The following is a 72,089-nucleotide window of genomic DNA, read 5'->3' as shown; positions in this document are numbered from 1 at the left end:
CCTTTTATGTTCTTCCTAATATTTATGATTGTTAGTATCATGTTAAGGCTAAAGCTTTGATTTTTATTGCTTAGTGACATGCTAGGATTTGTTATTAATCTTGTTAGTATCATGCCTAGGATCTTGCTATTATTATTATGCTTTAATATTAACATGAACATGACTATGATTATAATTGTTATAATTTATGATGACTATGAATTATTATTATTATTTAGATGATGATTATTTTATTTATGATTATTATTTTTATGATTATTTTTATGATGATTATAATTTTATTGTCATGATTATAATTATTATTATGTTGCTTGATATTATTTATTGTTATTGCTTGATCACACTTTTTATGCATGTTTAAAAGGAATTGGTATTTGTAATCACGCTTAATAAGATAATTAATAATCTTGTTTAGGGTTAATTTGATTATAATTCAAGTGATCGCCAATAATAGTTTATTTGTGCATTAATATTCAACCAACATAGATTAAACAGGTTTAGGGTTAATCCTATTGATTGCATGTTAGTCAGAAAGCGCACATGATTACGATCAGAATAAAGTAGAGGCCTATTATTAGGGCAGGTTCAATCTCTTTTAGGTTGGATTTGTACCTTCATCCCCGAACCCTTATTTGGTTCTAGACCTTATGGAGTTGACGATCTCTTGGATTGTTAAGGGGTGTAACCTTTACCCTGTGAACGGTTTACAAGTTCCTAAAACTTGTTGGCGATTCTTTTTCTCTATCTTCTTCCCTTTTGGACACCACCGTACTTTAGTGTATGATCACAATGGGGTTCAAACTAGGGGTTAACGCTTGAAATTATTCCCTACACAATGCAATCTAGATTAATCTTATAGGTTGATCACTCCTAGACTCCTAGTCTAATTAATCACATGCACAACTATGTCAACCAATTTAATTGCAATAATTCCATCAATCAATGATCATCAACTAGCAAAAATCATCAATCAACTAATCATGGTGAAATTGAAAGCCAAAACAAATTCAATCACAAACATATTCATCTCAAGCTAAATCAAAAGGAAATACAATCAATCAACAAATTCTCAAAACTAAATCAAAATCCAAACCGAACATTCAGGCATAAAAGAAAATTGCAAATGAAGTAAATTCAAAGGAAAGAAATCTCACAAACTTTGATTGATATGAAGAAGAATTACAAACTTGATTGAAGAAGCAATATTGAATTACAAATCAAATCCAAGGATTACAATATCTACTTTCTCGCTAACTTCTCTCTAAATTCTCTCTCTAAAAACTAGCAAATGAAATATTATCTAAAAGTTTGCCTTCAAAAGGATTTACAAGAGTATTTATAGACAAAGAAAAAAACAAATCGGTTGCGCCCTCTCCAAGAAGACCCCGCGGGCGCGCAGAAATGGGTATGGAACCCATAACTAACTCCACGGGCAATCTGGGCAAAACCTGCTCCCGCGGATACTGTAGCCCGCGCCAGCGGCAAAGCCACCCGCACCCGCGGCTTAGGGCGCAGCAGATGCCCTGTTCCAAGTGAAGCAGGGGGGCCGCGGTCTCTCTATCTGGAGCGGTCTCTCCAGATTCTCCGCGCCCGCATCTAGACCACAACCAGGGCGCTGAGAGTTCCTGCCCAAAATCACCAAAATGATGCACTTAACCTGCGCCCGCGACCAAGAGAAGAAGCAGAGCGCCCTCTCCAAGAGGCTTGAATCTCCTTTGCTTAGATCTTTTTGCTCCTCTTGAATCCTTTGCGAAGCTAAGTCCTTAAGCACCTACAAGAGAAACCAAAGAGAGAAAATAGAAGAGAAAAGAACAATATAAAAGGAAAACACAAAGAAAAGCACATCAAGGAAAGTAAAACACGAAGAAAGAATAAATAGAGAAACTAAAGGATAAATAACCAAAATGATAAAAGTAAAGCATGAAAAATATAGTGAAAATATCCCAAAACACTACCCTATGAGTGTCATAAATGAAATTCATCAAATTCCCCCAAGCTAGACTTTTGCTCGTCCCGAGCAAAACAAAAGCTAAAAAGGAATAAGGAGGGCTTATTTAGAAAAGAAAAAGAGAGAGGAAGAATATACACTAAGACTCACTAACGTAGGAATCACGGTTGTTTTTAGCTACAACAAGCCCTTTAAACCCCAAAGTCGCCTATGAGGACGAGTGAGGTCTCATAAGGGTTTCCTAAGAGTTTAACCCACAACTCTTTGAAATAAAATTAGGCAAAATCATTTAAAAAGAAAAGAAAGTAAAATAAAAATTCAAACAAATAGCTCTTGATAAGGATTTTCACAAACGGTCAAATGCAAATGCATGAACACTTTTCTATATGAAATAGGTATGAATGCTTCAAGATATTCACGGTTGATTCCGCTTAGTAAGCGTCTCTATGGTTCCTCAAAGGAACCGGAAAAAACGTAGAATTTTAGGGTTTCTTGACATCTTGACCTTGCACCCCTTTTGTTTCAGGATTTTTTATGTCCCTCGGGAGAGTTACAGCTCAAGACCAGATTCCGCTTGAACGTTTCTACCTGCAAAACAAACGGAGCACCAAATCGTCGGTGGTCTGCCTCCAAAGATTAAGTTAGTATGGATTCAGAGAAAAACGTGCGGGAAATTAAGTTATCTGCTCGAATTCCAAGCTCAGGTATTGTCTATTTCTTGTGAAAGACAGCTCTGTAATTAATGTCAATGTGACGTCCCGTCATAAATGAGGGAAGTGTCCCTATTTATAGGGTCTTTAGTAAGTGTGCCCTCCCTAGGGTTTGATGACCTAGTGATTAGGGCACGCCGTTTTGCGACGCCTCAAAGTTTGGGCCTTTGAAGGCCGCCATTTCAGAAATGATATCTGAGTGACACGTGTCGCACATCCTGAGAGGCCATTTGGGCGTCTCCCAAGGCGACAAGTGTTGCTCTCTCATTGGTCCACTTAAGATCATTAAATACCCTAAATCAGGGGTTGTAGCCGTCTGACACGTGTCACCATTTGGAAGGTCCAAGCTGGCGCCCCTTCCAGTGACACGTGTTAGACTCTGCTTGGGCCACTTGGCCGATTATAAAATACCCAAAATATTTGCCCCTCACAGGGGTCACGTGCATGGCACATGACGCCTATGACAGGTGTCAGGCTATGAATGGCCGAGAAGTTACTTTTACTGTTCACTTTATTTTAGGGTTTTACCCTGGAACATTTTACCCCCTCTTTAAATAGAGGGGTTGACCTCCCTTAAATTCACATTTGCGTGAATCTTTGGGAGAATCTTTGAATTTGACTTGCAAAGACTTTTGACTTCTTCAGCATCCAACAGTCGGCCAGCTTACTTTGCCTGCTCAAACAGACGCCCCAGACCGACGCCTCTTGTTACCTTATTCTAAGGTAACCGCCTGATCCTTTCTTTACTTATTTCTTTGCATTTTTTCTTTATCAAAAATGGTTTCCCAAATGCACCCGGCACGGCCTAGATTAGCGATCATCCGGTCACTGGGGACGGCTGAATCTAGAACTAGGAGTGTCGAATAACCGTTCGAGAACTTTCCTTTGAGTAAACCTCCAAATCCGACAAAGTCTGTGCCCCTGCAGGACATGATGGCTAGAACAAAGCAGATGACAGGGAGATATAGGACGGATGGTTCTTGGTACCATTCGGAAAGTGAGTCGGTTTTTTTCAAACGGCTCCATTAGGGCGCCTGTCTCTGAAATAAGTAGAGAACCCCCTAGCAACATCAGCACTCCCAGTGACTCATTTCTTGAGGAGTGATGAAGTGTATTTGAACCCCGGGCCGAGTGGATCAGTGCCAGATGATGAGTTGGGGAGGACAATGTTGGCACCAGCCGACAGGCCCCCAACTCTGAAGAGAACTCTGATGATGACTCCGCGTCATCATCCTCCAACTGCGTCCCCCTTGACTCGGAGGAGGCACAATCGAACCTCAAGGCTGCCAGAGAGTTCCTCTCCGTCGAGAAGGGAGAGGGCTGGGAGGAGTCGTCTGCTTCCATGCGGCATGAGCGTGCTCCTTATTACTTGCATGTTGCCGAAGGCAGGCGGCTAACCATGAAGGATGATCTGCCCAAGTTTATTTCTACCCATGTCATGGGACATGGGTTTATATTGTCCGTGCCAGATGTTATAGACACGGTCACCTGGCCTGAGATGGCCTGCTATGGTGACTAGTGCTTCGGTTGCTACGAGGCGGCCATCCAGACAGGACTACGCTTTCCTCTCCATCCAGCCGTGGAGAGGATCTTGGACGGATACCATCTGGGTATCTGGCAACTAGCCCCCAATTCTTGGGTTAACATTCTGGATTACGTTGCCTCCTATGAGATGCTAGAGATGGAGCCCAGCTTCAAGGCGTTTGCTCAATGCATTACTTGAGCAGGACTCCAAATTCAAGCGGGATCGGCTTGTTTACTCTGACCAGTTATTCCTGTGATATGATGACTCTGGGGAAGGAGAATAAATGGAAGGACTGGAGAACCAAAATTTATATAGTCTCTTCCCCAGATTTCCAAAAGAACAAGCGGCACAACTACTGGACTCAGAATCTTCTCCTCCTGGATGGGAAGAAAGCCCTACCGCCTGTTCCCAGGCGGGCGTAAGAGGAGATTTTTTATTGGGGCCTTTTTACTGTGGCCGTCTGAATGAACCACGAGACGGGGGTCAAGGAAGTCAACCCCCAAAGTTATATTCCTCGATTTGAGTGGCTCCTCCTGGTTGGGAAGAAAGCCCTTCCGCCTGTTCCCAGGCGGGCGTAGGAGGAGATTTTTGATCGGGGCCTTTTTACTGTGGCCTTCCGAATGAACCACGAGACGGGGGTCAAGGAAGTCACCCCCCAAAGTTATATTCCTCGATTTGAGTGGCTCTCAGACGGGACGTACTTGGCCGCCTGCGACCTTAGTACTGAGATGCCGAGAGGTAGCTGGCCGCTTCAATTTATCAGCTTTGTTGCCCACATTTTTTCTTATTCAATTCATTGCTAACTCTTTTTGTTGTTTGTTGCAGACGTAGCAATGGCCAAGCTTCGCTCTCATAAGAAGTCGACTGTCTCTGCAGCCTTCTACCGCTCGAACATCTAACAAGCGGATGAGCAGCCGCCAAGCGACACTCCTTAGGTACCAAACTGTTCAGCCTTGAAAATTTTCTTAAATGAATTACTTAGTGTATTTTGTCTCTAGGTCTTACACTTAGAATTCATTTCAGGGTGGCTCATCAAAGCCTGCCTCCTCTTCTCAACCGGATCCCAAACTGCGCAAGCAGTCGACTGTGATATGTCCAATTTATATAGTGTTTTACCCCCGTCCCAGGGTCATAATTAGTGGTGTTTTTGGCTCTTTAGAGCCAATTTTATTACTAATTTGTGTTTTCTAGCATTTTTGTAGTTTTTTTTTACTTTTGTAGGAAATTGCACACTTGGAGCGTTTTTCGGATTTTTCAGGAAGCTACGAGCATTAAGAGAACTTGATCGTTTTTGAAGCCCATGACCGATGAGAACCGGTGATTAAGGGCTCGGTATGTGATACCGGGGCTTATGGATTGAGCATTCAAAGACCCGAAGAGGAATCCAGATTGGGCCGAAGAATCGAGCCCAATCGAAGTCCAAGCCTCGAAGAAGAAGCCAGGCCCGATCGGGCAAGCTTGCGCCCGAACGGGCAGGCGCACACAAAGAAGCAGCAGGGAAAAGGCGCGCCCGATTGGGTGAGCGTAAGCTCGATCGGGCGCGGCGCACCAGGAAGGGCATAGAAAAAAAGGTGGGCCCGATTGGGCGCGTGTTTTATAGAGACCTGATTAGTTTTCGTTTAGAATTTGTTTTAGGGATGTTTTAAGTACGATTTTTGTACATAATTTTGATTACCTTCTCTTTTAGATTTTCTCTCTCCACTTAGAATATTTTCTCTCTCTTCAATTCTCTCAACTATGTTCTTAACTTCATTCATTAATCCAGATTTCTTTTGGTAACTATTTCTTCTCTTTTAATTTCAGTTATTTTATTTAATTCTTTCATTATGTCTTGCTTTATTGATTTGATTAGTTTAGACTAATTATGCTTGAGTAGTTTTATTTCTAGGGTTTATGGGGATCTAATAAATAATATGAAGGGGTAAATTTGTGATTGTTAATAATCAATGCTTGATTAATTTCCTATTGATTGATTTAATGATATGCAATTAGGTTTGGCCAGATTTAATTGTATGAGTCTAGCAATATTAATTCGAGATTCGACATATGAGAATTGATGTTTAGGCTTAGTTTCAATAGGCGGACTAATTTATAAATGGTTAAGTCGAGATTCGACAGATGAGATTTAATACCGGTAAATTAACTCTGTGATTATAATACATAGCGAAAGCTGTTTATAATCGTTTAATTGATGCTTGATGATTGCTTATTATGATTTGCCCTGGAATATTGTTTATTAGTGAGCTTATGCCCTAGGTTTCCCTTCATTGATTTATACCCTTTTTATTCCTTTCCTACTCTTACTTTTAGTATTTAATTACCTTTTTACGACAAATTGTTACTTGATAATTTAGATTGCATTTAATTAATTAGAAGTAAATTGACTTGTTTCCTTGTGGTTCGACCCTTCTTCCTTATCTACATAGTTAGTGGATTTAGGTTTATTTTTTATTAGGTGAATACGACTTGAGCCTGTTAAATTTTGGCGTCGTTGCCGGGGAAACGGTTTTATTTTTATTTTTTTATTATTTTTTGTAGTCTAGATTATCCCCTCTTGTCTCAGAGAACGTTAGTTCTTTGAGGAAAATCTCATATTTGTCTTTTAGTTCCTTGTTTATGCTCAGGTGTTCCAGATCAGGCTACATTCCATTCGATCCTGAGATCGAGCGCTCATTCCATAGGTAAAGGAAAATTTATAGACAAATTATGGCGGGTTCTGAGGAAGACAACAATCGAAGAGACCATCCCTATGATTCTAGCGATGCAAAAATTCCTTTAGATTCAGAATCAGAGAAAACGACCCAAAAGAAACTCAGTGACTACTCGCAGCCGAAGCTCACACATTTCCCGCACCTTACTCCCACTCCGGCTCTAGATGGAGTTCAATTTGAGATCAAGCCCCAATTTATCACTATGATAGAGAGGAAGCAATTTAGTGGAGCTAAGGGTGAAGATCTTAATCTTCACATTGCAGATTTCTGCCAGTATTGTAACACCATTAGACAAGCCAGGGTCACGCAGGACCAAATTAGGGAGATTCTTTTTCCCTTTTCATTATGTGGCAAAGGTAAATTATGGTTTAATGGTTTAAATAGAACTGCACTTGGTATTATTGAATGGGAAACTCTTGCTTTGAATTTCTGTAATAAATATTATCCTGCAGAGAGAACAGCGGTACTAAGGAGTGCTATTCAGAACTTCGCTCAAAAGGCCGATGAAACGCTATATGAGGCTTGGGAGAGGTTCAAGGATCTACAGAGATAATGCCCCCACCACAATCTAGCACAATGGAAATTGATCCAAGATTTCTACAATGGACTTGGAAATTCTTCTAGATCAGTTCTAAATTCTGCAGCTAGTGGGAGATTCATGAATTTAAATGTGGACGATGCAGGACAGGTTATTGAAGATATGGCAATACACAATTCCCAATACGGGAATCCGAGAGGGTTTGCAAATAAAGGAAAACATAATGTCAATTCCGTATCCTTTTTGCAAGCTCAATTAACGTCTATTTGTCAAAAATTAGATAATCTTACTACTACTCCTAACTCTGTAGCTAATGTTTCTGTTGTTTCTAACAATGAAGCTTTTTGTGAAAATTGTGGAATTGTAGGGCATTGGGAGCAAGATTGTAGGAGTTCCATGGAACAAGTTAATGTCTTTCAAACCTATAGGCAGAATAACCCATATTCCAACTCTTATAATCCCGGTTACCGGAACCATCCATATCTTTCGTACCAGAGTACCAATGTACAAAACCCTCCACCTCCACAACAACCACAACAACAACCCCCACCACAGCAAAAATATTATCATCCAAATTCTGGCGAGAAAAGCCAAGCACCACCCTCATCATCTTCTGACCCTGCCATGACAGAAATTAGAGTAATGCTTACTAATATGCAAAAGCATATGGAGAGTAGGGATGCGCAAATTGATTCTATTTTAGCCCACAATAAAATCATGGATAATCAAATTGCACAACTTTCATCTACCCTACAATCCCGTCAGCAGGGAGCTCTACCATCACAACCTATTCATCCTACAGATCATGTCAATGCAATCACACTAAGGAGTGGTTCACATTATGATGGACCTCCTATACCGAAGGAATATGGACCAGTTCTTGATCTAGATTCCTCTATACCAAACTCTAATCCTGCTAACCCTACAGGGCTACAAACAGATACTAACCCTTCTAATGTTTCTATGCAGGGTAAATCTCAGGATAAGGGAGGAGATGTGCAGAGCCCGGTTATCAAACTACCGTTCCCTAACAGACAATTGAAGAGTAAGTTTGATAAACAATTTGGTAAGTTCTTAAAGGTTGTGAAAAACCTACAGGTAACAGTTCCTTTCACTGTTTTAATCACTCAGGTTCCTGCATATGCTAAATTTATAAAAGACATTCTGACTAGGAAAAGGGCCTTTAATGAAGTAGAAACTGTAGCTTTCACACAGAGGAGTGTAGCACCTTATTGCAAAATAAATCCCCTTTTAAATTAAAGGATCCTGGTAGTTTTTCTATCCCTTGTCATATAGGGAATGTTTTTATTGATAAATCTTTGTGTGATTTGGGTGCCAGTGTAGTGCTATGTCATCGTCTGTCTTGGCTAAACTTAATATGGGAGAATTAAAAGTTACTATTATCACTTTGCAAATGGAAGATCGTTCTGTAAAATACCCCCTAGGTAATTTAGAGGATGTCCCTGTCAGAGTTGGTAAATTTTTTATTCTTGTTGATTTTGTTGTCTTAGATATGGCAGAGGATACACAAATACCCATTATATTAGGTAGGCCTTTCCTCCATACTGCAGGAGCCATTAATGATGTGAAAAATGGTAAACTGACCCTTTCTATTGGTGATGATAATGTTACCTTTAATTTAGGGAAAGTTTTGAAAGGGCCTATGCTAGAGGAAAATTGTTGTTATATTGATGTAATTGATATGATGGACGATATTTGTGATGATAGCTTGCCACAGGTTCTTGCAAGGGATCCCCTGGAGGAAATTCTTTGTGGGAATTTATCTACAGATAATGCAAGAGTTTAGGGTAATGAAGTACAGGATATCGAAAGAGCTCTTTCCTTAAAATAGTTAGACCCCAAGGAAACAATGAAGGTAGTAAATTTTGTTCAGGAATCGAAACCTGCAGAGGTCAAGAAACCTGAACTAAAACCTCTCCCTTCTCATTTAAAATATATTTTTCTGGATGAACAGGAATCCCCGTGATCATTAGTACTGCACTCAATGACCTACAAACTTCCCAACTTCTAGGGGTTCTTCAAACCCATAAGAAAGCAATTGGGTACAGTATTGATGATCTCAAGGGTATTAGCCCTGATTTTTGTATGCATAGGATACATCTAGAGGATAACTATAAGCCCTGCATTCAACCCCAAAGAAGATTGAATCCTAACATGCAGGAAGTAGTCAAGAAAGAGGTTATGAAATTACTTGATGCAGGTATTATCTATCCTATTTCTGACTCCAAGTGGGTAAGTCCTGTGCAGGTAGTGCCTAAAAAAGGTGGGATGACCGTGATCACTAATGAAAAAAATGAATTAATTCCCACTAGAGTTGTAACATGGTGGCGTATGTGTATTGATTATCGTAGACTGAATATCACCACTAAAAAGGACCACTTCCCCCTCCCCTTTATAGATCAGATGCTTGAGAGGTTAGCTAACCATAAGTTCTTTTGCTATTTGGATGGGTATTCGGGATTTTTTTGAATTTCGATTCACCCTGAAGATCAGGAAAACACAACCTTTACATGCCCTTATGGCACTTTTGCATATCGTAGAATGCCCTTTGGTTTATGTAATGCTCCCGCTACCTTTCAACGTTGTATGATGAACATCTTTTCTGATTTCATAGAGTCTATTATGGAAGTCTTTATGGATGATTTTAGCGTGTATGGTTCTTCATTTGATTCATGTCTAATTAATCTCGCTAAAATTTTAAAACGATGTGAAGAATGCAACTTAGTTCTAAACTGGGAGAAATGTCACTTTATGGTGACAGAGGGAGTAGTTCTAGGTCACATTGTATCTGATAAGGGCATACAAGTAGACAAAGCTAAGATTTTAGTGATTGAGCAATTACCTCCCCTAGTTAATGTTAAGGGAGTTAGAAGTTTCTTGGGTCATGCGAGGTTTTATCGTCGCTTTATCAAAGGATTTTCTAAAATTGCTAAACCACCAACTCAGCTTTTGCTCAAGAGTGCTCCTTTTATTTTTACTGACGAGTGTCTTGAGGCTTTTAACAGGATTAAGCAGGCTTTGATATCGGCACCCATCATATGTGCTCCCGATTGAATCTTCCTTTCAAGATCATGTGTGATGCAAGCGACTTTGCATTAGGAGTCGTGCTCGGACAAAGAAAGGACAACGTTTTGCATGCTATTTATTATGCAAGAAAAACTTTGGATGAAGCCCAAGTCAACTATGCCACTACGGAGAAGGAGTTTCTTGCTGTTATACATGCTTTAGAAAAATTTAGATCATATCTTGTTGGTTCTACAGTAATTGTTTTTACTGATCATGCAGCGTTGAAGTACTTAATAGCTAAGGCGGAATCAAAGCCAAGGCTACTCCGATGGTTCCTTTTGCTCCAAGATTTTAATATCGAAATAAAAGATAAAAAGGGAGCAGAGAACGTTGTGGCAGACCACTTATCACGTATCAAGTATGATGAGGGTAAGGATTCTCTTCCTATAGATGATTCTTTCCTTGATGACAATCTATATGAAGTTGTAGAGCAACACCCATGGTATGCCGACTTTGCTAATTATTTAGTGGGTGGTACTCTACCTCCTGACTTGTCCTACCAACAAAAAAAGAAATTCCTTTCGGATGTTAAACATTATTTTTGGGATGATCCTTTTTTGTTTTGTGAGTGTAAAGATGGATTATTTCGCAGGTGTGTTACCAAATGGGAAGTTCACGGTGTGCTTACTAGTTGACACACTTCACCATATGGAGGACATCATGGCCCCACTAAAACGTTGGCCAAGATTAATGAGTCGGGTTTTTATTGGCCTACAATGTTTAAGGATGCTAACACTTTTGTACAGGCTTGTGACTCTTGCCAGAGGACTGGCAACATCTCGCGGCGGCATGAGATGCCTCAAACCGGAATTTTAGAAGTTGAAATTTTTGATGTTTGGGGTGTTGATTACATGGGACTGTTCCCTTCTTCAAAAGGGAACCGTTATATACTTGTCGTCGTCGACTATGTATCCAAGTAGGTTGAGCCCATCGCTACTCCTACTAATGATGCCAAGGTGGTCCATAGACTTTTCAAGAAGACCATCTTTCCAAGATTTGGCGTGCCTAGAGCGATAATCAGTCACGGAGGATCTCACTTTCATGAGCGGAAGTTAGACACCCTCCTCAAAAAGTATGGTGTCTACCATAGGGCGGGTTTAGCCTACCATTCCAAAACTAGTGGCCAAGTTGAAGTTTCTAACCTTGAGATCAAGGTCATTCTAGAGAAGGTGGTAGCAAAGTCAAGGAAAGATTGGAGCGATAAGTTGGATGACACCCTTTGGGCGTACAGAACTGCTTTCAAGACCCCTATAGGTACTACTCCATATAGACTCGTGCACGGTAAAGCATATCATCTCCCGGTCGAATTAGAATACAAGGCATATTGGGCTATTAAGGAGCTCAATTTGGATGCCAAATTAGCGGGAGAAAAGAGGTTACTTCAACTTAACCAACTCGATGAGTTTAGGTTGACAGCCTATGATAGAGCTCGTGTCTACAAGGAGAAGACAAAGAGATGGCACGACAAAATGATCCTTCCGAGAGAATTCAAAGAGGGTGATAAAGTGTTGTTGTTCAACTATAGACTTAAACTATTCCCGGGAAAGTTGAGGTCAAGGTGGTCGGGTCCTTTTACTGTAAAAAAGGCCAATAAATTATGTTCTTTGGAGGTTTTCGCTGAACATGGTAATGAGTTCAAGGTTAATGGCCAAAGACTCAAGCTATATCATGAGGGGGCTACGATTGGTGCACTTGAATAACTTCACCTAAGCGGTTCCGATTCATTTTGAGCTTCAATGTGGTAAGAGGGTCGTGCGGGACCTAGATAAACCAGCGCTTTGCGGGAGGCAACCCGTATTTCTTGCTTTCTAGACTAGTTTTTCGTTATTTTTACTTTTTATTTTTTAGAGAGGTGAGGAGAGTGAAATTTTACCTTTCATGAGTGTTTTGTAAAGGTTTTACAACATAAAGTACGGAGTTTTCAAGAGAAAAAGGCGAAGAAAAGAGAAGCTCCATATTGGGTACAAGCCCATTCGGGCGAGGCTCGCCCGAACGGGCGCGCACCTAAAGGTCAGAATCGAGCATAATTTCGCCCGATCGGGTAAGGAGTCCCGATTAGGCAAGGAGTCCCGATCGGGTGCGAAATATGGATTTTATCGGAGCATATAATCGCCCGATCGGGCGCGCAAGTAAGGAAGAAAAACAAGGGTAATTTCGCCAGATCGGGCGGAAATTTTGAGAAATCGAGTGCCATGAAAAGAAATATCGAGGAAGCTTTCCCGATCGGGCGAGCAATCTGGCGATTCCAAGGTTCGAGTTCGCGCCCGATCGGGCGAGGCTTGCCCGATCGGGCGCGCATTTCACATATTAGGCTTTACTTTATTCGCCCGATCGGGCGCGCCTTAAATCCGGAGGTTTTAAACCTCCTTCTCCCCCTTTCTTTTCTTTTTCTTTCTTACTTCTTCTTCTTTATTCACACTTTCTCTCTCTAAAACCTCCATTTTCAAACCTCCAAACTCACTTTCTTTCCAAGATCTTCTCAAATTCATCCATCAAAACCCAAAATTTTTTACATATTCTTAATCCTCACACCTTCCTCTACATTTTCCACCCACTTTCTCTCAAAATTTCTTAAAACCCTTAGAGAGAGAAAGCTTCAATAACCAAAATTTTCACTACAAATGGCTTCCAAACGATCTAGACAACAAAGGGGTGAAAGTTCGAGGCAACAACAACCAATGGTCGGCCCGGAGCTTCAAATACCGGGATGGGAGGAGGTTGTTATCACCTCAACGGAACAACGGGCAAGGATGCTCAACCTCATCCAGAGGCAGGTAATCTCTACTCGTTTCGTTCATCATCCTACATTGTCTAGACTAGGTCTTGATAAACCCGTAGAGAAATTATTTAAGGGTATAGGAATGAGTGGTTTCTTCCAAATGCATCATGATACTTATGATTATTTGACATTAGAATTTATTTCTAGTTTCAATGTTATTAAAATGAATGCTTTAATCACTCATGTACAATTCCGATTGCTAAACAATGATGTGCGATTAACTCTAAAAGAATTTGGTAAATGTTTGAGCTAAAATTGGACAAACCTATCGAACCCTCCCAAGACCACATTGTTGTGGTCTACAAGAGACTCACCGGGGAGGGTTTTCTTAACCTCCAACACGCCAAAGGGACATGGATTCAATATCCCGTCCCAAAGTTTTGGCAAAGGTTTGCCGGCCACACAATTTTTGGGAGGCATGAACCGGCAAACGTTAGGAGGGATGAACTTGAATTGTTGGCGTCCTATATGATTCCTAATGCTGAGAAATTAAACACACCACATAGGATAGCCCAACACTTGGAAAGGGCGGCCAATGCGGCCGAATCGAGTAGGTCTAGGGCGCCTATCTACATTGGGGGGTTGGTGACCCATATTGCTGTTAAACACCTAGGATGGAACCCAACCGGGCATAGGAAAGTTGTGGGTTCAAACCTCATGAACCTAGCTTACTTAGGGGCCTAAACTGGGTGCAACCCATGGGCGGTGAGACTTGGTGGATAGTCAACCGGGAATCGGGTAGGAGAGACCAATCATTTACACTACCCAACCCTGCCTTGACCCAATTTGAGAAGGGGAAGCCTTCTTACACTTTCGAGATAAATAATCAAGGTGAGGTTCAAGAACCTCACCTTTCACCACAACCCCACCATTCCCCCCCAACACCATTCACCACACTACCAACCACCACCCCAACCCTTCACCTATGGCATGCCCACCTCCTCAGTCGATTATAACATCGACCCCCATGCCCCTTATGACTTTTCGGCTTTTCGGAGCCAACTTGACCGTATAGAGAGGGGACAAGGGAGAGTAGAGGGCATGGTGCAAAAGCTAGACTCTAGGTTAGGCACTTTGGATAGGCGGGTAGGTGACGTAGAGAGGAACCTTGGGAGGGGTTTATACCCGATGTACGATGACTATGCACGTCGAGGGGCTATTCCCCCCAAGGCATTAGTTCCCGACTGGTTCCAATACCCCCAAGGAGGGTATTCCACCCCCGGAGCTTTTGGTACATATGTGGGCTACTCTTCAGTCCATGGATATGGGGGTGATGCTTCTTTTGGGGGTATAAGGGGAAATGTAGACCCTAACTACTTTACAGGTGGTTTGGGCTATGGTGGTGCTAGAATGAGCCAGGGTGGTGCCGGCTCGAGTTATGGAGGAGGCTACGAGAGGATGGATGATGATGAGCAGTAGCTTCTCCTAGCTACCCTCCCAAGTCAATGAGGGCATTGCTTGATTTGGCTTGGGGGGAGATTTCTTGTATATATGGTAACTCTTTCTCTCTTGTCTCTATTTATTGCTTTTCTAGTATAGTTTTTATTGCTTTTAAGTGTAGTTTTTATTGCTTTCCTTTATAAAAAATACAAAAAAATTGAAAAAAAAATCAAAAATACGTTCCAATGAATTGTAAATCATGCTTCCCTGTGTCCCATACCTGGAAAATATTATTTTGATTCTTGGTATATGATAATGAGCTTTGTGAATTTGTTGATCATGATTTGAAGTTTAATTGTTTGTATCCCTAAACTTGCGTCAATCTTGCCAACTATTTGTGAATATAGTGCTTGACTAGTTGATTTGGTTAGGAATGTGTGATAGTTCCTAGTATGTCAAGGAATTTGAGTATTGGTTTGCAACTATTAGTAATGTTTATATGACTCAATATTATGTACATTGAGGAGGACGAAGGCATTTGTTCTCTTAGGTAGCCTTCTGACGATATTAGATACATTTGTTCCCTTCTTGTTACCCATATTGTTGCTTGTGCCCTTTTATTGTTTATTTAGCCACGTTACAAGCCTATATGAGCCCCATTGGTTACTAGTCCCAAGCTTGGCTTGGGGGATCTATTAGTCGGTGAGGTGAGGGAGTTGTGGTGTGCATATCATTTTCACAATGTGGGAATAAAAAAAGAGTGATTGTTCTTTCATATTTTGATTGGGAAATATTGATGTTTTGTGTTTCAAAGTTGAAAATTTCCAATATGAGGTAAAAAGAAAAAAAAGAGCAAAGAAAGAAAAAAAGTTGTTTCATATGTTCAAATGTTCTATTTGAAGGTTGCTCAAGAAGAAAAAAAAGAAAAAAAAATTCAAAAGAGCAAAGAAAGAAAAAGAATAAATACTTCAAAGTTTGTTTTAATTCACTCTATTTCATATTATCATATTTTGGGAGTGAATATGTAAGTGTTGGGATTGTGTTGTGTATATGATTGTTTGGTGAATTTTTGTGGAGTTGAGATGTGATTGGAGATGTTTTGGTCATCACTTGTTGTGACCTTGGGTTTTATTAGGATATGGCTCCCTTAAGCATGGATTTACTCTCACATTTCCCTAAATTTATCCTACCCTTTACCCTAGCCTTACATTACAAGCTTTAAAGACCTTCCGACCTTTGTGCATAAGAGTTGTATGAATGTGAAAGTGTTGTTTATCAATGCAAGTTATAATTTGACATATTTCGAGTCGACTAGTAGGTTGAGCATACATTGTTTTAAACACACGAGAGTATGAGTTGGGAGGGCATTGTTCACAAATAAAGAGGTTGGTTGGAGAGTGATCGAGTACATCTTTTACTCGCCACATAAATGAGAGTTGAGTGTGTGAGCACTAGTCTTGAATTCTATATGCTCATGTGGTTTTCTCTACTTGACAGGAAGGGTGATTATATGAATGAGATTGATTGACATTGAAGCATGTTCATTAGATTAGCCTTGAATCGTTTGTGCTTGATTTTGTTTATTTGGGATAAAGCATGTTTTGTATGTTCATTGATGAGCTCTTTGCTTATGGACAAGCAAAGGTTTGGCTTGGGGGAGTTTGATATGTCCAATTTATATAGTGTTTTACCCCCGTCCCATGGTCATAATTAGTGGTGTTTTTGGCTCTTTAGAGCCACTTTTATTACTAATTTGTGTTTTCTAGTGTTTTTGTAGTTTTGCTTGAGTTTTGTAGGAAATTGCACACTTGGAGTGTTTTTCGGGTTTTTCACGAAGCAACTATGAGCATTAAGAGAACTTGATCGTTTTTTAAGCCCAGAACCGGTGAGAACCGGTGATTAAGGGCTCGGTATGTGATACCGGGGCTTATGGATTGAGCATTCAAAGACTCGAAGAGGAAATCCGGATTGGGCCGAAGAATCGAGCCCAATCGAAGTCCAAGCCCCGAAGAAGAAGTCGGGCCCGATCGGGCAAGCTTGCGCCCGATTGGGCGAGCGCGCACAAAGAAGCAGCAAGGAAAAGGCGCGGCCGATCGGGTGAGCGTAGGCTCGATCGGGCACGGCGCACCAGGAAGGGCGTAGAAAAAAAGGCAGGCCCGATCGGGCGCGTGTTTTTTAGAGACCTGATTAATTTTCTTTTAGAATTTGTTTTAGGGATGTTTTAAGTACGATTTTTGTACGTAATTTTGATTACCTTCTCTTTAAGATTTTCTCTCTCTACTGAGAATATTTTCTCTCTATACTGAGAATATTTTCTCTCTCTTAAATTCTCTCAACTTTGTTCTTAACTTCATTCATTAATCCAAATTTCTTTTGGTAACGATTTCTTCTCTTTTAATTTCAGTTATTTTATTTAATTCTTTCATTATGTCTTGCTTTATTGATTTGATTAGTTTAGATTTAATTATGCTTGAGTAGTTTTATTTCTAGGGTTTATGGGGATCTAATAAATAATATGAAGGGGTAAATTTGTGATTGTTGATTATCAATGCTTGATTAATTTCCTATTGATTGATTTAATGCTATGCAATTAGGTTTGGCCAGATTTAATTGTATGAGTTTAGCAATATTAATTCGAGATTCGACATATGAGAATTGATGTTTAGGCTTATTTTCAATAGGCGGACTAATTTATAAATGGTTAAGTCGAGATTCGACAGATGAGATTTAATACCGGTAAACTAACTCTGTGATTATAATACGTAGCGAAAGCCCTTTATAATCTGTTTAATTGATGCTTGATGATTGCTTATTATGATTTGCCCTGGAATATTGTTTATTAGTGAACCTATGCCCTAGATTTCCCTTCATTGATTTATACCCTTTTTATTCCTTTCATACTCTTACTTTTAGTATTTAATTACCTTTTTACGACAAATTGTTACTTGATAATTTAGATTGCATTTAATTAATTAGGAGTAAATTGACTTGTTTCCTTGTGGTTCGACCCTTCTTCCCTATCTACATAGTTAGTGGATTTAGGTTTATTTTTAATTAGGTGAGTACGACTTGAGCTTGTCAGGCTGGCGACATTTCCCAGAGTCGCAGGAAACACATCGCCACTAAGCCGAAGAAGGGAACGGGCGCCTCCTCCCCCATTCACACTCCCACAAAGCCAGATGCTCAACATCGAGCGTCGAAGAGTGGCAAGCAGCCACTCACCACTGCTGGCGGCACAGCAGGCGACAGCGAAGCCGCAGGGGGGGAGAGGTAATTCCTCCTACTATACGGTCTTACTTTTTTTATTTAAAAAATGAAACTATATTTAAAAATACTTATTGTATTTGTATTGACAGATGCTCCGGTGAAGCCAACTGTCCTTCAGATGGCCAGGCGGATGCTCAGGACGCTTGATTCTGAGGATAAGGCTGCCGTCAAAGGATTCGGCACCCTTGACCTTGATGGCATACTGGCGCTTCTTTGTGAGATAAGACTTTATCTTATGACTTGGTTTCTTTCCTTTTGCCGAATGGTTTTTGATGAATTATCTTGCTTTGGACGACTGCAGGCTATGCTGAGCATGAGTGGTCTTAAAGGGCCACTCAAAGAAAAGACCAAGGAGGTAAAGGCAGCGAATGCTCGAGCCGCCTCTACCCTGGACAAAGCTTAGTTTGAGATTGCTCAAAATGAGATTCTGACACTTGATATGTTGTATTCCCAGGCGTTAGCAAATCTGCAAGTCTAGTAGAACTTGGACGCAGCAAAGCAGCGGGTGAAGAAGCTCCAGGACCAGGTCAAGGGCCTTGAAAAGATAAGCTGGAGACCCTCAAGGAGGCAGAAACCAAGGCGACTAACCTTGGGGAGACGGTCAAGAGACTCCGAGGGCGGCTGCAAGACCAGGAGAACTAATTAACTCTGGACCAAGTATTTGACCTTGATGGAGGAGGAGAAACAGGCCCTGGTCAAACAAATGATGGATGACAACGATTCCATCATGCGTGTGGCCTGGGCAGTTGTGCAGCTGTCAGCCGATTATCAGACTTGGAAGGCCCAGTTTGATAAGGCAAATGGCGAGTTCAATGCCCGACTCCTTAGGGAAGCTCAAGAGGCGGCCGAGAAGGAGGCGACTGCCAAGGATGCCCTCGAGGAGTCCAGCTTGTCAAGCGGCTCATCTTCTGGGGACGAGGAGGATGATCAGGAGGAAAATGAGGAGTCCAAGGAGCATGCACCGGAGAACAGGACGGATGCTGATGCTGAGAAGCTCCCCTGATTTTTAAGCTTTAAATTTTTTCTTTATGGCGGCCGAATGGCCAATTATTTTGCTTTTCCGGCATGCGTGCCGAGTAATCATGTGTTTTTACCGACCAAGGGGTCGGGTAATTTAAAAATTTCTTGCTCTGCCAGCTGACAATCACAGACGTCTATTTTGACGGCTGTTTTATTTATAAGCAACATCCGGTCGTTTGACCGGCTTTATTCATGTTGGTGTTTATGCTTTAAAAATTTTCAAAGATTTCAATTTTTATGCATAGAATTTTTGGCTAAGTATTTTAACCCGTATAGTATGTGAATGTTCTTGCCCCTGGCCGGATGTCGATTGGTTTCAGTTGCATGGATTGGTTGACTTAGAAATTTTTATACTTCAAAGAGTATGAATGGTTTCTGAGTCAATCAATCACTATGGTGATTGCCCCAAACCAAGCGAAATACGGCCATATAGAGCTGTAGGCGTCGCTCGAAGTGCGCCTACGTAAAAGCATGTGGTGAATATGCTTGGCACTCATAGGAAGTGGGAATTGACATAATACAATTAGGGACAAATAAAGTAGGGAGCCGCCAACAAGTTTTTAAGGAACTTGTAAATCGTTCACGGATCATAAAAGGCAACCACGATTAAGGGACAACGATAGGCAACAACGATTGACCCGTGAAGGTTACACCCCATTAATAATCCATGAGATTACTAACTCCATATGGTTCGGAACCACGAAAGGAGGATCGAGGATGATGGTACGAAGTGAGTCATGGAGTCACATTCGCCCGTGTTGGCCTCTACTCGATTTTATAGTGAAAAGTGATTCCTGCGATCTCAAAGGCATACAAATAAAATATTCAATTCGCTCCAAACTATTATTAAACTAAATTGGTTTAATATTAATGCAACACATAATTCTAAAATATTTGTGATCACTTGAATTAAACAACAAGATTAAAAAGGAACCTAAACCGGTTGTCCAAATTATCTTATTAGGCGTGATTTTCAATTACATATTCCCTTTAAACATGCAATATGGTGATCATAAAAAAATAATAGAATAAACATTAATATTGAAAGCAATTCAACAATAATAGCGTTAGTCAAATTAAATACAAAATAACCTAATCATGATACTAGCAATAAGAAAATAAAATAACAGTAATTAAATTAATTAATTACTCACATTCCGCGCGTTCCTTTAAATTGCTACATCATGAATAAACATTTAGTAACTTCAATAAACATATAAAGTAAATGGAAATTAAATTAAATTAAAAGTAGAGTTGATTTGGTCCAAACCCTCAGTTATTTGTACCTTTCACGCCTTGGTTTAAGGACGGAACCTCGGGTTAAGTATAGACTCCTTGGAGTGCTTAGAGGAATTATTATGGAAGAATAAGGAGGCTAGAAATTAGGTTAAAGAGGGAGAAGAGAATGATTTTTGGTGTAAGATGAGAGAGGGATTATTGCTGCCCCGTACATCAGAAATGAGGGGGTATTTATAGAGAAAATGTACCGAGGGAGCACACGGAACCCTAAAATGATAAAAACCCTAAAAAAGTATCCCGTGACACGGAAAACTGTACCGTGACATGGGAAGTCCCACCGTCAGACGGAAAACTTTCCCGCGACACGAGAAGTCCCACCGTCAAACGGCAAACTTTCCCGCAACACGGTACATTTTCAGTGTGACGCGAGAAATTTTCAGAAAACGGGAAAGAAAACGCGTTAAGGGTTTACGCGGTAAAGACACGGAATGTCCCGTGACACGGCACAGGTACCGTGACATGGCAGTATCCACCATGACACAGTACAGTACACCGTGTCACGGTATAGGAGACGCGGAAATTACACGGAAACAGCTCCGTGTCACGGGGAATCCCACCGTCAGACGGTGTAAATTCCCGTGACACGGTGGAAAATGCCGTGGCGCGGGAGTTGTTTAGGTACGAAGAACGCAAATAGAACACGGAATAGCCCTGCGTCACAGCAAGGGCACTGTGTCACGGGGATTCCCACCGTCATACGGTGCAATTTCCCGTGACACGGTGGAATTGCATTGTGCGCGGTGATTTCAGGTTTTTACCAGTTTTTAAAACCATCATAACTTTTGATCCGTAACTCGAAATAAGGCATATAATATATCATTGGAAATCTTATCAAGTCTACTTTCTAACCCATTTAAAATCAAATCAAAATTATTTGTATATTTTAATATATGGTCGTTTTAATGGAAGGGTGTCGGTTTTAGGCCGAGTTTAGTGTTTTGCTCATATCTTTTTCGTTATAGCTCGGAATTGGTATTATGATATATGGTTGGAAAGCTTATTTAAAGGCCTATACAAAAAAATAATAATTGGATCAAAATTGTATAGCCATAAAATCAGTTTCTCTCAGTTTTACAATGTGGACACGAAAAGTGGAAATTAGGTTATGGTTTAGGGAAATGAGCTAGAAATTGGATTGGTTCATGAAATATATTGGATAGAACATGGATTTAAGCACTCCAAATATTAAATAATCAAATCAACCAATAATGGCGGTGAAAGGTGTTCATCAACAGGTTTGGTTTTGGGGAGACATTTTTAGGTGTCTACAAGAGCAGCTAGTTTCTTAAGTGCATCCGGCCAAAGGGCTCGAGTAGTATAGAAAAATTGCTAAGTCTTTTAACTTAACATTTTTATTAAAAACGAATTGGTCCGCCTACCTTGCCCCATAACAAGGACAGGCGGTAAGGTAGCCTCTAATCCTGAAACAGTAGCCGTCATCCATCTATACTAGAACAGCTGGATAATTCGATGCTTTTTAGATTTCAAGTTAGATTAAATCAAACGACTGCGAGCGCTTCCTTAGCGCATTCGATAGGGCCGCTTGTTTTATTCGAAGAGCAATGTGCCACCCAAATGGAGGATGCTTCTCCTTGACGAATTCGCCCGAATGGACGTCGTCGGTTGTCTGACTCGTGTTGGAGCAGACAGTCGTACTCATGTTGGAGCAGACGGTAGTTTAAATAATGTTCATCCAGCCATTGGCCTCGTTTAAAGAGTTAAATAGCCACTAAGTCATTGACTTAGATTTAAATAAAGAATAATTAGCTGCTAAGTTATTAACTTGGCTTAAGGATGGGTTTTAGGACGACTGTTTTGGTGCAGTCGGGTCCTTTCTTGAGTGTCTGCTGTTGGGGCTGACGGTCCCTAAATTATATTAATTTTAAGAATGCGCTTAGCCGTCTGCATATTTTGCAAGCGGTAGCTCGTAGAATCTCGACGTTGGCCGTCTGCACATTGTGCAGGCGACACTCCATCGTCGTCATTAGTAAAACAAATGTGTCCGCCTGCACGTTGTACAGGCGGTACCATAGAGGGTAAGTAGGATCCGCCAACACATAGTGCAAGCGGCATCCTTCATTGCTATGAGCATGGTCCTTCTGCACTTTGTGAAGTCGGTGCTCGAAATAAAGAAAATAAAGACAAGTATGAAATGAAGGCAAAATTTCATTAACAAGTCAAAAACTTTACCAAATTTCAGAAGTAATACTTCTTCAGGTTATCTACATTCCAAGTTCTGGGTAGCCTCCTGTCGTCTGGTGTTTCCAAGCGGTAGGTGCCGCCTCTTACTTCTTCATAGATTCGGTAGGGGCCTTCTCAATTTTGGGTTAACTTCCCTTGTTCATTCGCCCTACCAACTGCCTCCATTTTCCGTAACACAATGTCCCCAACTTTTAAAGGGCGCTTGTGTACTCTTTTGTTGTAAGCTCGAGTCATTATCAGGCGGTAGATCTCATGGCGCAAGGCATCATTGCCCCTGCGCTCTGGAAGTGAGTCAAATGCTAAGCGCATGGCCTCCGAGTTTGCATCTTCATCATATAGCATAATCCGAAGAGTCAGCTCATATTCTTCAATGGGCAAGATAGCTTCTGCCCCATACACCATGAGGAATGGGGTTTCTCCAGTTGCCCCTTTTGCTGTTGTTCTGATGGCCCATAGGACATGTGGTAATTCATCCACCCATAGGCCGCCAGCTCTCTCAATTTTCATTTTTATGCCGTCTGAGATTAACTTATTGAAGGCTTTAACTTGGTTGTTTTCTTGGGGTTGGCCGACTGAGGCAAAATAATTAGAGATCCCTTGATCTCCCAGCCAAGTCTTCAGGTGAGGGGTCTCAAACTGAGGACCATTGTCAAAAACCATAAACATAGGCACCCCAAAACGGGTAGAATTTAATTACTTATATTAATTAATTAAGAAAAGTCCTTTACTCATTAATTAGTTTATTTAGACTCATCCATAAGTCAAACAAACGATTAGTGTAAACACATATAGGTTATGCACAATCAAGGAATGCACAAGTAGTCAAGTAAGCACAATATAATGCAATGAGTTTGCAACCTAACCATGGCTCTAGTTCTCTAAATTCAAGATATGGGTTAGTTAAAAAGGGTCCATGGTTATGAGTCCGGATGCATCGCGCGAAAGCCTTACCTTTGGAAGGGTTGGCGCGTATGGATGAGACCCCGCTAGTTAAACTCGCTTCCACGGTTTGGTGAATTCAACAAACTCGGATGTACCCTTCGTTGCCAGAAGCGTTCGATTGGGTAGATGGAGCATGAATCCCTAGAGGGTTATGACCATATGTAGAACACATATGGGTTCAGAAAAAAGGGTAAAAACTCAATTAGGAAGTAAAATTGAGCAAGTTGTACTAGAACTGGTCGAAACAAGAAGGTAGATTTCTGGCTCGGTATTGGAAGAACTCGGCGCGAGACTAAAGTGCTCGTCTCCAGACTATGACTCTGTCGCGAGATGAAACTTACTGTCGCCAGGCGACAGAGCGATCGCATTGGCGATGACAATGTTTTCTCAGCGCCAGTTCCTACATGTCTCAGCAGCTTTCTGTTCTTGAATTTTCCAATTTTTTCGCAGCGTTATTTCAATTCTAGTTGTGAAATATATTTTCCTAATTTCCTACGTGTAAAAATCCTATGTTTTTGACGCATTACGGATGGTCTTTCCAATGCGGACCTTTTTTATGCTTATGTCAATAATTTTAATCAAAATTATGCACATTAAATACTTAGAACTTTCAAGTCTCATCCACTCATTCTAAATTATTGCCAAAATAAATTTCATGAATTAAAATAGAAATCCTCACAAGCGGAGTCACCAAAAAAACTGTAGGGAATATTTCAAACATCCCAAACTTGAGCCCCACTTTGATCATACACTTAAGTATATTGGCGACCAAATGGAAGGAAGCTAGAATAAAAGAGTCGCCAACAAGTTTTAGGAACTTGTAAACCGTTCACAAGGAGAAGGTTACACCCCTTTCACGATCTATGAGATCGCTAACTCCATAGTGGTCTAGAACCGTGACTAGATATTCGGGGATGAAAGTACAAATCCAACCTAAAAGATATTGAACCTGCCCTAAAAATAGGCCTCTACTTTATTCTTCTCATATTCATGTGCGCTTGCTGACTAACATGCAATCATTAGGATAACCCTAAACCTGTTTATCTATGTTGGTTGAATATTAATGAACAAGCAAACCTATTATTGGTGATCACTTGAATTATAATCATATTAGCCTAAAAATGATTATTAATTATCTAATTAAGCGTGAGTACAAGTACAAATTCCCTTTATACATGAATAAAAGGCGTGATCAATCAATAACAATATATCAAGAAACATAACAACAACAATCATCATCATCATAATATTCTGAATCTTAATAAAGCATAATAATATTAGCAAGACCCTAGGCATGATACTAACAAGATTAATAACAAATCCTAACATGTCACTAAACAATAAAGATCAAAGATTTATCCCTAGCATGATACTAACATGATATAAGAGAAGAATAGGAAGCATCATAGAAACATACATTATATTAGAAATTTTAGTTATTACCTAAACATGATACTAGGAATCATAAAGACACCCTAACATGATACTAGGAATCAAAATAATCAAAGCATGCTTTCTATGACAAAATAATAATAATTAAATTACTTACTTGGATGCTTCGTATCTCTTTCTAATAACAAAATACACGCGTTGGTAACTTCAAGGAAAATATTAAATCAAACAATTAAATTAATAATTGAGATAGAGATTTAAGACCAAACCCTCAGAAATTATCAACCTTTCACGTCTAGGGCGAAGGCAACTTCAAACTTTGCTAGGTGTGTATAGAACTAATGTATACGGAATTTTGTTTAAGGAAAGGTTTAGAAAAAGAATAGAGAGAGTAAGAGTAAGCTTCTAGCTTTAGAGAAAGAGAATTAGAGATTGTTGATGATTGTGAATGAATAAAAACGGGGGTCTAGGACCTATTTATAGAAAAATAGTCCGGAAATCGAAAGAAAAGAAATTGAGTTCCATTAGGAATAAAAGACCTCCTGTTGTGAACGACAGCAACCAGCGCCAGACGACAGGCTTGTCGCCTTGCGCTGAGTTAGGAATAAAACGCGCTTTTTTACGCGGAATCCTCTTCTTAATATGATTAAGCAATAAATTTTGCGTTTATCAATTTAAACCGGGTTTATCATAAAACACTTATTTTATTCCAAATAAAACTCTTTAAAAATATAATTATCAATCCTAATATTTTTTAGAATTTAAAAGAACTTGTAGATTATTCTACAAGACTAAAATCAATCATAATAACTTCAGGAATAATAATTGATAGGCCCTCTTCTAGATCATTGGGCCGCATATAAAATTCATTTCGGACCCAATTTAGTATTTTGGCCACAACTATCTTATTATTCATCGAAAATGGGCTTATAATATATCGTTGAAAATCTCTTTTCGAGTCCAACCCAACTAAACTATTATTGGACCCTTATCAAGGACCAAACTAAATTGGACTGGCTATTTTCATAAATAGATTAAGATAATAAATGTTTTCAAAAACAGAAAGAGCGATATTTTAATAAAAACAACCGCATCACTAGAAATTTCGCACTTTCACTTTGTTCGATAATTAAATGACGTGAAAGGATATTCATCACTAGGTTTGGTTTTGGGGAGACACATTTGGGTTTCTACACAGTGCCATTAGAATTAAGTTAAAATCTATTATGGATCAAAAGATATGGCCTTTTGAGTGCAAGAGTGTGGGTTTTAGTGTTTGATTTAGTATTATGATGATAAATTCTTCGTTTTAACTCATAATTGAGCTTATAATATACCGTTAGAAAGCTCTTTGAAATGGCTATCTATTTATGAAGTCCTTGAACGGATATTTGATGGTAAATTTTGTGGTTGGCTTGGTTTCATCAATGTAAGATCCATTGGATCCAATCATTGCATATGACGCATATTAATTAAGTTTGAACATGTATGAGCACGTTTTAGAACAAATAAGGAATCATACAAGGCTCTAAGATGACTTGGTCTCAAATACGGGTTTTAACTTACTTTATAATGTATTTCGCAATCCATAAACACTACAACTTTGATCTAGCATGAACTACAGGTTTTTGCAATAGTATCGCACTTCTTGTCGGGACAGGAGGCTAAAAGTTGGTTTCTACAAGGGACTGAAATCTTACCCTCCTGAACTAATCCCCGAATCCGAATTAGCCCAACCGGGTAAAGACAAAAAAAAATACTTCCTCCATGTTTTTATAAGTGTTACACTTACTAAAGTCGGTCGTGTTGTAATAAATGTTGCACTTTCTGTTTTGCCAAAAACATTCATTTTAATATTATATCTTTCTCTTCATGGTTCCCACACCCAAACCCACTAATAATTTTTTAATTCCTTCTTTCCTCTCACATTCATTACTTTACAATAAATTACTAACCCCACTATCTTTCTTTTACAATTTTTTAATACTCCAAGTACCCCACTAACCTCTTATTTCATTTAGGAAAAATTGCTACAATTAATCCCAACTTTGCCTCATCCGCCAATATTAATTTCAACTTCAGTTTATTCCCTATCACTCCCAAATTTGTACCATGTTAATTTTTATCACCCCAACCGGTCATCCAACCTAATATTACAGGTAACAAGACACGAGTCAGCGTATGAATAACTTAAATAAATTTTAAAAAAAAAAACCAAAAATTAAAACCCTAACCCCTACTCGGCAGGTGGCAGCCCCTGCCTCCTTCGGCCACCTTACTTTCCCCCCTCCCCCACCCTTGTCCATCTCCGGCACTAAACCGCTCCTGTAGCTGCCTCTAGTGGTGGCGGTTGCTGTGGACGCTGCTGCTTCGTCCAGGCGACAGTCGCTGCTAACTGCGACCACCAACCTTCTCCCTTCCTCAGTTCCCTTACCATTTTTGCTGCCTTCCCTACCGTTTTCCCATCCGTTTTCATCCCCTTTCCCACCGGATTTCTCCACCCTTTCCTTTCCCCGTCGAATTTCGACCAGCCACCTTCCCCAATTTCAACCACCTTTCTTCGTTGAATTCTGATCCGCCCCCTTTCCCTGTTGAATTCTGCCCCCTTTTCTTTCCCCGGCTATGGTGTGCGAGAGAAGAGAGATGGATAGGGGCATGGGGCTGCTGCTTTGGTGGATGATGCTCCGGGGGAAGGGGGATGGCTGGCTGTGGGTGGTTATTGGGTGGTTTTTTTATGTTTTTTTTTTCATTTTTAATTTTTTTAAGTTTTTAACCAATCAGGTTGCGACACGTGTATAAGTAATCCCCATCAGGTTTAGTTCTTCAATCGATTTCAGGTTAGTTGGGTGGAGAAAAATTAATAGGGTGCAAAGTTGGGAGTGATAGGGAAAAATTTGAAGTTGGGATTAATATCGGCGGATGGAGCAAAGTTGGGATTAATGGTGGTAATTTTTCCTTTTATTTAAGTCAATTAAATTGCCTAAAACTATGTGCCGGTCAAAGTGTAACACTTAGGGTCTGTTCTCTTCATCTTAATTTTAGTTTAGTTCAGTTCATTTCAGCTCCAATAAATTCAGTTTAGTTTAGTTCTTATCTTAATTTCCTTCTCTCATAAAATATTCAGTTTAGTTTAGTTAAACTCCCATAAGTTCAGTTCAGTCAATCACAATAGACCCTTATTAAAACTCGAAAGGAGTATATCAAGTTAAATTATGTTGGGTTGCTCTTAAAAAAAAAAGACACGGGTTCATTTGACTTTTTCTCTATTTCTCTTAGAGCATCAACACTTGTGGTATAATTTTATACCACGGTGTAAAAACTCATCAAAAACATGCAATTTTTTACTACATTGGTGGTATAAAACTATACCATTTGATGGTATATACAGATATACCATCCCATGGTAAACAATTGCTTTGGTTCCCGTGAAACATGAACCAACCAGGCCACGCCATGTGGCCTGGTTATCATATATATATATTCAATTGCATTTTAAGAAAAAATTATAAAGTAAAAAATTATAAAAAAATTATCATTGTTCATAATTTTCAAGAGCTACACATAGACACCCATATTGATATAGTTTTTATATATTATTTCGAATTCACTTTTTAATACATAAATTACTTATTTTATTTAATTAACTTTTTTTTTGAAATATATTTAATTAACTTTACGAACTAGGATAGAGAAAGTGTGGTGGTAAAGGTGGGATGATTTTTAAAGAAAGTATATTATATCGTGGTATAGATGATGTGAAGGACCGACAAAGTAAAGAGAGAGAGGATTGCTATAAATTTTTATAACTGAAAATTTCAACGGAATGAAACATCATGTTTTTATCAACCATCGTTCTTCCTTTCTTCTTCAAAACCCATACCAGCTCCATTTTCTTAGGCTTCCCCGAAAAATGGGTCCAAATCACAATTCACCAAACGATATTAACACAATAATAACACAACTCATCCAAATTATCAAAGAGATTTCTTCATTTCCTGAATGCAAAAACACTTCCAAGAGATTATACTCAAATTTGGTGCGTAGAGTTAAGCTATTGAGCCCACTTTTTGAGGAGTTAGTTGATAGAGAAGATGATGAAATTGAGTTGCTTCCTGTTGACCAAGTCAAATCCTTTGAATCACTTTTAATCGTGCTGAAATCTGCCAAAGATTTGCTCAAATGGGTTCAGGAATCCAGTAAACTTTATCAGGTATCTTTAAATTTCTGTGTCATTTTGTTTGGTTTTTGTTAATTTTTTATTTAATGATGTGGGGTTATGGTTTTCTATTGAGGGTTTCGTTTTGATTTGGATTTCAATGCAATTCAATTAGAAATAGTGCATTTTTAAGGTGGTTTAAGAAGTACAGATTTGCTTGATTATTGATGATATCTTCATTTAATCAATTATGTTTGCATATTTTGATCCATGTTAGTAAAGTAATTCTGAATTCTATGGAAAATTTGTTGCGCTTGATTTTGTATGTGAATAAAGGAGAAATGTGGATTATGAAAGTAACACAAAGCAAATCTCGATCTAAGAATGAAGCACAATTATATTGTACTAAGCTAGGATGAACTGAATATGTTGGGAATGAGCTCACCGAAAGGAATCGACCCGCTTATAGAGGTTGAAATCTAAGGAGTAGTTCAGTACCAGCTGATTCAGGAAAGGAGAATGTGGGTACAATATTTGGGGTATAAAACCGGAGAATTTCGCCTGAAAGAGTGCTTGGTTGGATTAGGTGTTTAGGTGAAGTATTGTATTTCGGCTTGATTGGTCAAGCTGCCTATCAATTGATCCAGGCTAAGCAGCTGGAACGATAGTGTTCTTTTACTCCTTGTTTGTAAAAAGCTTGCACTTTGAGTAACACTTGCTTCTTCATACCCGAACAAATCATACTAAATACCTCAAGCCTCCTTCCTCACCTTTCCTGTTCTGGATACAATTTCCTTACTTGGTTAACTGCTGCCTTCTTGTACTATATGCTTCCCCCCTACCTTGAGGTAGGAGGAACTGAGATTAATGCTAAATAGTAATCTCAGCAGTGTTCAATAGTCACTTGTGAGCTAAAATCTCGCATCAGCTTCTCGATTTATGTGCAGTTGGCACTGGGATCTTGAACAAAGTTATTATAAGGGGTATGCTTGATATACAAGATTGATTAAGAGTAATCCTCCTGCAAAGGGAAAAGTATACCTTTTTCCTACTAGTAACCTTGTTAACTACTCTTGCTCAAACGCAGAATAATTTTGCATTGGCGCTAAGGCATAGTCCTTTGAAACAGCTAAAATGATATTGGGGATGAAGAATGGAGGAAGAGAGAAGTTTGAGGTAACATTAATATACTTGATTCTATCAATATGTAAAAACTATCAGAAAAATAGAGCCAGGATCCCAATATGGTACCTTGGTTTGATGTCAAGTTGTCAACTCATTTCTGTACAATCTTTTATATCCATGCATACTAATACACTATTGCCTAATTCGTTGATCTTTTCCTTGTCGATTGATAGCACTTAGCACTTTCCGAAGCCAAATTCCTTTGTTCTATACCCTTATGGCCATAACTTTGTTGTGTCATATCTTGTTCATTGGGGCCCAATCGTAGTTGGAGTTAGTGTGTAAGATAAGTAGCTTTGTTGCTATGGTTTTGGAGAGTTTATTGATCTTGGTTGTTAGTTGAGACGAACGCTACAAGAGGGGGGGGGGGGTTGAATTGTATGTGAGTTCCTAGTGAATACTTTTGCGGAATGTAAAACAGAATGTACAGGAATTTGCAATGCACACAATATTTTACGAGAAAACCTTCCAAGGCCTAACTGAAGGTAAAGCTCGACCCCTCTAAGGGATTTCCAAATCAAACCAATTCACTATAATAGGGCAAACTCACAAGTTACAAACCTATTGTAATTAGACATTTATTCACAAGTTCCAAACTGAACTTGCTACACAGTAGGACCCTATCTTACCCAGCCTAAGTCTGTGGCTTAGATTCACTCGTACTCCTTGAGCACTACTCACATAGCTTCAATCTAGAAGCCAACAATACTGTATGTAAAGATGAATACACACATGCACCCAAGCACCCTAAAACCCAACCAATTACAAAATATTGACTCTAATATATGAAAGGCAAGCTACGCAAGAAAACCCGAAACTAATATGACAAAGTTATGAACTTGGCAAACTTAAGCACGCTTCGATTTCTTCACACAGAAACTCACAGAAACTCACAGAAAATAATGAATTCGGATTTCTACAATTTATACAAGACTTGCTTGTATAAAAAGTAGAGTTTTCAAAAGATAAACATGTTAATTTTATTAAATAACACGGTTTTAAGTAAAACTATTTAGAAGAAAATCTTTTTAGAAAACTTATTAAAGATAAATTATAAAAAAGAATAATATCTTTTTGATAATCAGTTTTCAAGAAATAAATCTTTTTAGAAAATCTTTTCTTAAAAACTTATCTTTTAAAACTTTCCAATTTAAGAAGCTTGCCAAGCTTTTGTCACGATTCTAATAAGTCTCATGCGTAAACCTACTTAACATAATTACAACAATTCTAAAAGATAGGAACTTAATAAAACTTAATTGCTGCGCCAATACTCTGTTTATATAGGATACTTGAGTTTCACTTAGTCTAGGACTAAGTTCCTGCTGTCACTTGCTCTCCAGTTCTTAATTGGCATTTTGCAACGCAGATTAAGTCAACTCTTTACCTTGCTGTCTTCCCGTTAGAGAACTCAGATAGTTCATGTTAGGGAACTCTTTTTCTATCTTCCTCAACTTTCCTTGAGTTCTCTTATGAGTCTTCATAGCTAGGCTACTCTTGCACTTCTGAAGTTAACTTCACATGTTCTAGTCACAACACTTAGAGAACTCTTATTAGTTAGAAGTTTGCTTTGTGTTCATCATCATCAAAACCTTTAAGATTTAACAATTTCCCCCTTTTTGATGATGACAAACTTTAGCAAACTTCTAAGGAAAGTTAAATCTTATAGAAGGTCGTATTTTTTGCATTTTTGATTTATTGACATAAAACTAAACAAACATAAAACTTCAAAGCAAATTAACAGAACAAAAACTTTTAAGCTAAATTAACACAACATCATCGGAGAAACTTCTAATACTCCCTCTAACAAGCTTACTTGCAACATTTTGACTGGACACGCTTGCCGATACACATGTTTGACCGTCTATACCTTTTATTATATTTATAAAAGCTATAAAATGTTTATATTAAGAAACTATACATTAAAATAGATCCAATAACATCTTACATGATTACATTGGCTTTCATATAATAACTAAACAAGATGGTCAAAGTGAGATGTGTGAATAGTGCAAAAAGTCAATACGTTGCGAGTAATTTGGGACGGAGGAAGTACTTTATCCCTCTCTCCAGTTTACTTGCAACATTTTAACTGGACACGCTTGCCGATACACATGTTAGACCGTCCATACCTTTTATTATAAAAGCTATAAAATGTTTATATTAAGAAACTATACATTAAAATAGAGCCAATAACATCTTACATAATTACATTGTCTTTCACATAATAACTAAAAAAGATGGTCAAAGTGAGATGTGTGAATAGTGCAAAAAGTCAAAACGTTGCGAGTAATTTGGGACGGAGGGAGTACTTTATCAACTGGACCAGTCACCCATTCAGCCTTCAAGTTTGCTTCTTCTTTTCCCCCTTTTGGCATTATCAAAAAGTCTTGCATTTCAACTTTATTAAGCATCTAGCCACAGCCCCACAAGCAATTCATAGAGTATGGGAAACTGAAGGCAGCGCTACTAAACCCCCTTTAGTTAGTTCCACTTTCCTGCACATGTTTTCATAATATACAAAATACACATGTATAGGCAAAGTTCCAAATATTCATAAAAACCAAAAAGATAATCCTGCTTATCCGATTACAAAGCCAAAATTTTTATCAAATTTAAAAACATAAAACTGAATAAGTTCATGACTAAGACAACAAAGAAAAGGATTAAGGCTAGGCTAGGCTAAAGATAGGCTAGGTTAATGATAGGCTAGAGAGATATAAACTAATCAACTCTTAAGAAACTCTAGTATCTTCTTGTTGTCTTCCTTTTGATGCTCAATACTGGCTTCTAGTTTTCCAAGTTCTTCTGGAACTCCACCTTCTGTTCCCTAAGACTCTTTTCCAGTCTTCTCTCCAGATTTTCTTGTAAATAGATTTACTTAAAATCGTAGTGGTGGTTTCCGGCACCGGACAACCAGGAACACTGCTCTGATACAAAGTGTAATGGACTGAAATTACGCGATATAATAACAGTACAACGAAGGAGAAAACTCATAAATTTGATTGAACAAATTAATGGTTTCTTACAAACGATAGTAGTAGGTTTAGCCTACAAAGCTCCAATTCCACTTTCTACCTTCCCTCTTTTTATACTAAAGCTAGGGACTATAAAACCTAATAATATAATATCCCCAAAGTCTATTACACTTACCATTGAACATGGGTGGACGTTGGGTAGAATACCCTTCTTCAAGTTTCTCTTTGTAATTCATCTCTCCTCAGGAACTTACTCAGCAAAGTTATCTGCTTACACGTGAGTAAGGCGTGAGAACCTTCACGAACACTACAAGAGGCGGGACTTCCAAATCTTCTAGAGACCAATTGGAAGTAAAACCTCGATCTTTCTAAGGGATTTCCAAATCAAACTAATTCACTATAATAGACCAAACTCACAAGTTACAAACCTATTATAATCAGACCTTTACTCACAAGTTCTAGACTAAACTTGCTACACAGTAGGACCCTATCCTACCCAACCTAAGTCCCTGAATTAGATTCACTCGTACTCCCGGAGCACTACTCACACGGCTTCAATCTAGAAGCCAACAATACTGTATGCAAAGATGAATACACACACGCACCCAAGCACCTAAGAACCCAACCAATTACAAAATATTGACTCTAACATATGAAAGGCAAGCTACGCAATAAAACCCGAAACTAATATGACAAAGTTATGAACTTGGCAAACTTACACAATTAAGCACGCTTCGATTTCTCCACGCATAAAATCACAGAAAATAATGAATTCGGATTTCTACAATTTATACAAGACTTGCTTGTATAGAAAGTAGGATTTTCAAAAGATAAACATGTTAATTTTCCAAAATCCTAAAACACAATTTTAAGTAAATCTATTTAGACGAAAATCTTTTTAAAAAAACTTTGATAAGATAAATTATCAAAAAGAATAATATCTTTTTATAATCAGCTTTCAAAAAATAAATCTTTTTAGAAAATCTTTTCCTAAAAACTTATCTTTTAAAACTTTCCAATTTAAGAAGGTTGCCAAGCTTTTGTCACGTTTTTAATAAGTCTCATGCGTAAACCTACTTAACATAATTATAACAATTCTAAAAGATAAGAATTTAATAAAACTTAATTGCTGCACCAATACTCTGTTTATGTAGGATACTTGGGCTTCACGCACTCCAGGACAAAGTTCCTGCTGTCACTTGCTCTTCAGTTCTGAATTGGAACATCGCAGGCCAAGTTCTTCCAGAACTTGCTGTCTTCAACGCAGACCAAGTCAACTCTTTAACTTGCTGTCTTCAAATTCCTGTTAGAGAACTCAGATAGTTCCTGTGAAGGAACTCTTCTTCTATCTTCCTCAACTTTCCTTGAGTTCTCTTATGAGTCTTCATAGCTAGGCTACTCTTCCACTTCCGAAGTCAACTTCACATGTTCTAGTCACAACACTTAGAGAACTCTTATAAGTTAGAAGTTTGCTTTGTTTAAGTTCATCATCATCAAAACCTTTAAGCTTCAACACCGGTGAATGTCAATGTTCCTTCATGCTCCTCAGATCAATAAGGATAATTTGTAAAGAAATTTAGTGAAGTTGCTTTAATAGAAATAAATGTGTCACGCATTTTTGAAGCAGACTAAAATGGATAGTAAGATAGTTGTTGCAGAACTCAAAAGGTTCCCAAGTGAAGTAAAACGGGCCCAAATATAGTGCAGGGCTGATGAAAAACGTCACTGTTGTAATAAGATGATTAGGAGCATGTGTAGTTGTTTCTAGCTCATGTTGTGCACATGTCAACTATTTCATTTAATATTTCAAGCTCACTGTATATTGTAACATGCTCTATGCAAGTTCTTTCATCATTGTATGGAGCAGTATGACTTTTAATGTAGATGGAGCATAACATATCAACTTGTTACTTGTGACAGGCTGTGCAAAGAGACAAAATTTCAACTGAATTTCTTCATATAACAGGAAAAATTGAAGAAGCTCTGAGTAAGATTTCTTATAATAGACTTGGTTTGTCAGAAGAAGTTCAAGAACAGGTAATACTATTAATCTGAAATTCTGAATGCACTTGTGATATGATTAAATTTTACGAAAATTTCACCATATGCCACTGAGTTAAAGCTTAATTCACTATATACCATAGAAAACTTTCTAATACACCATATACCATTCAGTTTAACTAAAATGTCACAACATGCCGTTAATGACTAACGGACGTTAACACCGTTAGTCATTAAGGCTAATAAGGCCACGTGGCAACATATAATTGGTTCCCTTTTAAATTACTTAATTTTAAAATAATTATATAATTAATTAACAAAAAATTATACAAAAAAAAAATCTAGCCACCCTTAGCCACCGCCGCCCACAGCCTAGCCCCGACCCTATCTCCGGTTGGCCGCCTGGTCCACTTCCTGGCCGGCGGCGACCATCCCCCCCTCTCGCCGGTGAAAATCTCGACCTTGCCACCCTTAGCTACCACCTTGTCCCTTAGCCAGCCACCCTTAGCCACCACCTTGTCCCGACGACCCCTGCCGTCAAGTAATCTGACCAAAATCTCGCCGCCGACGCGAAAACCCACCAGAACCCCTGTACCGACATGGAATCCGGCCAGAACCCTCGTCGGCGCTCTCCCCCTTCCCTTGAACCACCGTTCCAGAACACTAAAAACCCCATATCTCCCTCGAAAAACCCTCCCCTAACCACCGGCCACACCCAAACACCTTTCCCTCGCGTCGGCGAACCTAATTCCCCTCCCTCACGTCATCGCCGCCCAGTTTACTTGAAAACAACCACCCTAAAACCCCATAATCAAAACCCTAGATTTTGGTTTAAGGGTTTCGAAGTGGTGATTCAGGGGAGCAGGAAGATGGAGATGACAGAGGGAGGGGCGGATTAGGTTTGCCGACTTTTGCAAGGGGGCTTGGACGACTGACGGGTTGGGAAGGAGGCTTTTCGAGGAAGGGATGAGGTTTTAGATTGAGAAGATGATGGTTTACGGGAAGAGGAAGACGCCGACAACGGGAGGTTCAGGGTTAGAGTGCGCCGCCGCGGGGTTTAGGGAGGAAGTGCCGGTGTAGGGTGGCTGGGGGTTGGGGGCATTGTGGGCGGCTAGGTTGCGGTGTGGTGGTTGGCTGAGGGTTTTTTAAATTTTAGAATAATTATTTAATTAAATAAACAATATTAATAATCACCTATTACAAGCTGCCACGTGGCATAATTAACGTTAATCACTAACTGAGTTAACAGAAGTTAGTTTCATAAAACTGAAGGTTATATGGTGAATAAGAAAATTTTGGGTGGTATATGGTGAATTAACGTTAAACTCAATGGTATATGGTGAAAAATCCGTAAAATTTTATGCATTCTCAATATACAGAGCATCACACACATACAAAAATAAGATGCTTACAAGTGGCAGTCTTTGATTTCTTGTTCATTAGATTGGACTTGTTCATGCTCAATTTCTACGAGCAAAAGCTAGAACAGAATCCTCTGATCTGCAAATAGAGATGGACATAACAGAAGTGCAGGACGAAGCAGAGCCTGATGCAGCAGTTCTCCAGAGATTATCGCAAAACTTGCACCTTTTGACGATGGATGATCTGAGGAAAGAATCACGTGCCTTTCATGAAATGGTCATCACAAGCAGTAGTGATCTTGGTGATTCATTTGAGATGATGTCATCCCTATTTAAGAAGCTTGATGACTATCTACTAACTGTGAGCCCAGAAGTTGACATGTGTGATGTTGATAAAAACATGATAAAGCATAGATCTCCTATTATACCGGATGACTTCCGCTGCCCTATCTCACTTGAGCTAATGAAAGATCCTGTTATTGTATCTACAGGCCAGGTTAGGCGTTTTGTTTCAGTATATTACCAACATTCTCTTCTGAGTTTGCGTTTTTGTTAATTGATTTAGAAAACTCGTCAATGGGTCCATGTGCAGATTTTAATTATTGTAGACGATGTAATCTCCTTAATGTTTCTTGTGAACAAGCAGCATCTTGATACTACAATCCAGGGCCAAAAAACTCTGATATCTGTTAATGATCTTTTCGAATCTTTTGTGCAGACGTATGAGAGATCGTGCATTCAAAAATGGCTTGATGCTGGTCACAAGACATGTCCCAAGACACAACAGACTCTGTTGCATACAGCATTGACACCAAATTATGTTTTGAAGAGCCTGATTACTTTGTGGTGCGAGAATAATGGCGTGGAGTTACCAAGGACACAAGGAGCTTGTAGAAATAGGAGAACTAGAAACTCTGCTTCCAACTGTGACAAAGCAGCTATTGCTGCCTTGCTAAAGAAGTTAGCCCATGGAAACATAGAAGAGAAACGGGCTACTGCTGGGGAGCTCCGGCTGCTAGGCAAGAGAAACGCAGATAACAGGGTATGTATAGCAGAGGCAGGAGCCATACCACTACTAGTGGAACTGCTATCTTCTCCTGATTCTCGAACTCAGGAACATGCTGTGACAGCACTTCTTAATCTTTCCATTAATGACATGAACAAAGGCATTATTGTAAATGCTGGGGCAATACAAGATATAGTAGAAGTCCTGAAGAACAGTAGCATGGAAGCAAGAGAAAATGCTGCTGCTACATTATTCAGCTTATCAGTTGTGGATGAGAACAAGGTAGCAATAGGAGCAGCAGGGGCAATACCAGCTCTAATCGATTTACTCATTCAGGGTACCCCTAGGGGAAAGAAAGATGCTGCAACTGCAATTTTTAACCTTTCAATTTACCAAGGCAACAAGGTGCGGGCTGTGAGGGCAGGGATTGTAGACCCTCTAATAAAATTTCTGAAGGAAGTTGATGGTGGTATGGTTGATGAGTCTTTAGCAATACTAGCAATACTTGCAAACCATCCAGAGGGGAAATCCACAATTGGGCATACTGAGCCAATTCCTCTCTTAGTTGAGTTAATAAGAACTGGATCTCCCCGTAACAGAGAGAATGCTGCTGCAATACTTTGGTCACTTTGCATGGGTGATTTATACCATTTGCAACTAGCAAAGGAGCTGCAGGCTGAACAAGTATTAAAAGAACTTTCAGAGAATGGCACTGATAGGGCCAAGAGAAAGGCTTCAAGTCTTTTAGAGTTCCTGCAACGAGCCGAAGATGTTGCTGAGTAGAACAGTAAGCACTGAGTAGAACAGTGAGCCGAAGATGTAGTATCTCAGTCTTAACTCTTTCCTGGACTGTCTCTCCGTGTCCAGTCATCAACAGCAATGTTTTGTACTCATTTGTAAATAGTTTTTGCTAAATTAAATTTGTGCATTATACTTGTATTGATATATTGTGTAATCATATAAGTAAATGTAAAATTTCATCAAAAACGATATATGTATATCACATCACTAAGTGTTACTTTTATCTGTTATTCACCTATATTTTTCTGTACTATGCAAATTTAATCTCTAGCCGACCCCACTTATGGGATTAAGGCTTTGATTGATCGATTGATCTGCAAATTTAATCTCTCACCCCTCTATCCTTTCATCCCCAATTGATCCCATCTGCCACTCAAATTTTTGTTCACTTGAATGTAAAGGAGAGTCTATCACTGGAGTCCTAACAAATGCTACAATCATTGCCAAGGGATTAATAGGGGTTCGTCTTTTTTATTGACAAATCTTTATGGATTAAGTTTAGATATGCAATTACAACTCTTGTGCAACCTTAAAAAAGAAAAAAACTGTTGTGCAACCTACTTAAAAATTCATTCAATTTTTGAATTTAATATCATTTCAGCCCAAAAAATGGGCTCATGAAAGAGAACAAGCTTGACTCATCGTGGGTCAACAAGACTCCATACAGTCACCTGAATTAACACTCCTAATCACCACTACAAACGTTGCACTATGGACAAGCTATTGACTAAGAAGTGAATCTCCCAAGTTTACACAACATTTGCGATTTGCACATCCGATCTTATATTGCACCATTTAAGAGAATAATAAGATGGAGTATGTCAAAAGTGCCAATGTGAAGAAAAAAAAAAGGTGTCGTAACAATAGTTGATATCACATGTGAACAAAGGTAGGTAGGGAATTTGGTGTGTGAACACAATCAAAAAGTGAAAAGGCATGCTATATTTTGCAAATGTATCTCAGTCTTATTTTCTTAAAGCCTTACCATTCAGCATTGCGAAAAGAAGAGTCAAACTGCAAAATTATGAAGAGCATTCTGATGAAACCATCATTAATACGGAGAAATATGCATTACAGGACATATTGATTATCATAACACAAGGAACTAGCCGAGAGAGGGGTTTATTCAACAGATATCCAGAAGTCCACAGTATTATTGACAAATAATTACCATGAATATCAGATGATAAAAGAAATTAACAAGGTTATGCATTACATTAAGTCATCCCACTCTTGTGACTGGCTGTACATCAACTTAAAATCCAATTTGCTAATGACAATACAATCACCTTAAACATACCATATAAATATATTGGAAATTTATACAACGGTGGCATTCTTGAAATTTTGCCATTTGTTAGAATGTTCTTCCCTGGTCCAACTATGATGATGATGATTCAGGCCGAGGAAGTCGCTTAGCAATTTCCTACAGCAGAACCGCATATGTCAATTCAAGTCACACATTAAACTAGTAAAGATGTAGATGTATTTGATCTGTAATTGCTATTAGTTTTCTAGATGCGACAAAAATAAAAATTAATATGTTAACTTATTTTTCCTAATTTAAGCTTCTTGAACTTGTTTAAATCTAGTAGCATTAGAAATTATTGTTCCAAAGTAAACAGCCTTAACTAGCTATCAGATTCAGATTTAAGAATTAATATGTTAATGTTTAATAGCCTTAAATCTAAGTTTTGATATGTTAATGGTCTTCAACAATGACTTAAAGTTTTCATCTTTAAACATTAGTATATGTTATATAAAAAGGGTAAATTTATGAACGCATTTTAATAATTAAATAACAAGTAATTTTTTTGACAGTTCAACTGATTTTCAGGCAACTTTGACAGAAAATCAACACTTGGGAGTCCACAACATACTACGAGAAAAAGGCAGCTTAAAGATTTATGTTGCAATATGTACCTCAAAGAGTTGATTTATGTTATCAGCTGTCTTTGCCGAGGTCTCAATATAGAACATCCCATTCTTCTCAGCGTATTCAATTCCCTCCTTCATATACCAATATGGAATACCAATCAAAAAAAGAGGAAAAAAAACACAAGCTTAATGTAAGGATACTTGTATGCAACACATACAAAACCTATCACAGTAACTCACCTCAGCAGGAATTTCTCTACGATCTAGAAGATCAGCTTTGTTTCCAACCAAAGCCATGACTATATCAGGACTCCCATGTTTTTGCAATTCCTGCAGAATCATTCATGTAAATGCAAATATCAATTTTAGATGATGATTCAACAAGGCCATCAATGTTTTGCATCCAGAATGGCAGAAACTATTGTCAATAACATATAAGTCATAACAAGATCACACAAGACCTTGATGTCTAAGAACAGGATAATAATAGAAGCAAACTTTGCTCCATGTTCTATACTCTCCCCAATCAGCATTGAAAATGATAGATTCAGGAATGCCGGTGTATTCTGACAACACCACTCCATTCAATTCATTCTGATAACACCAATCCATTCAACTTAAGTTGTTAGATACACACCTACATACATCATGATCTCCCAAGGTCCTGCAAACTATCCATGGCATCCATGGATGAATAATCATTTCTTAGAGCAGCCTTAATAAATGATAGGCATGTGAAGATAACATATACAAAAATCTCTCACAAAGAAAGCAAAATATTCACCCACACTTGGCTCCCTCAGGCTAAGTAATAGTAATCAACAAAACTGAAAAGGGCAGGCAAGCGAGACTCAAGTTAAGCATGCCATAGCAGGTAAAACCTATGCTCTTATAGTTAAAAACTCAATATGAGAAATTATTCTAAAACTTATGCAAAAGGAGTTCCATAGAACACAACCCAAATAAGTACAAGTGTATGCAATCAGTTGGTGAGATACTTAAATGAGGCCTCAACAGCCTCAACATACTCCTAATTCCAATCTAGAACATCTAAAGTTAAGCTCAAACAACTCCATGAGGGTGTGTGCCAATAGCAAGTCATCAACATTAAGTATAGTTATTTTCTCTCGAGGTTGATAATTAGCTTGATGAGTTGTAAGGAGCAACTGAGCAACCACGTTCTCCAAACCTGATTTGTATAGTGAGCTCATGGTTGACATATCTATGCAAGTATGCAGGAATGATTTTAGGCACTTAATGGTCTTAATTGCATGATATGGAAACAAACATATGTAAAAATATATCTTATAACTATCTAGATGCCATGTTTTTAGGTTTATTGACTTTTACCAATATATGTCTCTCTCTCATGAATGTTTCATTTATGCAAAACATTCCCCGATTGTTCTATATACTGATCAACAAATTTGTAGTCTTAATCCAAGTTTTAGGATATAAAATCCTTTGACTTCTGAGTCCCAAACCTGGCCCATTGTGAAAAGAACATTGGTTTGCTTAAAAAAAAAAAAAAAAAAAAATCTAACTCCGGGCATATGCAGTCAACAGAAAAAGATTTGAGTAAAGTAAAATTTTAAACTTCAGAGCTAATATCCCGTATAAAATCAATTAAAATAGCTAGAAGATGGAAATGTTGAAAACCAATTGATTTTAACCAGAACAATTTGATATGGGAGAGCATCTAAAACGTCTCATCAAGCAAAGAAAACTAACTTTTGTCTTATGATAAAATATAAACAAGAATGGGGTCAGCTACTCAAATATCTCCGGTACTTGCTAATATGATCCTCTCCCCTTCCACTCCCTTGTATCAAACGTTATATTGTCTGGCAAACCCAACTTCATGTCCTTTTGTAACTCCTTCCTTCCAAGTCATCTTTGATCATTCCCTACCTCTTCAAAAATCCCCTTGATCCCAACCCTCTACTTTCCAATCTGGTGCATCTTCTTATCCGCTTGACATGCCTAAACCAACGCTTCACCACATTTTATCCTCAATGTCTACAATGCTAACTTTCCACTTCATATCTTCATTTTCTAGTTATATTCTTCAAAGTGTTCCCACACATCAATCTCAACATACGCATCTTCGCTACTCCCATCTTCCTAATATGATCCTTCATGTATGCTTGACCCATATAACAATGCTAGTCTCATAGCCACGCGATAAAACTTTCCCTTAAACTTCATACGTATGCAAAGAACACACAATTCTCCATTTGAGCCAACCAGGCTTAATCATGTGGGTACATCTTGGTTAATGATTCCATTCTTTTGCAAATTCGTATACAAGTATTCAATCACTCATAGACTTTCTTTACCATCAAATGTCACTAAATCCCCAACTGACTCTCGTTGTGATAAAACTACATTTCATGTAAAAAAATCTTGTTCCAACTTATTCTAAATCCCCTAAATTCTAACTTATATTAAAAATATATATATATTTTGGCTAAATTTGCAATAATGGATTGGTTGATAAAGGGTGAGAGAAATACTAGTTCGTTCGAAAAAATGAGTTCTACACATATATTATGTCTTAACAACTTAAATATGATTGTGTATTAATTTAATATGTGGCAAGGATTGATCAACTTGTTAGCTAGCTAGGTTTTGGCAAGCTTCATTCAAACAAGATTCAAGTATGTACTATGTAACAAAATGAATCAAGTAGCAACATGGAGCCAGCAAGTAGTTTGACAAGGATGCAAAAAGGCTCAAAGGCGCACCAAGGCTTTTTAGAGTTCTTTGCGCCTAAGGTGCGCCTCGCACCTCATTGAAGTGAGGCGCATATAATAAACAATACAAAAAAATTCTAATAAAAAAAAACCTTGTGCGCCTTAGGAATGCATCTCAATTTGCCTTAAGCTGCGCTTCATCGAAATCACCTCGCCTATACCACAAAAGGCGCATGACCCTTAGCACCTTACGCCTCAGTGCCTAGCGCACGCCTTAGGCGCACCTTTTCAAACATTGATTCACTTATTGAATCAGCACACGTTATTTTATATTACCATCGCATTTTCATAACAATGTTCATTTGCTCACATAGTTTTGTTTATTTTTATAATCTTAATAGTATAAAGGTAAGTGAGCATGGGTAGTAGATAGATTAAATAGTGCATAATTTTTGTTCTTATTAAAATTGCCAAAAATGTTTAAGCCTATACAAAGCATATTAGCTGCAACTTCCAAATGATATATTTCGTGTTTTCAAATACTGAGATTGTTTATATTGCAAAAAATTTATACAAGTTTGCTTTCTTTGAATTGGGATTGAAAGAGATAAAAGATCACCTCATACTCCCTCTGTCCCCAATTGTTTGCCCCAAACTATAAATCTACTTTATTAAGGCTTTGGGCAAAAATTGGTGCACATGGGTTGACACAAATAACAATGAGGAGAGAGATAGAGTGAGTGGAAGTCGGAAAACATGCCAAAAGTAGTATGGGGCAAACTTTTAGGGACACCTTAAAAAGGAAAGTGGAGCAAACAATTAGGGACAAAGGGAGTAATAGACTGCTTTTATTATTGGGAAACACAAATTAGGTCAGCCGATCAATAGAATGAGAACATTGAAACTCAATAGAGCCCTTACAAAATCACATAAGTTAAAAAGAATATGTTTTTATTTATTTTTTCGCAATTTATAAAAGATGAATCAGTGTATACGCAGCAGCCTAGCAGGTGCGGATGCACCATGCACCTCATGGAGACGGGCTAAAGCAATTAAATGAACCTCAAATGACCAAGGCAATACCTCTGAGGATAAGTTTATACTTAAGAGCATAGCTTTGCTGAGTTTCCTATTATGGCCTCTTATATATTTTGATGAACTACGAAACAAATCATTCATCTTCGCAGTCTTAGATCCTTATGGTCTCAATTGACTACTGAGGCCCAATACTAAAGAACTAGACTAAGCATTTGCATGTGCTTTTTGAGGCCTGAGTTGAAAAATAACAAGCATCTAAAGCTACATATTAGGAAAAACTCAAAATATGCCAAGATGTGATAGAGCTAAATTACTCCAAAGGCCATAAAGAAGGTAGGGCATACTTTCCCCCACCTTTGATTTCTTGCTAAATTTTCCGTAAAACTTTTGCATCAAAAACTACAATGTCATCTTGACTATTATACTAATTCTTATAGCATTCTGATGTCATCTTTCTATCTCAATGAGCAACAGATGCACAACTTTATTGTCTATCCCAATGCAGTAATTGAAGACACTATAAAACTTTGTGTTTGAATTGCCCCACATTTGTTCCAAGTTCCAATAGCCCTTCTATTGTGGCTATACACTAAGTCAACCTAAGGAAATGTTTCCAAACATACTACATAACAGCCAATTTGGATACCAATATACCATTTAATGAATCCATTGTTTCTCAAGAAAACATAATTATAAAAATAGAATTAAGGGCAAAAAATGACTTCTTTCCTCTAACAAGTTACAATAAGTGAAACTAAACATGTGCATTGATAGAATAGAAGTAACTTACAAAATAACAAGTTATAATAAATGAAACTAAACATGTTCATTGATTGAGTAGAAGTAACTTAAGAAAAAAAAGAGTAAGTCAAGACATTGTACCTTTACCCAATATTGAGCTTTAGTAAATGACTCAGGACTTGTTAGATCATATACAACAACTGCAACTGCAGCTCCTCGATAATAAAGTGGAGCAAGCGCAGCATACCTATCATCAAAAAAAAAATAATAAAAAAAAAAAAAAATTCATATAATAGTACAAGATTAAATAACATATAACATTCTGCGAAATTCAGCATACCTTTCTTGCCCAGCAGTATCCCAGATTTCAAATTTAACAGTAGTTGAGTCCTGCAATGCTATTGTTTGCGAGAGAAAAGATGCTCCAACAGTCACCTTAACATCAAACAAAGATTTAGAACACAATTCAGCACAATCTCTTTCAAATCAAGATAAAGTAATTTAAACAGAAATCAATTCGTTCAACCTTAGATGTAGGATCAAACTGACCACGTACGAAACGAAGAACAATACAGCTTTTTCCAACACCAGAATCCCCGAGAAGCACGAGCTTAAAACCACCATTAGCATCAGAAAATACCTCAATTACACCAAATTCAGCTAAAATTAACAATACCCAAAACAAAAAATTGCTACTTAATCAAAGAAAAATCAAAATTCAATGGCACCAAATTCACATCAGCAAGAAAAACTACCTTAACTTTCAAATTTTTGGCATCGGGAAGACCCTCAGTGCCAGGATTAAGACCATTTGGACCTCTAATAGTTCTATCTGCCATGACATTAACCAAATTAAGGGTTTTGATATGAATAAATTAGATCAAGAATTAATCAGAGTGTGAAGAAAAGTAGAGTATAAGAAGATGATATACCAGGTGCAGAGGATGCGCAACCCATTAGGGCGTTGAAGGTCTCTTCAGAAATGGGAAACTGGGGATTGAGATGGCGGACTATGAATGCAATGGGAAATATTCTACGCCCAACTCTAGTTTTTCTATAATTTTGGTTGACAACAAATTATAACATATACCAAGGTCCAATTTGGCAAAATAGTGGCAGCGGGTAGCTTCTAATGGTGGAGCAGTGGGTATTGTTAAGTTAGCAATTAGCGAGTAGCAGTCAATTAGTAGTCGGTAACGGGTGATAGTATGAGTGTTTGGCAAAAATAGTCGTTGCAATATTAAAATATATTAAAATTCATATAAATATTGTTTAAAAAGTAATAAAAATTTGTCAAACGCTACCTGCTACTTCTAAACGCTACTATTTTTAACATTTGAGAAAAGCTACTTAAACGCTACCTCTATCGCTAACCGCTACCGGAATCGCTACTTTGCCAAACATTTTTTTTTTCTAGTAGTGTTTTGACTGGTCAAAACACTAGCCGGTACCTCTAACGCTACCACCAAACAGGGCACGCTGGATTGGAGCCTTCTCTCTGTTCCTGCTTCAAGCTGAGTAGCCAAATACCTTGGGTGAAAGCTTAAGTGTTGGAGCAAAGCAAAGCCCCGATCAAGTAGATTAAGAACGAGAAAATAGTCCCAAAGAGAAATTGGAGAAACTAATTAAATATGGAGTTAGTTCGGTAGGTGAAAGAATAAAAAATGGTAAAAACAAATGAATTAAATAGTTAAGCAAATGAATTAAATACTAGTATGAAATTAATAAAATATGATATATTGGGTCCACTAGTTAAGCAAATGAATTAAATAGGAAATTTTATGTAGAATTACCCTACGGATAAGGCCATTTTTGGACAACTACTTGTAGACACCATTTGTATCTCCTCAAAATCAAACCCAGTGATGAATACATTTCGCATCGAATCATAATCGAATGAAGTGAAGTGTGAAAAGTTTAATGTTGTGGTTAATTTTTATTAAAAACCCTTCTTTCTGTTTTCGAAAACCTGCTCTACTTTATAAAAATAGTCAGTCCAGTTTAGTTTGGTCCATAACAAGGATCCCATAATGGTGTAGTTGGATGGGGCTCGAAAAGAGATTTCCAACGATATATTATAAGCTCAATTCCGATGAATAATGAGGAAATTATGGCCAAAATACTGAATTGGGACCGGTTTGGTTCTTATATACGGCCCAATGATCTAGAGGAGGGCCTATTATTGATTATCATTCCTAAAGCTATTAGGATTGATTATAGTCTTCTAGAAGGTTCTCTTAAATCCTAAAGGAATTAGGATTGATAATTAGATATATGAGTTTTACTTGGAATAAAATAAGTGTTTTATATGAAAATACGATTTTACCCCTAACACAAATTTAAGACTCAATTTTATCGAGAAGTGGATTCCGCGTTGAAAAAGCGTTGAAATATCTTGCACTGCCTGACGACAGGTCCGTCGCCTGGCGACGAGCTCTGTCGTTGGCGGCAGCCGACAGGAGGGTGTTTTATTCCTTTTCGAACTCTGATTCTTTTCTATCAATTCCGGACTATTTTCTAATAAATAAGGTCCTTGGACCTCCGTTTTTCAATAACCAGAATTCTCTAATTCTTTTCTCTCTCTAAGCTACGCTTATTCTCTCTCCCTCTTTCTAGCCTAGCCTTTTTACAAATATAATTCCTCATATATTAGCACTAGACACAGCTTCCAAGTTCGAAGTTGTCTTCGCCCTAGACGTGAAAGGTTTGATATTTTTGAGGGTTTGGTCCCAAATCTCTATTTTAATTATTTAATTTAGTTGTTTTGTTTATTCTTTTCCTTGAAGTTACTAACGTATGTTTTTGTTATTAGAAAGAGATAAGAGGCATCGAAGTAAGTAATTTAATTGTTTTAATTGATCTTTTGATATAGAAATCATGTTTAGGTTATTATTTTGATCATAGTATCATGTTAGGATGTTTTATTGCTTCCTAGTATCATGTTTAGGGTAATAATTAAGTTTCTTATATCAATTATGATTTCTATGATGCTTCCTATTTCTTTTCTTATATCATGTTAGTATCATGATAGGGTTAAATCTTTGTTCTTCAATGTTTAGTGACATGCTAGGGTTTGTTATAAATCTTGTTAGTATCATGCTTAGGATCTTACTATTGATATTATGCTTTTATATTTCAAATGATTATTTTTATTATGGTTATTATTAATATTATTATGTTGCTTGATATTATTATTATTATTTCTTGATCACACCTTTTGTGCATGTTTAAAGGGAATTTGTACTTGTAATCACGCTTAATAAGATAATTAATAATCTTGTTTAGGGCTAATATGATTATAATTCAAGTGATCGCCAATAATAGTTTTATTTGTGCATTAATTTTCAACCAGCATAGATTAAACAGGTTTAGGGTAAATCCATTGATTGCATGTTAGTCAGAAAGCGCACATGAATATGAGAAGAATAAAGTAGAGGCCTATTTTATAGGGTGAGTTCTTTCTCTTTAAGATTGGATTTGTACCCTTATCCCCGAACAACAGTCATGGTTCCAGACCTATTGGAGTTGACGATCTCATGGATCGTGAAGGGGTGTAACCTTCACCCTATGAACGGTTTACAAGTTTCTAAAACTGTTGGCGACTCTTTTGCTCTAGCTTCCTTCCCTTTGGACGCCACCATACTTAAGTGTATGATCACAGTGGGGTTCAAGCTTGGGATAATGCTTGAAATATTCCCTACAGTTTTTGGCGACTCCAGTGGGGAGGATTTCTATTCTAATTCCTAAAATTTATTTTGGCAATGATTTAGAATGAGTGGATGAGACTCGATTCAGTAGGGGCCTTCCCAATTTGGGGTTAGCTTTCCCTGCTCATTCGCCCTACCGACTGCCTCCATTTTCCGTAGCACAAAGTCCCCCACTTTGAGAGGACGCTTGTGTACTCTTTTGTTGTAACCCCGTGTCATTCTCAGACGATAAATCTCATGGCGCAAGGCAGCATTCCCCCTGAGTTCTGAAAGTGAGTCTAATGCCAGCCGCATGGCCTCCCAGTTTACTCCTTCGTCATATAACATGACTCGAAGAGTCGGCTCATAGTGTTCAATGGGCAGGACAACTTCTGCACCATACACCATGAGGAATGGGGTTTCTTCAGTCGCCCCTTTAGCAGTCGTTCTGATGGACCGGAGGAAGTGTGGTAATTCATCCGCCCAAAGGCCACCAGCCCATTCAATTTTCTTTTTAATCCCGTCTGAGATTAGCTTATTGAAGGCTTCGACCTGGCCGTTTGCTTGAGACCGGCCGACCGATGCAAAGAATCTTGAGACCCCTTGGTCTCCCAGCCAAGTCTTGAGTTGAGGCGTCTCAAATTGAGGACCATTGTCAAAAACCATAGACATGGGCACCCCAAAACAATTGATAATATTCCTCCAGATGAAGGAAATGACATATTTTGTCTTGATGTTTTTGACCGCCTCCGCCTCTACCCACTTGGTAAAGTAATCCACAGCTAACAATATGTAGCGCTTGCCGCCTAGAGCAATTGTGTAAGGCCCAAGTATGTCCATGCCCCATTTGGCAAAGGGTATTGGGCTGTGGATGGTCGTCAGGTTTGTGGCCGGACGATGGATGAGCTTGCCAAACTTTTGGCACTTGTCACATTTTTTTACCATTTCCATGGCATCCGACTCCAGAGTAGGCCAGAAATAGAGCCGCCTAGCCTTGGCAGCTAGGGACCTGCCGCCTATATGGGCCTCGACCTCGTCAACCCCGTATCAGCAACCGGGGGGTTCACCACGCCTGCAAGCAGTTCCCTCTTGGCCGACTCTGAAGGTAAGAACCCTTTTGAATCCCCGCTTGAGCTGGGGTGGCCTTTGCGGGTGAAATCCCACTCCCAACAGACGTCATCCTCAGACGGTCGGCAACAGATAGGTGATGCCTTAGTTTCGCACTCATCTCGTATTGATTATGGTGTAGATCAATCTCCCCGCTGGCCAGACGTCCAGAAGCATGCCAAGGCCATGCTTGGCGTCGTCCGCAAGAGGGATAAAGGCAACATCCCGGGGATAGAGACGTTCAATCTTGAATGCATTCTATCCCTTCTGGCTGAGGTAAGAGACTTGACAATTTAATTTTTTCCCAGTGCTTTACCTCGCCTGCCATACTAATACCGCTTGCTTTTTTGCAGGCTATGCTGCGGGTAGACGGGCTCAAGCGTCCTTATTCCCGCAAACGGGAAGAGGTAAAAAGGGGCCAAGAAGTCCGCCACAGACGCTGATAATGTTGCTTTATACTCAACTATCGTAAATGAACTTGAAACTAAAGCAATCATAATGACACAAGCGTCTAGAATCCAGCAGCTGGAGGCGGATCTGAAGACGGCCAACCAGCGTGTGAGCGACGCTGAGACGGTCTAGAAGAAGGCGGAGGAGGCCCCGAAAAAGGCAGATAAGAGCGCCAAGAAGGCTGACGAGGCGCTCAAGAAGGCCCAGACGGACCTTGGCACACTTCAAGGTGTTTCTGAAGAGAACACCAACCTGAAGACCAAGGTTGAGAGGCTGGAGAAGGAGGCTGCTCATGCTCAGATAAACTTTGCAGCAACCCTGGAGGCGGAGCAAAACCGCCTGGTTGCTGAGAGTGATGCGGACAATGACGCCCGCATGAAGATCGCCTGGGCTGCCTTGTACCCAGACACGGATTACAACATCTGGGCATTGGCTCACAGTTATGCCGAGTACGTGGTGTACTTGAGAGATAGAGGTGAGCCAGAGCCTGAGTCCTTTGATGCCTGGGTTAACTCCAACAATGAGCCCCTCGCGCCTAAGCTACCTGGTCCAGATGCAGCACAAAATATTCCCTCAGATGATGAGGAAGAGGACCAGGAGGCACCGCCTGCAGGCCAGAAGTGATCTTTCAGCGGCAGTATGCCAATCTCTGTTTTTATTTTTTCTTTTCTGCGGTAGTATGCCAAAACTCACTTTTCCGGCCTGCGTGCCGAGTATCTTTGTATTTACCGGCTATGAAGTCGGGTTAATTAACAATTTCTCTTTTCTCCCGGACGGGGTCCGGTTAACATTTGATCCACTACAACCGTTTGGTTAGGTGGACTTTTATGGAATGCACCGACTGATTCGGTTTTGATCATTTTGCATTTGCGTTTGAATTTCAATTTTTGCGAATTTCAATTTTTACATTTTTTTCCTAACTTATCAAAAGCGTGCGGCGATTCTTTGCCGAACTTATCAAAAGTCTGGTTGTCCTTGCCCCTGGACGGCTGTGTTGTTGGTTTCAAATGGAGTTGGTTGATTGACATAGGAACGTCTGATGCTGCAAAGAGCATGATACGTTCGTAAGTCAATCAATCACAATAGTGATTGCCCCAAACTAAGTGCAGAGCCGTACCCCAACAGGCGTTCCAGTCACTAACCAGACGGAGTTTGTCCGTCTTGGTGGAGATTGCATAGCCATTGCACAATTCTATTGACTAATTGGGATAACAAGTGCAACTTTGGAATAAATAACCTAAGTGAGAACTTCATCCGGTGACCGAATGATGCCCCAGGGCATCCGGTATTCGGTAACTTGATCGTTCTTCACAGATCATTCTGGTCAGACGGCTATGAGACCAATTTGGTCATGCAATTTTTGTCGTCTGCATAGATACGTAGAACCGACAGATAGTCTGTTCTCTGCGACGATTGCACTCGGAGGGGTGTCGCCGGACGCCTTTGTCCATGTTGGGACAGGCGATTTTATAAAATGAGCAACCATCCGGCCATTTTAGCCTTTGGTCTTGTTTGAGACCGGTTGTATAGCCACTAAGCATTTTTGTGCTTAATTTTTAATCGGAGCATTGGCCGAACGTTATTGAATTACACTAAGTGTCGAACTTAGTTAGTTAAACAGAAAATTCGTCTGGGTCATTACCCAGGCCAACAGACAATTATTAAGTCAAACTTAGTAAAATAAATAAAAAATCCATCTGAGTACTACCCAGGTGGTTCAGCAGCTATAATCTTTACTAAGTGTCAAACTTAGTTAGTTAAATAAAGAATCCGTCTGGGTATTACCCAGGCGGAAAAACAAAACCAGTTTGCAAACAAAGTCCGAATTCTCATTAATTGACTCATTGTTTACAAAAAATTTACATTCTCAGAAGTAGTACTTTTTCAAATTGTCTACATTCCAAGTTCTAGGCAGGCGCCTGCCGTCTGAAGTTTCCAGGCGGTAGGTGTCGTTCCTTACTTCTTCATAGATCCGGTAGGGGCCTTCCCAATTTGGAGTTAGCTTTCCCAGCTCATTGGCCCTACCGGTTGCCTCCATTTTTCGTAACACTAAGTCGTCAACTTTTAAGGGACGCTTGTGTACTTTCTTATTGTAGGCTCTGGTCATTCTCAAACGGTAAATCTCATGACGCAAGGCGGCATTGCCCCTGCGTTTTGGGAGTGAATCCAATGCCAGGCGCATTGCTTCCCAGACTGCCTCTTCATCATATAGCATGACTCTGAGATTCGGCTCGTAATGTTTGATGGGAAAGACGGCTTCAGCACCGCAAACCATGAGAAATGGGGTTTCACCGGCTGCCCCCTTTGTTGTTGTCCGGATGGCCCATAGGACATGGATTAACTCTTCTGCCCACAAGCCACCGGCTCTTTCTATTTTCTTCTTAATGTCGTCTGAGATGAGTTTCTTGAAAACTTCAACTTGGTCGTTTGCTTGGGGCCGGCCGACGGATGCAAAACAGCTTGAGATCTCCTGATCTCCCAACCAGGTTTTTAGCAGAGGCGTCTCAAACTGAGGACCATTATCAAACACCATAGACATAGGTACCCCATACCGGGTGATAATGTTTTTCCAGATGAAGGAAATTACGTCTGAGGTCTTGATGTTCTTAACCGCCTCAGCCTCCACCCACTTGGTGAAATAATCCACAGCCACCAAGATGTAGCGCTTTCCGCCTAGAGCAGGCGTGTAAGGACCTAGGATGTCCATGCCCCATTTTGCAAATGGGATTGGGCTGTGGATGGCCATCAAATCACTAGCTGGACGGTGAATAAGTTTGCCATATTTTTGGCACTTGTCACATTTCTTCACCAACTCCTTGGCATCTGCCTCAAGAGTGGACCAAAAATAATGTCGTCTGGCTCTGACGGCTAGGGACCTGCCGCCTATGTGGGAGGCGCAGAATCCCGAGTGTAAATCTTTGAGAACTTCCTTCCCCTTTTCTGGGGTGACACACTTCAACAGGGGCTTAAGAAACCTCGCCTTGAAGAGTTCTCCGTTTCTCAACTCGAAGCTTGCAACTCGCTTCTTCAGGACGACTGTCTGAAAGATAGGCCCAGATGGCATCCATCCAGGTAGAGCTTCGGTCAAGAATTCCAATGGGATCTTCATAGATGCTTCTTTTTTCCAGAACTTCCCAAAATACTGACCGAGGCGTATCATGGAAGGCGGAAGATGCCAGTTTTGACAATGCATCCACCTGGTTGTTTTTCGACCTAGGCACTTAATTCAGATGGAATTCCTCAAGTGCCCCAGCCTCTTCTTTGACTGCCAGAAGATATTTGATCATAGACGGATGAGTTGCCTCATAGCTTCCCTCATACTGGCTAACGACCAATTGGGAATCAGAGTAGGCGTCAATTTTCATGTCCCCTGCCGCCTTACACATACAGATGCCAGCTAACAGGGCTTCATATTCCGCCTCATTATTAGAGGCTTGAAACTTGAAGCGTAGTGCATATTCAAATTTGTCCCCTTCAGGAGACTCGTAGATTACGCCTGCACCACAGCCGTTCTTTGTAGAGCTCCCGTCTACATACACTTTCCAAACCTGATCAAGATTATCCGGAGCCACCAGACGGGTCATTTCAACAATGAAGTCGGCAAACGTCTGACCCTTCACTGCCTTTCTTGGTTCGTAAGTGATTTCACGGCTTTGCATTTCAATAGCCCATTTCAACATTCTCCCGGATGACTCCAAGGTAGACATTGGCCTCTTGAGTTGCTGGTCGGTGTAAATCACCACCGGATGTGCCAAAAAGTAAGGCTTCAGTTTTTTGAATGCCATATACAAAGCAACGCCAAATTTTTCAACCATGGGGTACCGGAGTTCAGCATTTTTGAGAACATGACTAATGAAGTAAACCGGGAGCTGCACGTCGTCTCGCTCAGCAAGGAGAACGGCACTGAGAGCATGATCTGAGACGGCTAAATACATGTACAACGTCTCCCTAGGCAAAGGACTGACCAACGTAGGTAGAGAATGCAAATGTTCTTTCAACTTCTGGAATGCCACCTCAGCATCATCCGCCCATTCAAACCTGGCCTTCTTCCTGATTGCTTGGAAGAAATAAAGGCATTTGTCGCCTGACCGGCTGAGGAACCTCCCTAAGGCGGCCAGGCAACCGGTGAGTCTCTAAACTTCCTTGACAGAACGGGGTGACTTCATGTCAATCACCGCCTGTATCTTTTCGGGTTTAGCCTCTATCCCCCTTTGATCAATCAGGAATCCGAGAAACTTCCCAGACTCAACACCAAAGACGCATTTCTTTGGATTCAACAAGACCTTATGCCGCTTGAGGGTGGTGAATGTTTCTCGGAGATCAGCAAGGTGATCCGTCTGTAGCTTGGATTTGACTATCATATCATCAATGTACGCCTCCACATTCCTCCCAATTTGATTAATGAAGACCGTATTAATCATTCGTTGGAAAGTGGCAGGCGCGTTTTTCAAGCCAAACGGCATCACAGTATAACAGAACAACCCCTGATCAGTGACGAAGGCCGTCTTCTCTTGATCCTTTTTCCACGGGGGTTTCTGATGGAAGCCGGAGTAGGCATCCATAAAGCTCATCAAGGCGAGGCGGGCTGTAGAGTCGACCAGACTGTCGATCTTTGGGAGCGGGTAACTGTCCTTTGGACACGCCTTGTTGAGGTCTATGTAATCAACACACATGCGCCAGGTCCCATTCGGCTTCTTAACAAGGACCACATTGACCACCCAGTCGGGAAAATTATAAGGTCGAATGAACCTGGCGTCTAGCAGCTTTTTTACTTCGGCAGCTGCCGCCTGACTTTTTTCCCCGCCGTGGTTTCTTTTCTTTTGCCGTTTGGGCTTCTTTTTGGGGTCCACGGCGAGTTTGTGGACAGCGAGATCCGGACTGACGCCTGACATCTCTTCCACTTCAAAGGCAAAGATGCCATTGAATTCCTTCAGCAGGAGGTGCAAGCTTGCACCCAAGGTAGCATGAGAAACCGTCCCAACCTTTACAGTACATTCTGGATGGCTGTCATCCAGAACGAGATCAATGTTTTCATTAGCCGGTTGGGGACGGAGCTCATCTGACCGTTCACCGGTCAGTGATTGCTATTTTTTCTCTTTCTTTACCTCCACCAGCAGAGGTGCCTTTCTTTTCTTTCCGGCTGCTGGTGGGACAGGTGCTGGGTCGGCATCCTTGACATTGTCAAGGTCTATTGGTTCCTGGCCGCCTGGGGCCACGGTGTCTCTGACGGCTGAGAGATAGCACTCTCGGGCCGTCTTCTGATCCCCATTAAGGGAACCAACAGTGTCGTCATCCCTCTCATACTTGATGAGCATGAGAGACGGGATGATTACTACCTTGGCTACGTTGAGGGTTGGCCGGCCAAGGATAATGTTGTAGGCGGTCAACTCCTCAACGACCAAGAATCTGACGACAATATGTCGTCCTTGGCCTTTCTCTCCCAGCCGGATGGGTAAGTTAATTCTTCGGGCTGGGAAGACCATCCCACCCCCAAAACCAACCAAAGGGTGGGTGACCGGATGCATGCTACTGACGTTGTATTTCAGCTTTTGCAGGCACCGGAGGCTGATGATGTCTGAGGAGCTACCGGTGTCAATAAGGATCCGTCCAACCAGCTGGTTGGCCACCTTACACTCAATGACAACCGGGTCATCATGCGGACGGCGGACGCTGCCCCTGTCCTTCTCAGTGATCAAGACGTCTGGGAAGGAGGAGCTTGCAGACGCCTGCTCATCTCCATCTTTGTCCATCTTTCGAAGATGGCTCTTGGTGCCCCGGATGGTAGGACCACCACATAAGAGCCCGCCTGCTATTGTATAGACTGGCTCCTTGTCGGTATCCGAGCTACTAGCAGGCTGGGGGGTAGTCTTGGAGGACTGACCCTTGTTTTTCTTTTTTGCCCCGGCTGGGGACTTAGAAATGTAGGACTTCAACAGCCCTTTGTCAGCCAGACGGTCCAACACCCGCTGAAGACTAAAGCAGTCATTGGTACCATGGCCGACCTCCTCATGGAATTGACAGAATTTATTTTTGTTCCGTGACTAAACAGAACTCTTCATTGGATTCGGCTTTTCAATGGACAACCGGTCCTTTACCTCCATGAGGATGGAGTTGCAGTCTTTATTAAACTCGTACTTGGGGACGTACGGTTTAAACTCTTTCTTTTTCTTCTGGGACGGCTGGTCAGAATCATTAACCGCCAAGATTTCTTTTCTTTTCTTGCTCTCTTCTTTATTTTTGGCCGGCTGAGCAGGCCGGGTGTCTTTCTATTTGTCGGACTTCTTAGAGTCTGACTGGCTACCAGGCGAGTAGAGGTTGGTAGCTTGAATGTAGCTTTCCGCCTCCCTCAGGGCCGCCTATAGGGTGAAAGCCCCTTTTCTAACTAGGTCGAACTTAAAGGTCGACCCGTCTCTCAGACCCTTGAAAAAGTCTGTAAAAGCTACCTCATCAGACAGTCCTTGAATCTGAATTCTGATCAGATTGAACCGTCTGACATATGAGCGCATCCCTTCTCTCTCTCCCTGCTTAACAGTGCTCAAGTCAAGGCTTGTTTTCTTAGCAGGGATGTTCATTGAGAAGTTGGAAGCAAATAGGAAGGCGAGCTTCCTAAAATTGTCAATGGACCCGGCTGGCAAGTTTCCAAACCATTGTTGGGCAATGCCCTTCAATTAGCCGGGAAGCATCGACACCACGTGGCATCATCCAACCCCTGTAAATACATGAGGTTGGTGTATGCCATAAGGTGATCTTTCGGGTTGGTAGTACCATCATAGGTACCCACCAACACATTCTTAACCTTGGCCGGCAGTGCCGCCTCGGTTATCTCCCGGGTGAACGCAGAAGGTTGTTCACCCAGACGTAGCAGACGGAGCTGCCAGTCCAGTGGCTGGACATTTTGATATGCCGCCTGACCTCCGAAGAGAGTCGGCTGCATGAAGTGAGGGGGATATTGACCGTAAACCTGAGTAGGCACATACGGTACAGCCCCAATCATCTGAGGGCTAGAATGGACGGTATTACCGCCTGTTTGGCTCTCATGCAGGGAGAGTGCATTCCCTACAGAAGTGTTGTTGAAGCTGTCTGGAAAGTTCGACGTTGAAGCCGACTCAGACAGCTGTTGGTTTCTCTTCCGGTTGATAATTTCCCGGGCATCAAGAGTTGATTTCTTACTTCCCACCGGCTGCTGAGTCCGGCGAGTGTTGTTGTTGTTCCTCTTAGGGAGAAGAATTTTTGACCAATCAATGGTCCCGGCTGCCTTTTCCTTTGGATGAGGAGTGGGCTGCCGTTCTCTAACTGACTTCCCCTTCTCCAGAGTAGTCTTCCTGGCCGACTGACCTTTACTTGGGCCAGCCCGGCTTTGGGTGATCAGCTCTTTAATTTCACCCTTGAAACTTGTCATGAATCTCATGAGTTCGTCTCGGGTGACAGGGGCTGATCCAGCGGCCGTATGGGTTTCCCCTTCCGGCTGCCCAAGGGGTCGGCTTGTACCCACCTGGGAGGCACCCCGCTCCAGAGTGTCTCTGGGCCGGATGCGCTTGGTTCTGAGAGAGCCGTCATCGGTTGTAAAGGTTTCGACCTGAGGATCTTCATCCTCATGGTCTGTAAAGACTTCTGGGTCATCGCCTAGACGCTTTGGGGGTGGTACAGACTCTTGAACCATCTTCGAGGTACTCTCCCCACAGACGGCGCCAAATGTTTTGGGTGTTTTTGTCTCTCGGGAGAGTTACAACACGAAGACTAATCCGGCGGGAGCTGTACCTGCAAGACAAACGGAGACACCGGTTGGTTGGTGCTCCGCCTCCGACTAACAAGTTAGTAATTTGAAGTGAGAGAAAAAGGTGCGGAAATTTAGGTGGGTATCTGCTCGGATTCCAAGCTCAGATGTCTCTATCACAGGGACTGTATGTAATAAATGGTAAAACGTGTCCTCAAAAGGAGGGACATCTCCCTATTTATAAGGTCTTTGGCTTTTTGTGCCCCTGATTAGGTCACTGAACCCTAATCATTGGTGGGCTGCGCCGCTTTGCGGCTTTTTCGGGATTTGGGCCTGAAGGCCGCCATTTCCTCCTAATTTCTGGAGTGACACGTGTTAGGTAGGGATTGGTCCACTTTGGGCCATCCTGAGGCTGATACGTGTCATCCCCTGATTGGACCACGTGGCAGGGTAAAATTACCCTAAACAATTACAGTCAAGTGTTTCCTTTGTTTTTGTTGTGATTTGAATATGCCGATTGTGTATTTGTGTTACAGCTACGATGCTACGTAACTAACTTGGGTGAATCAATATTTATTTGTTAGTTAATGGTGGCTATGACATTTCGTCTTCTGCCAAATGCCTGACTAGCTTTGTAAATAGACTTTTTACTTGTGGTTTGGACTCAATTTTGTTGTCCTTAATCTTCAGACTGTTTCGAGTGGTTCTATAGCGTAATTAGTGTTCCTGGAAAAAGATGAACTGAACATAATCCCAAACAAACCGCACAAGCAGTGTTTCGTTTTATGGTTTAGTTGTCTGCCAATTATGAATTTAAGTCATAAATTTGGGTTAGATGGCATGGTTTATCTGCTAAATTACTGAATATGACTGATACATTGTGTTTTAAAGGTCATGGAGATCAAGCTAAAAAAAAGGATGCATCTAGGACTGCTAAGGTGTTTGCATGGTTTCAAAAACTTGGGTGGACTTTGATATGGATAAGGTAATTGTCTCTTGTATACAAGGGGTAATTTTTTTACCAACTCCTCATCCCCTTTTTTTAATTATTATTTATTTTGTCAATTTTTTTGATGACTAATTTATCATAGTAAAGTAGTAGACTGGTTAGGGAAATCAAAATCATCTTTCTGATAACACTATAATAATTTCCCCATAATCTATTATGCAAAAAATATACAAGTAATATTATATTGCTCATAATTAAATTATTGTTACTCTAGTGTTGCTATGTTGAAGGGTGATGAATGCTTAAGCAATCAGAAGCAACTTCTTCGAATCAGTGTCCACATTGGCAGAATTTCAGAACCGCCTACACTTAAAAATATTAGAATTTAAGAACCTCCTTCAGATTAATTTGTAATTATAGGTAGCATTTAATTTCTTATGATTGGATGAATTTGATCCCAATAAATTTTATTAATGCTCTATTTGCAAATGAGTTGTTTCAAACCTTTCAATTTTCTTCCATGGAGGAGGAATATAAATGGAGTTAGTAGAGAAGGTATAAAGAATGGAGAAGTAAAATTACTCTAAGTGTTGTTAAATCCTTTTAAGATTAAATTACAATTTTAAAGTATAATATGAAGTCTGGAATCCTTTTATCTTCTCTAAATACAATAGTTATGAATGATTGCGTGAAGACTTCATGGTTGTAAGATATTTGCTCTATTTACAATATAAAGTGCATGTGTTATGATTTTGAGGTTTTTTGTATAATATATAGATACCTCTTTTGGCTCTTTAGATTGCAAGCCTATTATTCTTGGTTGTTAACTGTTTCATTATTTCTCATTGTGACGGTTTTAGTTCCAAATCAACATTATTCACCTCCCTCAAAGAATTTGCAGCAGGCCTCTAGTGGTACTATTGAATTTGCAGCAAGCCGCTCTCACTGTTACCGCTGCTGTATACCGCTGTTATTGCTGCCTGCTGCTGTATACCGATGTTACTGCTGCCTGCTGCTGTATATAGCTGTCTGCTGCTGTTATTGCTATCGTTGCTGGCTGCTGCTGTGACTTGCTGCTGTTGCAGTTTGCTTCTTTGCTGTTTTTTGCTTGCTAGTTGCTGTATAGACTTGTTATGTTCGTTGTCCTTAGATTTTTTAAAAAAAAAATTATTTAGTTTCACGAGAAGGTAAATAAGCTAGAGGTGTTTGCAACTTTAAGTGCCTTGCATTTCTTCTGCATTTCTTTATGAGTTGAATATTCTTCTTTTTACTGAAAGTTTTTATGTGGTATTGCTCTATTTGAAAAGGGTTTGTTTGATGGTGTTTGCAATTTTAATTATGTGCAGGTTCACCTAGCTGTGATTATTCAGTCCTTATCAATATCATCTTATCTTAGTTATGAAATCAGCTTGGCTCTTCAAATGCAAGCTTTTGGGATTACAAATCTGCTGTTTGCATCCTTGTCTGGTTCAGAAAACAAGCCTACAACTCTCAACTTAGGTGTTACTTCTTGTTGTTATCGTTGCTGATGTCACTTTTAACTATTACTGCCACCACTACTGTTGTTGTTACTGTTGTATGTTGCTACTGGTGTCCATTGCTGCTGATATCTGCTGCATATGCTACTGGTGTCCGCTAGCTGCTGCTGTCTGTTTGCTACTGCGTTAGCCTTTTCTGTTTTGTAATTTGGTGGTCTAGATACCGAAGTTGACTTTATTTTTGTTTTAATTATTAGATTATTTAGCCAAACCAAAAAATTGATGTTAATTATTAGATTTTTTTTTTTTACAGAAATTATAAAAGTATATCAATTCATATTATTGTCTCGTAATGTTAATTTCTTATTTGTGGATCTTGTACATCTTTATATTATTTTTATATTAAAAAAACAAAAGAGTTGCGTTCATATTTTAAATAATTATAATAGCACGTACTATAGTAGAAGATAATAATAACAAAATGTTACCTATTAATTAACAAGGTGTTACCTGAATTTGTAAGTAGTGATACATAATGTCAAATAAAGTGTTACTATATGTTAAAATATGATTGAAAAATGTTATCTAATAATTAACAAAGTGTTACATTAGTTTGAAAAAGTGATACATAACGTTGGATAAAGTGATACTATATGATTGGAAAATGTTACTTAAGATAAGCAAGTGTTACATAGGAATTTAAAAGTAACACTTTAAAAATGATACTAATAATATGAAAAGTGTTACGCAAGAAAGTTTATAGTACCACTTTCGAAAGTAATACCATACATTACCTTCAGTGTTACATAAGACATTAGGTATCATGGGCGGAAGTATCACCCAATAAAGTGTTACCCATTGTTTATAATAACACTTTTACCACTTTATGTAATATTTTATAGGTGTTACTTGAAGTTAGTTTTGTACTAGTGTTGCTTGATCACGCCTTTTATGCATGCTTAAAAGAAATTTGTACTTGTAATCACGCTTAATAAGATAATTAATAATCTTGTTTAGGGTTAATTTGATTATAATTCAAGTGATCGCCAATAATAGTTTTATTTGTGCATTAATATTCAACCAACATAGATAAACAGGTTTAGGGTTAATCCTATTGATTGCATGTTAGTCAGAAAGCGCACATGAATACGATCAGAATAAAGTAGAGGCCTATTATTAGGACAGGTTCAATCTCTTTTAGGTTGGATTTGTACCTTCATCCCCGAACTACCAGTCATGGTTTCAAACCTATTAGATTTGACAATCTCTTGGATCGTTAAGGGGTGTAACCTTCACCTCGTGAACGGTTTACAAGTTCCTAAAACTTTTTGGCGACTCTTTTGCTCTATCTTCTTTCCCTTTAGACGCCACCGTACTTTAGTGTATGATCACAGTGGGGTTCAAGCTAGGGATAATGCTTGAAATATTCCCTACAGATACATACGGTGCATTCCCAATCATCTGAGGCCAGAGTGGACGATATTACCGTCTACATTACTCTCATGCAAGGATTGAATATTCCCTACTGATGTATTCTTAAAGCTATCTGGAAAGCTCGAGGTGGAGGCTGACTCACACAGCTGCTGATTTCTCCTGCGGGTAATGATTTCCCGAGCGTCAACTGTTGATTTTTTGTTACCCACCGGCTGTTCCTCTCGGCGAGGGTTTCTTGGATTCTTCTAGATCGAGTAGAAAAATCTTGGACCAGTCAGGGTCCCGGCTGCCTTATCCTTTGGATGTAGAGTTGGCTGCATGTCCTTAACTGGCTTCCTCCTCTCTGGAGGTGTATTCCTTGCCGACTAACCCTTGCTTGGGCAAGCCTTTCTTTTGGTGACAGGTCCTTGATTTCACCCTTGAAACTAGTCATGAATTTCATGAGTTCGTTTCGGGTGACTAGGGTGGATCCGTTTGCTGTTTGGGATTCCCCTTCCGGCTGGCCAGGGGGCATGCTTGTACCCACCTGGCTTGCAACCCGCTCCAGAGTGTTTCTGGGACGGATGCGCTTGGTTATTAGAGAGCCATCTTTGGCAATGTACGTTTTGACCTGAGGATCATCATCCTCATGGTCAGTAAAGACCTCTGGCTGATTAACCGTGTGGTCAGGAGGTGGTACAGACTCTTGAACCATCCTAGAGGTACTCTCCCCACATATGGCGCAAAATGTTTTGGGTGTTTTGTCCCTCGGGAGAGTTACAACTCGAGGACTGATCCGACTGCGCCAGTACCTGCAAAACAACGGAGACTTCGAGTGTTTGGAGCTCCACCTCCGACGATCAAGTTAGTACTTGAATATGAGTAAGAGAAAGTACGGAAAACAAAGTGAGATCTTCTCGAATTCCGAGATCAGGTGTTTCTCTGATGTGAGAGAATGTAGGGTAGGTGTAATAAATGGTTGAATGTCCCCCCAAAATTTGTGGAATATCTCCCTATTTATAGGGTCATTAGAGGACGTGCCCCTTTCTAGGTCATTTGATCTAGATTTGGCGGGCTGTGCCGTTTTACGGCATTTTTGGGAATTGGGCCTTGAAGGCCGCAATTCAGGAAGCATCTGAGGCTGACACGTGTCAACTGGCAATTGGCTCAATTGGACCTGCCTTGGCTTAACACGTGGCCCTCTCTGATTGGTCCATGTGGACAGGGTAATTTTACCCAAAAAAAATACATTTAAGAGATTTATGTCCATGTAATCGATTTTGCAATAAGTCTCAACTATCACATAACAACCACAATCGACTACCCTACAGGGCTACAACCTTGTTCACTTTATTCACCACCTTCATGAATAAAGGCAAATATCCCTTTTCCTACCCAGCTTCTGATATTATACTAAATAAAACATATACAACTAGGTGTAACTCAAGGATTATACCAGTACAACACACAGCAACCCCAACCGAAACCTCAAACACCCACTAACTATTGTATTCCAAATTACAATCAAACCTATAAACATAATCAAACGACGCACATCCGTCAATATCAGAAACAACAACTAAAATTCTAAGTCACAATTAAATCACCATTCACAAAATGCCCACTTACTGTTATATCCCACCAATTGGTGTATCCCTAAATCTAGGGAAGTTAATTCACACATATATCTAAGGAAGTTAATGAGAAAGTCAGATCATACAAAAAACATACAAATTCCGACCAAATCAAACATAATGAGAAAATCCCACAAAATCAACTTAAAATAATCAAACAAAGTAGTAAAAACAAAGGACTTGGACTCCGCCTTACTCCCACTTGTCTTCCCCTTCTACCCCCTTCACAACCAAACTCCCTTCTCTCTTACTCAATCTTTTCAAATCACTCTTAATGATATGAAAAAGAGGAACAAAGATCTATTTTTGAGGAATTTTTGTGAGTTTTTGAGTGCAAGAAAAATAAAGATATGATCTTGGATGAAGATCTAAGCTAAAATAATCAACACCAAGTAAGATTATCTAGCAAAATAACTTGATTCACTAGTCACACAGTCTAGATAAACAAGGGTTTCAATCTAATCAACCACAAAGTTTGATAGAGATTGAGATTTTACCACAAAAGAGAGATCACAAATAACTCAAAGAAAAGAAAAACTCTCATAATTTCAATATTCAAAACAAGTCTAAGTTTTTACATCATAAAGTAACTCCTTTTATACGGAGGCACTAGTACATGAAATAAAACCCTAAACATCATTAAATCTAAACCATACAAAATGAAAGGCTATGTTTAATTACAAGATAATAACTAAATAAATACATCCTAAATCACATCCCACATACGAAGAAAATTATCTAAATAACTCAAATCAAGCTCAAATATTTTCCGATCTTGATCAACTCAACAATAGTTAATATGGCATAAAAGTAATGTCCATGCTCTCGCATCAAACTCCTCCTCTTCAAGAATATCTGTCCTCAATTCCTAGAGGTAACATCATGCCGACATGATCAAACGAATGGATATGTCATTTATTGAAAAAAAAATTAACGTTACTCGTAACCAAGAAACATAATCAACGAACCTCCCGGATCAAACACCCAAACAACAAATCCAAGAGTGAAATGATAAGGAACCAAAGCAACTTCCACAAAGCTTATGCACCTTTGCCAAGTCCAATCTTACTCTTAATCCTCCTACATCACAACCAAGGAGAACCACCAACAAAATTATTAATGATCCTATTATCAATCTTATGACCAAATTATTCCCACTTTCCCAAACAAGAGTGGACAACATTGTTTACAAAACCAATCATAAAAATAAAATCATATCTCCTTTTGGAAACACTTAATCCAATTGAATAATAAGGATCATCAACTAGAGGAATAAGAGATGAAGCGTATGATATCTCATGAGGGGGGGGGGGGGGGGAATTTAGCTTGAGGTCCTTCTCTTCATCATAGATCGGGGGTCCAATAAAATCGACTTGATTATCAAAGATTGAGCCAAGATCATCCCTTTAGATAAACAAATCCAAACTCATTGTTAAATTACTCATAACCAACAACTTGCAACATCTCGACAAACAACAATAAAACTCTTAATCTTGGTCAAGATTCACCAATCAATTTTAATTTCTTTTCACCCCAAGTGAAATTAAAAAATGTAACAGCTATCCAATAATCCTTCATTAACCAACAACATGCAAAAATCCACAAGACAAATGCGATTCTTCAGTAAAACCAGATTAAAAATGAAATAAGACACTATTACCAAATGTCGGAACTAATCTAGCAGTGTCTTGGAGCGCCCACTCCACCTTTTAGAGCGCCCTCTCCTTCGAGTACGGAGCCTCGAAGCTATGGAGCCACACTCCTCTGTTTTACAAAGAGCAAACCCAAATACGACCCGATAGAAACCCAAAGAAGTCCAATTTAAAACCGAACCAAACAGCGTGCTGGACTGGGAAGCAATAGCCCAGATCGACAATAGTGGTGATGGAGCTTCAAGCTGCGGTGTAAGAAGCAGTCTAATGGGCAACGCGCGAACAACTAGAGCTTTGGCTTGTACGAAAATGGAGTGACGGTTTGATTTTGTAGAGGGTTGTTAATTTTCAGGCAAAAATCAAAGAAAGGTGGTGCTTTGATGGTGGATTTCCGCTGGCAAAACAATAGAGGCGGCGGCGCCTTGAACTTGACTATGGAGAGAAGTTGGTGGTTATGGGTATTGAGGATTACCACAGCAAAAGGGGAAGAAACGAAAGTGGAGATGGTGGTTATGTGAAGATGATGAAGATGATATGAGGTGAGAATGATCTGATGATAAATTGGTGGTATTAATGGGAAAATGATAGTAGCAGTAAGAACCTCACACAATAAAATTATGGCTTTTGGTTTCACGAAGAACCTTTTTTTTTTTCTTTTTTGTGATTTTTTGCAATTTGAGAAGTAATTTGAGCCTTAAAATTTGAGAAGTAATTTGATCCTTAAAATTATCGCATCAATTAGACAGATCGTGCTCAAGTTACTTCTCAAATTTGCAATCTGTACTCTTCAAAGCATCCCACCTAATAAACCACTTTAAAGAAATTTTAAGGCTCAAATTCATATAGTATTAACAATATCAAACATTTTGAATTAAAATTCCAAAACCATGCACTTAAATCTCTCCAAAATCCCCAATTTAACCAACTGAAAAGGATCCACCACCTCCAATAAGCATCTACATATAACCACAAAACAGTCAAAATCATAGCATCTCTATCTTGTTGTCAGCCACCAGGAAGTTCAAATCCCAGTGCAAAATCTGTTATCTGACCATAATAGTAAGTTAAACATTAAAATCAGTAATTGAGTATTGAATACAAATGAGAAAATTCTACTGGCTAATACTACAAACCATTGATCCTGCTTGGCAGCTGTAATCCCCTTCGATGTAAACAGATTTTGGCTCTTTGGGGCGTGGTACACAACGTACGTCTGACAGAAGAGTCTTCATTGCATAATTATAAGAATCAATAAAATCAGCGTGTTTTGACAAATTAGAAGAAAGAGAATAGAATTGCTTGATTTCTCATTAATCATCTCCCCAAATATATAAGCATTACAAGATTTCCTTAACCTAGAATCATAAGATCTCCTAGAATATTAAGGAATATATAAGATAATATTAGGAAATAAATATCTTCCTAAAATATAATATATGATATATGTCAATACCCCCCTCAAGTTGGAGCATGCGGATTCAAAATGCCCAACTTGGGAAGAAGATAATCAAATTGCGACTTTTCGAGAGCTTTAGTGAAGATATCAGCTAGTTGTTCCTTTGTAGAAACATGAGATGGAGAAATTAAGCCTTCATTAATAGCATCACGAACGAAGTGACTATCAATCTCAATGTGCTTCGTTCGTTCATGGAAAACTTGATTTTGTGCAATGTGCAAAGCAGATTGACTGTCACAAAATAATTTGATTGCCTTTGGATGTTGAATACCCATGCTTAACAACAAGGCCTTTAGCCATTTGAGCTCACAAGTAGCTCCGGACATGCACCAGACAAAGAGAAAGAAACCGTGGGTTGCTTTTTCGTTTTCCATGAAATAGGAGACTTTCCAAGAAATACAAGCCAACCTGTAAGAGAACGCCTAGTTAGGGGACAAGCGGCCCAATCGGAGTCACACCACCCCTCCAAAGTCAAGTCACTAGCCGAACTCAAAAGAATACCCTGGCCCGGAGTACCTTTTAAATATTGTACTACTCTCAAAGCAGCATCCCAATGCTCAGTACGAGGAGCCTGCATAAATTGAGCCAGTATATGCACAGAATAAGCAAGATCAGGCCGAGTGACTACAAGATATATCAATCGCCCTACTAGTCTCCTATACAACTCAGGATCCGGTAGTAAATCACCAGTTGTCGTACCCAATTTGTGATTTTGCTCCATCGGAAATCCACTAGGCTTTTCACCTAACAATCCGGCTTCAGAAATAATATCCAACGTATATTTACGTTGACAAAGAAACAAGCCTACAGAGCTACGAGCAACCTCGATGCCTAAAAAATATTTCAAAGGACCAAGATCCTTCATCTTGAAACAATCACTAAGATAGGCTTTAAAAACAGTAAGTGCAGCGGAATCATTCCTAGAAATAATGAGATCTTCCACATAAACCAAGACATTAATTTGAACAGTAGTCTTAGAGTATGTAAATAAAGAATAATCAGAGTAAGATTGGTTAAAACCATATTGTTTCAAAGCGTTAGTAAGTTTGGCAAACCAACATCTGGGAGCCTGTTTCAAGCCATATAAAGACTTACGCAATCTGCACACCAAGGTAGCATCCGAACTTTCAAACCCGGGAGGAAGTTTCATATATACCTCCTCAGCTAAATCACCATGTAAAAATGCATTATGTACATCCATTTGATGAATCTCCCGATTTTTAGAAGCTGCAATAGCAAGAAAGGTGCGAACTGTGGTCATTTTGGCCACCAGAGCAAAAGTCTCATCATAATCAATTCCTGCTTTCTGATGATTGCCAAACACAACCAAACGAGATTTGAGGCGTTCCACCTCACCATTTGACAAAAACTTGGTTTTACAGACCCATTGACTTCCTAGAGCTCTCTTACCAGGGGGAAGATGCTCCAAAGTCCAAGTACCGTTGTCTTCTAGAGCTCGAATTTCCTCGTGCATAGATTTGCGCCACCCATCGAACTTCATAGCCTCTTTGAAAGATTTAGGATCCGAGCTTTGAACAACAGCTGCAATAAATTTCTGATAATTGACAGAGAAATTGTTACAATTTATATAATGTGCTAAAGGGTACGGAGTACCTGGAGTCTGATTGGACAGCTTAGGCGGGCTCTTAGCAACCGTGTGTGTGATATAATCTCGAAGAAGAACCGACGGATACTTGTCACGAAAACCCCGACCCATCTCAACATTTTGGCTCGGAGCTGTGCTAGAATCGGGGAGCGATGAGGGCTGCTCGGGCTGGGCAGTGGCAGTGTCATGCTGCTAGGTTGTTGCCATCTGCTGCGTGGCTGCCTGCTGCTGTGCAGTAGCACACTGTGGCAGTGACTGCCCAGCCTCGGCAGTGGGCTCCGCAGTAGCTTCGTGGGGGTGAGTCTCCTCAAGCTCATCCCCAACTTGCACCCCTTGATCATTAGGTGTCACCAAATCCTCATCAGTCAAATCATAGGCCCAAAATCCACATGAACATCACTCTCCAAATCACTCATAGGAACATCAACATTCACCTCATCCGGTGAACCATAAGGGAACACATATTCAAAAAATTTAACATCACGGGAGACAAAAAATTCCTTTGTTTCGAGATCAAAAAGTTTCCACCCCTTTTTACCAAACGGATATCCGAGAAAAACACATTTCCTACTTCTACTAGAAAATTTATCCCCTTGGTGTTTTGATTGTGAACAAAGCATAAACAACCGAATGTGCGGATGGCATCAAAGGAAGGACATTTATTAAATAAAATTTCAAAAGGAGTTTTATTTTGTAGAAGAGGAGTAGGGGTTCGATTTATTAAGTGAGCAGCGGCTAACACACACTCCCCCCAAAAATAAATAGGTAATTTGGCTTGAAATCTCAAGGCTCTCCCAATGTTGAGGATATGTTTGTGTTTTCTTTCCACTCTCCTATTCTGTTGAGGGGTTCCGACACATGAGGTTTGGAAAAAGATGCCAGTTGTCTGATTAAATTGTCTATCGACCATAGCAACAAATGACATAAACATCTGAAAAACCTCAGTTTTATCAATCAACAAATAAATCCAAACAGCTCGGGAATAATCATCAACAATAGTAAAAAATAATGAGCTTCACACGACGAAACATGTTGATATGGACCCTACAAATCGCAATGTACTTTTTCAAAAATTCTAGAAACTTTATTATCACTCAAAGGAAATTCATCTCTATGATGTTGAGCACGGAAACAAACATCACATCTTTTTGCTAAACTACTTTTATTATTGCTAATGTGAGGAAGCAACTTAACTACTCTTTCCGAAGGATGCCCCATCCGTCTATGCCAAAGATCCAAATCTGATGTAGCTTCAACCACAGACACACATTGCACCACATCCGGTTTGCTAAGGTAATAGAGCCCGTCTTGCCTAAGACCCGTTCCAATCAGCTCCTTTAGTCGGTCCTGTATAGCACACATATGTGAGTTAAATTGTACAACAACATCTAACTGATCACTTAATTGAGAGACAGAAATTAAATTGCAATTAAGATTTGGAACAAAAAGAACTCCAAAAATTGTGATTTTGTCATTCAAGCAAACAGAACCGGCTGGAGTAGCAAGAACATGGTCACCATTAGGTAACCCCACTGGACAGTGAACAGTATGAGTATCGAATAGCCATGTCTTGGTACCGGTGACATGATGGGTTGCTTTGGTATCGATAATCCAACTAGTATCATCGAACTTACCATTTAGGCGGTTGTCGGGAATTTTAGTATTACCCAAAAACCCGGCAAGAGCCTTCCATTGTTTGGTGGAAAAGGCCTGACCGAACTCTGTCGTGGCTGCATTAGTACGAGCCCCTCCTGCACTGGAACAAGCCCCCCTTTGGTTGCGGGGAGTCCATCCCTCGGGATACCCTATGATCTCAAAACATTTACTCGGGTCATGACCCTTCTTTTGACAGTGGACAGGGAGACCGGAACCAACAACTAGGGAGGTCGTGGCCTTGTTTCTTACAGTGTGAACAAGTTTTAATGCCTCGACCTCCAGTAGGAGAAGCACGAACAGCGAAACCAACTGCCTCAGCTGGCTGCTTCTCCTCAATTTCTTTCTTCGCTGTACGCACCCGTTCTTCCCGTGTCACGAGCTGATAAGCCCTATCAAGACTAGGCAATGGGTCTTGTGACAGAATATTAGTCCTCAAGGCAGAATAATAGCCCGCATACAAACCCATCAAAAAATCATGAAGTTTAGATTGTTCTCGCCTAACCTCATGTATACGGCCAGTCGTGCACTTTGTACAACAATCACACGAAATCAAGGGCTCGTGATGGTCTAATTCTTGCCAAAGGGCATGCAATTTGCCATCATAAATCGACACAAACATAGTTTTAGTTTGCTCACACTTTGCAAGAGACGAACGAAGCTGTTGTACCCGTGGACCATTGGTCTGTGCAAACCTCTGTTTGAGGTGATCCCAAAAGGGCTTTACCTCCCGAAATTTAGAAAGAGATGACTTATTCTCATCATCAATAGTGTTCGTAATCCATGAAATTAACATGGCATTAATAGCTATCCAGTTCGATTTTGTACATGGAGGTTGCGGCTCCATGATTGTCCCATCCAAGAAATCGAATTTACGCCGTGCTTCAAGTGCGGTTTGAATATCAGATGCCCATTATTCATAGTTGTTGCCTTTTAGACGAGTTGGTGTGATGAAATCCCCGGGTCGGTCTTGAGGACCGAGAAAATAGGGAGAATTGGATTCAATTTTAATAGGAGGAGGTGGCGGCAGATCATCGCCGGCCATGGTGGTTTAATTTAAAGAAAAAAAAAATCAACCTGCTCTTGATACCATGACAAATTAGAAGAAAGAGAATAGAATTGCTTGATTTCTCATTAATCATCTCCCCAAATATATAAGCATTACAAGATTTCCTTAACCTAGAATCATAAGATCTCCTAGAATATTAAGGAATATATAAGATAATTAGGGAATAAATATCTTCCTAAAACATAATATATGATATATCTCAATATATTTCAATATCATAGAGAGGATGTACCTAAGAAGAAGTGTTTGGTCTCCTCCGAGCTAGAGATTGGATTTCACTCAACTGAATCTTTAAAGTTTTCAAAAAAAAAGGATGGAACACAAGAGCTAAAAGTTTTCAATGTTACTTTAGCAATCTAGAAACGCTTTGTTTGCACATAAAAAGGCTATGGAAATAAAGTGTAATACTCATAAATTGTAGTCACAAGAGAGCATTAAGACAAAATGTGAGATAACGTTTTATTGTGTCGACCTTGTTGATTTCTACAATATGAAAAAGTAGATTGATTCAATTATTTTTGCCTCTAAAAACTAAAATGATTAATTCAGTTTCTTTAGAAATTTGGGATTTGTTCAACAACATTCATTTGAACAGCATGAATACAAGGATAATTAAGAGCAAAATGATTCGAGATTTGTTCAGCAACTTCCTTATCCAAAATACATACCAACATGTCTCAAATAATTACATCCTAGGAATGACGTCGACGACATAGGTCCAGTTCAGGACAAAATAAACGTGAAATTAGATAGGGAGAGAAGCCAATAGTGAGGAAGATTTGATCTAACTTATTCAAATAATCAATTAAAGATAGAAATCCAAAGAACTAAAATCAAGCTAAATCCTCCATAACTCATTGAATCTAACAGTTTAACTCCCATCCAAAAATCATCAATCATTGAACTTTGAACATTTTAATAAGGAAAAATTGTTCCCATTAATCTGAACTTTGCCTCGTCCGCCAAAAATAATCCCAACTTTCGTTTATTATCTATCGCTCCCAACTTTAGGGGGTATTAATTTTTATTGCACCCAAATGACTTGCAACCGGTTAACCAGGTAAACATTGCTGACTTGTGATTAATTGCACACGTGTCGCATCATGATAGGTTTAAAAAAACAAAACAAATTAAAAAAAAAAAAAAACCACGCACAGCCGCCGCCACCACCACCCTCAATCGCCGAAACCCTAACCTCGGCCCTCAATTCACCGGAAAACGGTCGGACAACCTCCGACTTCCACTAAAAATCACCGGCCTCCCTCCACCACTCATCCTAGACCCTAGAAACAACCTTAGCATAGCTGTTTTCGTGGCTAATTGACGGGGAAGGGGGTGCCGTGTTCGTTGTTAATTGTCGGGGAAGGGGGTGAAATTGAGGGTGAGGGAAGGGAAAGGGATGGATTTTGAGGGTGAGGAAGGGATGGGCGCCGTTTTCCGGCAACGGGGGAGGGGTTTTCAGGGGTTGGGGAAGGAAAGGGGTGAATTTCGAGGGAAGAGGGAGTGCTGGGTGGCGGATCTGGGGTTTTTGGGGTGGTTGTTCGATGCAAGGGAGGGGTTTTTGGGGGTGGGGGAGGGGTTTTC

The 72,089-nt window shown here is 39.7% G+C and overlaps 2 protein-coding genes across 3 annotated transcripts; one reads left to right on the top strand and one right to left on the bottom strand.

Annotated features, from left to right (window-relative positions):
- The first annotated feature begins 28,605 nt into the window (after positions 1-28,605).
- Positions 28,606-38,536, top strand: LOC110694019 (U-box domain-containing protein 14-like). The gene is made up of 4 exons (XM_021871179.1): positions 28,606-29,010; positions 35,037-35,153; positions 36,561-36,974; positions 37,197-38,536. The coding sequence occupies exons 1-4, from the start codon at positions 28,624-28,626 to the stop codon at positions 38,265-38,267; spliced, it is 1,989 nt and encodes a 662-aa protein (XP_021726871.1). The 5' UTR covers positions 28,606-28,623; the 3' UTR covers positions 38,268-38,536.
- Positions 38,537-39,372: 836 nt separating this feature from the next.
- On the bottom strand, positions 39,373-45,718 carry LOC110694018 (ras-related protein RABF1-like). 2 transcript variants are annotated; one of them, XM_021871176.1, is made up of 8 exons: positions 45,571-45,718; positions 45,394-45,470; positions 45,165-45,278; positions 44,979-45,073; positions 44,780-44,885; positions 40,404-40,493; positions 40,209-40,295; positions 39,373-39,711 (listed from the first exon to the last, which is right to left on the bottom strand). In XM_021871176.1, the coding sequence occupies exons 1-8, from the start codon at positions 45,593-45,595 to the stop codon at positions 39,667-39,669; spliced, it is 639 nt and encodes a 212-aa protein (XP_021726868.1). In that variant the 5' UTR covers positions 45,596-45,718; the 3' UTR covers positions 39,373-39,666. The 2 variants fall into 2 exon arrangements, with proteins under 2 accessions (XP_021726868.1, XP_021726870.1); XM_021871178.1 differs by having other exon boundaries at positions 45,165-45,248; positions 45,571-45,716.
- Between the last annotated feature and the right edge of the window lie 26,371 nt (positions 45,719-72,089).

Source organism: Chenopodium quinoa, unplaced genomic scaffold, assembly GCF_001683475.1.
Source record: "Chenopodium quinoa cultivar QQ74 unplaced genomic scaffold, ASM168347v1, whole genome shotgun sequence".
NCBI lineage: Eukaryota > Viridiplantae > Streptophyta > Magnoliopsida > Caryophyllales > Amaranthaceae > Chenopodium > Chenopodium quinoa.
Note: the sequence above shows the minus strand (reverse complement) of the source record. Positions and strands in the feature narration are given on the sequence as shown.

Excerpts from the sequence above, each read along its gene's own strand:
- LOC110694019 (XM_021871179.1), top strand. The coding sequence starts at position 28,624 with ATGAAACATCATGTTTTTATCAACCATCGTTCTTCCTTTCTTCTTCAA. Across the intron at positions 29,011-35,036 it reads AATCCAGTAAACTTTATCAG|GCTGTGCAAAGAGACAAAAT; the intron begins GTATCTTTAAAT and ends TACTTGTGACAG. Across the intron at positions 36,975-37,196 it reads TTATTGTATCTACAGGCCAG|ACGTATGAGAGATCGTGCAT; the intron begins GTTAGGCGTTTT and ends TCTTTTGTGCAG.
- LOC110694018 (XM_021871176.1), bottom strand. The coding sequence starts at position 45,595 with ATGGGTTGCGCATCCTCTGCACCTG. Across the intron at positions 40,494-44,779 it reads AAGCTCAATATTGGGTAAAG|GAATTGCAAAAACATGGGAG; the intron begins GTACAATGTCTT and ends ATGATTCTGCAG. Across the intron at positions 40,296-40,403 it reads GTAGAGAAATTCCTGCTGAG|GAGGGAATTGAATACGCTGA; the intron begins GTGAGTTACTGT and ends TGGTATATGAAG.